At 38.3% G+C, this 72,089-nt stretch overlaps 1 protein-coding gene across 1 annotated transcript; it reads right to left on the reverse strand.

Moving 5' to 3' along the window:
* Positions 1–30,278: 30,278 nt before the first annotated feature.
* LOC126248301 (hepatoma-derived growth factor-related protein 2-like) lies at positions 30,279–56,334 on the reverse strand. The gene is made up of 3 exons (XM_049949168.1): positions 56,194–56,334; positions 45,803–46,751; positions 30,279–31,980 (listed from the first exon to the last, which is right to left on the reverse strand). The coding sequence occupies exons 2-3, from the start codon at positions 46,745–46,747 to the stop codon at positions 31,486–31,488; spliced, it is 1,440 nt and encodes a 479-aa protein (XP_049805125.1). The 5' UTR covers positions 46,748–46,751; positions 56,194–56,334; the 3' UTR covers positions 30,279–31,485.
* Between the last annotated feature and the right edge of the window lie 15,755 nt (positions 56,335–72,089).

A 72,089-nucleotide genomic window follows, 5' to 3' on the forward strand; every position in this document is an offset into this window, starting at 1 on the left:
CAACCCGCTGCTCGGTAACATCCAGGTGGAAACACAAAAGTTCATCCCTATCGAATGCCAGATCAGGAAAGCAAGACAGTGCACCAGCATTCGTATGTTGAGCTGTGGGCCAGAAATGAATCTCATAATTGAAACGAGACAAGTAAAGAGCCCAACACTGGAGGTGGTGTGCAGCCTTGTCAGGAAGCGACGTTGATGGATGAAACAAGGAAACAAGTGGTTTGTGGACCGTAATAAGATGAAATTTGGATCCATAGTCGAAAACACCAAACTTATGAAGAGCATAAATAATGGCCAAAGCTTCTTTTTCAATTTGAGAATATTTTCGTTGGGCATCCGTGAGTGTTTTGGAGGCATAAGCAATGGGTTGTTGAGAACCGTCAGAAAAACGGTGCGCAAGGACTGCACCAACCCCATATTGAGAGGCGTCAGTGGCAAGAACAAAATGTTGGCCAGGTCAAAAAGTAGCCAGGCACAGGGCCTGTTCCAGCATAGTCTTCAATTTCTGGAAAGCCGCATCGCATGACGCAGACCAGTGAAAGGGCATGTTTTTATGCAACAGGCGATGCAACGGCTGAGCCACCGAAGCCGCAGACGGTAACCTGTGATAGTATGCTATTTTCCCGAAGAAGGCCTGCAGTTCCTTAACAGATGGAGGGCGAGGAAGGGCATCGATTGCAGCGACAGTTTGCTGAAGTGGACGAATATCATCCCAAGAGAGTTGAAACCCCAAGTACGTGATAGATGCCTGAAAAAATTTTGATTTCTGAAGATACCACTTAAGACCGGCAGTCTGTAAGACATGAAATAGTGTGTGGAGATGCTGAAGATGTTCTTCAGCGTTGGAGCCAGTGTCAACAGTGTCGTCCATGTAATTTATACACCCAGGGACAGGGAGCAATAATTGTTCCAAGAATCACTGAAAGAAAGCAGGGGCGCTGGCAACCCCAAATGGCAATCGTTGGTATTGATAGAGGCCGAAAGGCGTGTTAAGGACCAGGAACTGCCGGGAAGCAGTGTCGAGAGGAAGTTGATGATAAGCTTCTGACAGGTCAAGTTTAGAAAAATACTGGCCTCCAGCAAGTTTAGTGAACAGTTCTTCAGGTCGGGGCATAGGGTAAGTGTCGATGAGGCATTGAGCATTTACAGTGGCTTTGAAATTGCCACAGAGACGAATATCACCATTGGACTTAGCAACGACAACGACAGGAGAGGACCACTCACTGGAAGTGACAGGAAGCAAGACCCCTGAAGCAGTGAGACATTCCAGCTCCCATTTGACCCGATCACGAAGGGCCACAGGAATGGACCGAGCCCGACAAAACTTAGGTCGAGCAGTGGGTTTGAGCGTGACATGAGCTTCAAAGTCGTTTGCACAGCCTGACCCAGGAGAAAAAAGGGACAAAAATGTCATCGACAAGGAATCCAATTGAGCATAAGGAATAGCATCAGACACGATACTGACAGAGTCATCTATGGAGAACCCAAAAACGCGAAAGGCATCAAAACCAAAAAGATTCTCCACGTTACCATGGTCGACGACAAATATGGGAACCATGCGAATGACAGATTTGTAAGATACCTCAGCGTCAAATTGTCCCAAGAGAGAAATCTTCTGTTTATTGTAAGTCCGTAATTGCCTAGTGCCAGGTGATAGGATTGGAGAACCCAACTGAAGATATGTCTGAGAATTGATGATAGTGGCAGCAGAACCAATATCCAACTACATGCGAACATCCCGACCAAGGATTTGGACAGTGAGGAATAACTTCCCTGAAAGGGAAGATGTACCATTGACAGACAGCACAGAAGCAGAATCAGTGTCATGTTAATGAACGTCAGGTATGCGGTCAGATTTGCAAACGAATGACACATGACCCTTCTTTTTGCATTTGTAACACACGGCCCAACGTTGGGGACAGTCCTCCCATGAATGTTTTGTAAAACACCGCGGACATGAAGGAAGTTGCCGTGGGTTTTGCTGCAGTTTCTTAGAGGTTTGTTTACGGTTAGACTGAGGCTGCACTTGGGAGCGTACTGCGGTCCCGTCGGCCGGCGGGGACATGCCACACGCTTCGTCAACAGTGCACAGTGGTTGTACTTCCCCGATGTTACCCCATGCCTCTATTTGCGATCCAGCAGTGCGAGAAATTTCAAAAGACTGAGTGATGGATAGTACTTCATCTAGAGTTGGATTTGCCAACTGAAGGGCACGTTGCCTAACTTCTTTGTCGGCCGCCAACCGGATAAGAGCATCCCGTACCATGGAGTAGGTGTATGATTCTTTGTGAACTTCAGTAACAAATTGACACTTTCTACTGAGGCCGTGAAGTTCAGCAGCCCAAGTGCGATAGGATTGATTCGGTTGTTTTTGACAACAATAAAAGGCAACACGAGCGGCTACCACATGCGTATGCTTTTGAAAATAGATGGACAGAAGTGAGCACATTTCAGCAAAGGACAAAGACGCAGGATCTTTCAAAGGAGCCAATTGTGACAACAACCGATACATTTGAGGTGAAATCCATGAAAGGAACAGAGACTTACATGTTTGGTCGTCCGTGACATGAAATGCCAACAAGTGCTGTCGAAGACGTTTTTTGTAATCAGACCATTCTTCCACCATCTCATCGTAAGGAGGAAAAGGAGGTAGAGACAACGACGGAGATGCCCCGCATTTGATGCCGCGACGACATCACGAATCGCAGATGTGAGAAGCGTTTGCTGTTCAATGAGACCTTGCAATAGTTGCTCTAAAGTAGCCATGGAAACCTGTGGGTCAATTATGAAAAAGAAAAATTCATTACCTCGTTGCCAATTGTTATAACATCAAGTTGAAGAAATATATTTCTAGGACGACACAATACATGTAAGTCACAGATCAAGTACACAACAACGTGTGTATACTGTAAGAGTCAAATCATAACTGAGTCCAAGTCTAGCGGCCACTGGCTGGCTGGCCGCTTAGGTGGTGCAGCTGCTACATAGCTGGCAGACAGCGCCGCATGTAGAGGACGCGCGTAACTGTGCGGCGGCACTTTGAAAGATCAGCAAGTCACAACAGTAGGCTACTTAGGATTTGAATATAAAAATTTCAGTGATTCATAACAGAGGGAGAAAAACGTTCACACCTACCAAATAAATACAAAAGTTCCATAACTTCAAGGAAATACTCAGTGACATTTATCCCATATTTATAGAAAAAAGTCAATTCCAAATGATAAGTAAGTCTTGGGTCTTTTTGGTTACCCACATTGATTATGTATTGGGAGAAGTATTTTTATTTGGCTATAGTCCACTGATGCTGTGTCTTCAACTGGTGGCTTTGGAATTTTTTTTTTCCTTTCTTGTGCTGTCCTAAAAAATGCTTACTTCAGACTTTTCTTCAGAGTCTTTTCCTGCCGTAGGTTCCAAACTGCACCAAAACATAGTCAGCTACTTTTACATCCTTCTGCAGATCGTCAAACTCATCTGGCTTTAATGATAACATTAGTTCTTCACGCATATCTTCATCATTTTCAAAATCATCTAGGATAATAGCATCGGCATTGTCATTGTTAGTTTCTGAATCATCCCATTTTCTATTTGCAAATAGTAATCTCTTCGAACTTCCTGGCAGATTAAAACTGTGTGACCGACCGAGACTCAAACTCGGGACCTTTGCCTTTTGCGGGCAAGTGCTCTACCATCTGAGCTACCGAAGCACGACTCACGCCCGGTCTCACAGCTTCACTTCTGCCAGTATCTCGTCTCCTACCTTCCAAACTTTACAGAAGCTCTCATTCTAGAAACATCCCCCAGGCTGTGGCTAAGCCATGTCTCCGCTATATCCTTTCTTTCAGGAGTGCTAGTTCTGCAAGGTTCGCAGGAGAGCTTCTGTAAAGTTTGGAAGGTAGGAGACGAGATACTGGCAGAAGTGAAGCTGTGAGACCGGGCGTGAGTCGTGCTTCGGTAGCTCAGATGGTAGAGCACTTGCCCGTGAAAGACAAAGGTCCCGAGTTCGAGTCTCGGTCGGTCACACAGTTTTAATCTGCCAGTTAGTTTCATATCAGTGCACACTCTGCTGCAGAGTGAAAATCTCATTCTGGAGTAATCTCTTCACTTGCAGTGTTTCCTTTTTGTGCATTAAACTTTCTTGCTGTGCTTTCATTTCTGATATGCTGGTAGCAATGACACTTGTGACCTTTCTGCAGACATATCTTGCATTTTTGCTTTTACTATCTTTGGGATAAGCACAAATATTTAAACACTTACAAATTTTCCTTTTCTTAGGTAGATTCATCCACACATGAAGCCTCCTGCTGGAGATCATTTTCAAACAACAGTGAGTCCTGTTCCATTGAAGCTTCAAGAGGATGGTCAGTTTCATATCTACCCAGGAAGTCTGCTTCTGTAGAGACATCTTAATCAAAAGAAACAATTCCTGTTTTATAAAATGCTGCTACAATATTGTTTGCTGTCATTGCTATCTGGTGAGCTATATTTACGCAGCTTGCAATACTGTAAATGGGGAATTTTTGACCAGGGTGTTTCAAAAGCCAAGTGTCAACAGCAGCATTATAAAATGTCTTAAATGGCTTTAAAACACCATCTAAAACCTACAACTTATTGGTGGAATGTGGTGGACATGTTAGAACTGTAACACCACTGTTCTTCGTTATTTCTAACACTTCTACTGATAGATGCCTATCGTGGTTATCATGGAGAAGTAAGTTTATTCCTCTTTTGAACTTTTATAATGTTTAATAAGTGCTCCATCACCTGTACGAACAGCTTGGCCATCATACAGCCAGAACTGTTAGTTACCTCTAGCGTTCTGGAAGAAGCATGATGAATCATATGGGGTTTGAAGTAAACCCTAGGGAGAATAATCACAGGTGGAACTGTATTGCCATTAGCAGAAACAATGCAACATGCTGTCACAGCTGTTCCTTTTTCTGTACTCATGCACTTACTAACTTGTTTTATGCTTTTCACTGCAACTATTTTTTGAGGTTTTTGGTATGTACTAGTGCAAGTTTAATCTAAATTTAATACCCTCAGTCCAGATGCAGACTCAGGGCAATCTTTATGAAGTGAGTGCAGATTATTTTATTTATTAAATGAAGTGACCCTAGACAGACTACATCCCTTTGGTGTACGAATACTTCATTTTCGATTCCTTGCCAAAAAATCCACTACTCATTCAACACCTGCTATCTTATACTCTCATCATTTTGAAGGGTGGTTAATCTCATTAACAACCAACATTTCATACGCTAGCTTCCTACATCATTCAGTTGAAAGACCATAAAAAATTTTGTGAACATTGTAAAATGCGATCTCCTAACATCTTCTCCTGTTCCACAGAAAGCCCTTTTCTGCATTCGTAATTGGGTCTTAACATTAGTTCTCCCTGTTCACAGCATACATTTTTCATTTACATAAATATCCCCTTTTATTTCAGCAGCTGCATGACTATTCATTCTGTTCTGAACAAGTTTGGCACCTTCTTTCATTGAATCTTCAGAAAATGAGTGGAGTTCTTTTTTAATTAAAACCATTTTTACAATTAAATAAATAGACTAAAAAATAAATAAAATAAATAAACAAATAAAAATAAAAAAGACATTTTTAGCTTCAAAGGTTACAGTAAAGGCATAAATATATTTTAAATTGTTAAAATTACTTTAAAAAGTTGGAAGTTTTACAACAATATTTGTATTTTTAAAACATATGGGGCAAACTTGACTGTGTCACTGTACCCCACTGATTCATGGTTCATTGTTCCACATATACTTGGATAACCAAAACCACACTGTGATGTAAAAAACTAACTGATGGTGGTTAATGCTACTTACCTGTGTCTGTACTTCAGTCAATGTTGTTCTCAAATATATAACACAACATTCTGTAAACACCAGTAAAATTACACAGTACAGATTAATAGGGAGCGTCAGAAATTTAATTTCTGCCAAGAAAAGCAAAGACTCTGGTCTAAAATGGCTCTTTTCAGTGGCACCCATTTTAAAACTAAAGGAAGAGCAGGTAGTTAACTCAAGGTTTACTCACTAGGAGTGCCACTGGTCAAATTCAAATATTTTGCAGTAAAAGTGTTTTGTTTCATTGTGCCCCATGTTTCACTGTGTCCCACGTTCTCCTACTCTTCCTGACACATTGGAGAAAAAAATCAGAGGATGCAAGAGGATGCAAGAAACAGGCTGTAGTGTATAAAATTATCAGAACTTTAATGGAGCAGAAGGATCAGGAAATTTTTCATAAATTGTTTTATGAGGGTGTCAGTCACATGAAAGGGGAACCTGATTGTTCAGACTTTGCATTGTATTTAGAAAACATATGTAAATCAAATGCCTAAGCTGACCCTATTGCTACCACCAGAGTGTGGATCTGAATACAAACATGCACTTAAAATGAATGCATGGAGTAATAAAACACATACAGCTAAAGGGAACGAAACCTAAACTATTAGATATCACCATTCATGCACTGATGTGGTTTTTGTGAGATAAGTTATGTGACAGATTAATATATTTAAATAAAGGCAAAATAGCATAAAAGCTTTCAGTCATAAGGCAGTGGCACAGGATCTCTACGATACTCACCACCAGAGATGTGGTTCATGAAAACAATATGTGGAAAGTACAGGTTAAACCTAATGTAAAATATAAATTCCTAGACTTAACTACTTACAGTGTAGAATATCACTTTGAAGCCTGTGGAACTGAAATTACTACAAATAATAAGTCAATTATAATTTTTCCAGTGTATAGGGCCCCTGCAGGGAAAATATGTATCTTTCTAAACCATATGGAACAACTTTTGATCCAAATATATTCAAAACACAAGGATTTAATTATCATGGGTGATTTTAATATTAACTTCTTAACTACAAATAACAGCAGAAGAGAACTGGAACACCTGATGGAATCAAACGTTCAAATGTGTGTGAAATTTTATGGGACTTAACTGCTAAGGTCATCAGTCCCTAAGCTTACACACTATTTAACCTAAATTATCCTAAGGACAAACACAAAGACCCATACCCGAGGGAGGACTTGAACCTCCACCGGGACCAGCTGCACAGTCCATGACTGCAGCACCTTAGACCGCTCGGCTAATCCCATGCGGCAATGATGGAATCATTTAACGAAATTTCAGTAGTAAACTTTCCCACTAGAGTAACTAGTACTTGTAAGAGCCTAATTGATAATATATTCCTGGACAGATACAGAAGCAGCAGTATTATTGTAAGTCAAATTTTCAATAGTCGTTCAGATCATGATGATCAGCTGCTTACAGTAAATGATATCAAGCTGTGTGGTAAACCTAAACACTCCTTTAAAACTCTCAGGCCAGTCAATAACAATAACTTAGAAATCTTCAACCTTCTCTTACAGCAGATTGACTGGACCCTTGTATTTATGGAGAGGAATATTAATGAAAAATTTAATCTGTTCTCTAATTAGTTTGTGTCATTATTTGAAACTGTATTTCCAAAAACAATCCTCGGGCCGCAAAGCGGATCAGAATTTCCTGTAGACCAAAAAGAAATTTATATGAATCCCTAAGTTTATCTAATGATCCCATCAGAAAGGAGGACTATAGATTGTACTGTAATATTTTAAAAAGAGTAATAAAAAATCCAAAACTATGCACATAACATCTGAAATTGATAACTCAAACAACAAATCAAAAACCATGTGGCAAGTTATAAAAAGGGAGAGTGGTAAAAAAGTAGAGTACATGACTGACATAGAATTAATTCAGGGTGGAAATATTGTAAAAAATACTGAGGAAGTTGCTAATATCTTCAATAAACATTTTTAACAGCTGCAGAAAAAATTGGCTGTGAAGGCTCAGTGGATGATGTGATAGCCCTTCTGCATAGAGCTAACAATGCCAGAGTTTGCCAGATGCAGATAACCCCTATAACAAATAGTGAGATCAATAAGACAATCCGAGAGATGAAGTCAAAAATCTCTTGTGGGATTGATAATATTTCACCTAAGATACTCAAACAGTGTCATGGCTATATAAATGCAGTCTTGTGTCACATTTTTAATGAATCCCTAAAACAAGGTATTGTTCCCCTTAGATTAAAATATACCTGTGTGAAACCACTTTTCAGGAAAGGTGAAAAAACTGATGTAACAACCTACCGCCCAATATCCCTGTAAACAAGTTTTTCAAAAGTCCTCGAGAAACTGGTATGCAGGAGAATTGTTAATCACCTGAACAGCCATAACATTCTCAGTTTGGTTCCCGGCAAGGCCTATCAATTGATGATGCTATTCTCAAATCTCTTAATAGAAAGTTGGCACCAATTGGAATCCTATGTGACCTATCCAAAGCTTTTGACTGTGTCAACCATGAATTCTGCTAAATAAAGCAGACTACTATTGGTTAAGTGGAATAATGAGAACATGGATTAAATCCTACCTCACAGATAGGAAACAAAGGGTAATCATTACTGTCAGCAGTGGAATCCCAACTTAATCCAAGTGAGGCACAGTCAACACTGGAGTGCCTCAAGGCTTGGTACTGGGACTCTTACTGTTTCTTATATTTATAAATGACCTCCCACACTGCACCACGCCAGGGAGCAAGTGCACCCTATTCACTGACAACACCTTTGTTCTAGTTGACAAAGCTACAGGATACAACCGGGAAACATCTGTGAACAATGCATTTGATGACATTCTGAAATGGTTTAATTGTAATTAACTCTCTCTATATATAAAAAACTCATTATGTAAAGTTTCACATGGCACATAAAGAACCAGAGGATATAAATATAGATTGTAATGGACAACAAACAAAGCAAGTTGACTCAGCTAAGTTCCTGGGCGTGTACATAGACTGCAAGATAAATTGGTCCAACTATATCCTAGATCTAAAAAAAAAGGCTACATTCTGCAACATTTGCCTTACGCATAATTGCATCAACCAAACATAAGGAGTCCATTAAGAGCTGCGTATTTCACCTATTTCCATGACTTTTGACTTACGTAATCATCTTTTGGGGTAACCAGCCCTTGGCATAAAAAGTTTTTATTGCTCAGAAGAGGGCTATACGTATCATGAGTGGTGTGCAACCAGGGCACTCATGCAGTAATCTGTTTAGGAAACTACAGGTATTTACAATGATATTGGTTGGTTGGTTGGTTTTGGGGAAGGAGACCAGACAGCGTGGTCATCGGTCTCATCGGATTAGGGAAGGATGGGGAAGGAAGTCGGCCGTGCCCTTTCAGAGGAACCATCCCGGCATTTGCCTGGAGTGATCTAGGGAAATCACGGAAAACCTAAATCAGGATGGCCGGACGCGGGATTGAACCGTCGTCCTCCCGAATGCGAGTCCAGTGTCTTACCACTGCGCCACCTCGCTCGGTACAATGATATCTCAGTACATATATTCACTTGTATGCTTCATTAATAAAAACCACTCTCTCTTCAAAATCAATAGTGAATATCATGGTCCCAACACCAGGTCAAAAGAGGACTTTCATAGTAACCAGTCAAACTATACCCCTGTACAGAAAGGAGTAAATTATATAGGCATCAAAATTTACAATGCTCTCCCCAGTGTCATCAAAAGTCTCGCTCCTGAAACATCAAAGTCCAAGAGTAAACTGAAGGAATACCTAATAGAAAAGTCACTCTACTCAATTAGTACATAGGAGCAAGTTTTTATTATACAACTGAGTCGGCCATGCAATGTAAGTATAAATGAAACTATTTGTTGCTGTAATGTTATATTGTTGCTCATATACTTTGATATTGTTAGTCTAAATATATACATATAAGTTTTAATTCTAATGTATTTAATATGTTTTTATTTCTTCTGGTTTCCCAGGTTGTTACAATGAGTTTTGTCACGAATTAACCACATTGTGTGCTGTTGTATTGTTAACATTGTAAAAATACTGACTCGTTCCATATTCTTGAAACTCCATTGCTATCAGCATCAACGGAACACGCAATAAAATAAAATCATCTTCCTCGTCATCACTGTCACCCATGTTTACAATGTCAGGTAAAAGTGTTTCTTCATATTTAGATGGTAAGGACTACATCATTCGGCCTCGAAAGATCTCTCTGCAGGGTAGGGATGGACGTCGCTGGTCATCTGTAGTTCCCTCAACGATTTTAACTCGTTGAGTTCCCCCCCCCCCCCCCAAAAAAAAGTGTGTACACTTCAAAAGAAATATTATATTCATCATATTTAGTCCCCTATCAAAGGCGCTACATATGCCGCTACGCCGTTAGAAATATTTTCTTTATTTTACACAGATGATGTGTTACAATTAGTGGTAAATCACACGAGAGAGCGAGGAAGTAATGAGGAAAAGATAAAAATATCAGAATCCAAAGAGCACTCAGAGTACAACTTCCACTGAAGAGCTAAAAGCTTTAATTGGTGCTCTGATCTTGACAGTGGCTTTGAAGAATAACCATTTATCAACTAGTGAATTATTTGACAGTAATGTATGTAGCCCTAGATATAAGGCAGCCAAGAGTTCCGAGCGATTTGAGTTTTTAATTTCTTGTCTGAGGTTTGATGAGAAATTGACTCGTGAGGAACAAAACCAGTCCGGTCCATTTGCAGCTATCAGGGAATTATGGGATGAATTTGTTATCAATTGCCGTAACTATCGCAGACCAGGCTCATTCATTACAGTGGACGAACAACAACTAGCTTTTCGTGGTAGATGTCCGTTTCGTATGTTCATAGCCAACAAGCCCGCTAAATATGGGATTAAAATTGTCGTGACGTGTGACGCATGAACAAAATTTATGGTTGATGCTTCCCCATATCTCGGCAAAGGCACAGATACTAACGGTCTGCCACTCGGAGAATACTACGCGAAGGAGCTCTCAAAACCAATGGGAGGATCTAACCGAAATGTTGCAGTTAATAACTCACATCTATCAAGTTAGCCGACGATCTGATAAAGGAGAAACTCACTCTCGTTGGTACTTTGAGACACAATAAGCGAGAAATACCTCCAGAACTACTTATAGCCAAGAAGAGAGAGAAACACCCATGTTCGTCTTTGACAAGAAAATGACTCCTGCCTCATAAAAACCTAAGGCAAATAAAATAGTCCTGTTATCGACGATGCACGACCAAGCTGAAATAGATGAAGTAACTAAGAAATCTAAGATGGTTCATTGCTACAACGACACAAAAGTTGGCGTTGAATCATTAGACTAGATCTCTCGCAACATTTCTTGCAGCCGGAAGACTAAACGCTGGCCTTTGTGTGTCTTTTACGGAATTTTGAACATTATGTGTGTTAATATGTGGGTAATCCACGTTCACAACACCACCCGCGAAAAGGAGAAGGTCCTATAGAGGAAACGCCTCCTAATACGACTGAGTGAAGAGCTACACATACCAAGAATATCAAATGACCTGCACCTCACTGTACAGTCTATCCATTGAATTGAACCCTATCGTGAGTACATTGATGGAAATGCTGGAGTATCATCTGCGTATAGGGGAACTATTTACCACATATGTCCGTCAAAAAAGAGAAGAATGACGTTTCGTGCTGTTTGTTGTAAGGCATTTTGCAAAGAGCATCCAGCGCAATTATGCACTAATTGTTCGAAATAAGTGTCTCATTGCTGTCAAAAACTGTTGTTTCTGTGATTATAGACTGTGGCCTGTATTGTTTATTAGTGTTAATTAATAAATAATAAAAAGTGTTACCAAATATTACTTAATTTTTGCTATGTTGTGAAAATTACGAACGTTTGTAACATTAGATAATTGAAGAACGTTTGTGTTCTAAGGTTAAACACATGGTAATTTTTCTGCGTGAGCTATATGCGGCATAAAAGCATATTGCAGGGATTTCGCCGTATAATTAAGTATTGAAGCCACTGAAGATATTACTTATAATAGTCAGTCGTCTCGTAATCACTGAACTCCTTCCATATCCGAATCCGAGAAATAAAGTTGAGTACTGGAACAGTCATCTGCTACGTTGACAATGAGGCGATCAACAGAATCCACAAAACCACACTAGCATTACATTTTCACATGAAGTGCTGTTTTGCTTCCCGCCAGTGTTCGGAAGTGACGCGTGAAAAAGCTTCATGCTTTAGTTCCAATACGTCTGGCAGATTAAATGTCTTATTATTTCTCTCAACAAATCCGTTATCTTGATTCCAGATCAGTTGTATTGGGTTCTTATTGCAGTTGAAACTTTAAAAGTGCAGAATTTCTACAGTGTGCTCAATGCTGTGAAAATTTTTGTTTGCCATATTTCTATAACGCTTATCGCTCTGACTTGTGTGAGATAAAATAATGAGCGTAGCCCGAATAAAGAGTATTTGATTTTTCGTTTTGTCCCGAAAATGTAATTTGTAATGTTATCTTAATTTAAACAACCTTTATTAATTTTATATTTAAATGCTGTAGGTGTTTGAAATTAACGAAAAAATATAAAAAAAGACCCAAGCAAGATTTGAACCAGCGATCCATAAATACCAAATTACCATCCTCCAATACTACCGATTCAAGTACACATCTTATTTACAAAGACCCCTTAATTTCAGCGAATAAACTTGCTCAGAAAATTCAAAGCTGACTTTCTCTGTAAACGTGTGAAAAATGTTAAGAACAACCCGTTCTCGCCACATTTTAAGGGTGTTCTACGCGTGTGTTTCATTACAGAGCACAAAGCAGTGTCAGCCATATTCCCAGTACGTACAACGCGACAATGAAAGCACAATTACCGTTTAGAGGGATTGCGGCTGTACGCGACTTTTGAAATAAAAGCTACATAGCCAATCAAAGTATGATTAAGAAAAACTTTGATGGCTGTTAATACATTAGAATACATTAAAGTTTCATTTACACTAAAGTTCTAATATATAAACAGGACTTCCCTCCAAGAGCTAAGTACACCATTGTACACGTGCTATGGCCGCCGGCTAATCATAGCGTCGTTTACACCGGGTTTATTCTTATGATGAACGCAGTGTAGAATGTTCTGTTTTAGGTGACCTCATTGTAGAAAAGTAATCTGAGGTTATTAATTAACTTTAAACGCAAGTAGTAATACATTGAAATATGTTCCACGCTGAAGTTACAACTATTAATGCCCATCACTTTCGTAGACATGAAATTTGGAAGAATAGGTGTTTATGTTATTTGTGAATAACGAGGCGACACACGTTCAACAGCATATACTCTATTACGATCTCATCTGGAATATGGGAAGTTCATAAATTCATTACTGGTAAGTATGGTACAATAAATGTATTGTTAATACAAGGCATATTTACAAATTGTATGTGATTCGATTTAATTATCCACTGCAGAATCGATCACGAAGTTGTTAATTTGTTCAGACAGTTTCGGCAATTTGTTTTATAGGAACAAGAAGACGCTCAGATACAAAAGAACTGATTACACAACGAACACACAAAAGTCAAAACGTTGATCTATTTTCATAGTGTACTGTCATTGGTATGATCCAATAAATTTCTGAATTCTTTCTCTGTATGGGTTACTAAACAGAGAATTTGTAACTTTCATTGAAGGAAACTTTACTTAACTAATCCCACACAGGTAGATAACTATGCAAGTAATAATAGCCGTATAAAATAATTAGGAAATGATGACATAATATGGTTTCGAAATGTGTGCCATATGTTGGCATTGGCAACTCAACGACACGCTCAGTATCACTGTATTTCAACAAAGTTTCCTACAAAACGATCCTTCTATTATCACTGGAACCAGTCACTCGGGAGTTTAAAATCTTTAATAGAATTCTAATAGTGTTTACACAAATTCGTTTAATTGTGTCAGGTTTACAACCGAAAAAATAGTGTAAGAGGGAAAGCCAGGGTGTATAGCAGACGAGCAGAGCCCCGTCTGTGAATTGAGTGCGCCAGCAACTGACGCTCGGCCGAGCGCTCCCGAGGACATTGGAAGTTGCTCCTCGCTGTACTGCCACGAGACACAGGTATAAGCCACAACGGCAGTCACGTAACTGACATTAAGTTTACAAAGAAGTAATGACAGTAATTAATATGGCATTTTGTATACCTGTCATATACTTTGTGTGGAATTTATTTAGCACCCTATATACTCGCCTCCGTACGAACTTTCACTTTAGATAGTCATGATTACTTCTCTTATTATGAATGAGATTGTGCCACAAATTTACATTTCACTGAACTACTTCGGCACTACTTCTTAAGCGTATTGTTTTGACTTTACTTCTGAACTTCTCGAACCAATTTTCTCCTTTTGTGGGGTTTTCAAAAAGGTTCATCCCGCACACTGACACCTGCCTCTAAGAGCATTTATTAACAATGAACCACATCAACAGTGGACCACCGTAAGACGTGTACACACCTCACACTGCACTGTTGGCCTCAGAGGTCACCCGACTTTGTGGTATGTGGTTGTCTTATTGGTGTGAAAAGACTATGTGCATCTCCTTCCAATAACTTTGGGCGAATGACAGCACACAGCAACGAATACATTAACTCCACAAATGCTCATAGAAGTGTGACATCCAATAGAGTGTACACTGAAAATTTGTTAGAGGTAAATTGAAACAGTGATTCTAAATGTAACTGTAAAAACAAACATCCATAGGTTTTATATGCATGCAAGTAAAGGATATATCTTCATAAAATTATATGGTTCTTTTGAATATAATGACTTTGTAATTTTGTGTGTAAGTTAAAAGTTTTCCCCAAGTTTCTATCTTCATTCATGTAGAAGACAGTCTTGTGACATTGGATGACTTTTGAAATGCTCTGTGTACTCTTAAGAGTAATTATTAAAAAAATCTTATACACAATAAATCTCTCTTCTGAAACTTCCTTTTTCTGTAAAGTGAATAGGGTCATATTCTAGGGTTTTTCCTCTATCTCTCTCAACAATACTAGAGTGTCCGATTTGATTATGTCAGATTGTAATTGTTTAGTGTTTCTGAACCATTAATGTAACCAAGTTAGGCTATGTAATGTGACTGACTGTGCTTCATAGTCAGACCAACTATTTACCATAGGATACGCATGTGTGTGTTCACTTCTGCTTATTGTATAAATGCTTATGGGTCAATCCATATGAAGTCCAGAATGCCTGAGGGAGGACTCGAACCTCCGCCGGGACCAGCCGCACAGTCCATGACCGCAGCACCTTAGACCGCTCGGCTAATCCCGCGCGGCGACGATTTTTCAGTCTGGAGACATTAGCGAAAATTTGAATATCTCTGCACTGGGTTAAGTTACAACATTGCAATTGACATGATTGTTTTTAGAAAAGTGTCCGCTACAACATTGTCTATTACACAAAATACCCAAAATTCAAAAATAACCAGCCAAAATGACCTCCAAAGTTTGGTATCCAAATTTTCAAAAATCTACCTTTTAGTCCCAAAAATAACAAACAAGGAGTGATTTATGAAAGTCTATTTTTTTGCTATAGTTAGATATCATACACTACTAGCCTCATATAGAGCAAAAACAGTTACAAATGTTTCCTTAATTTTTTATGAATTTTTGAAAATTTTCATTTTTTGTAATGTTTGGGGTTAGTTATCTCCGGAGGGACTGAATATAAAAATTTGATTTTTGCACAGTTTGTACACCTGTGTGATAGCAACGTACTGTAAAAATTTCAACATTGTATCTGACTGTGAACAAAGATATGAATTTTTGAGAATGAGGAGATAATTCACATTACTCTGCAACTGATCTTATGGTTGTTTCCTATTTAAATGGTTTACTGTTTCATTGTAATAAAATTTAATTGTGATGTATATTTAGTTAATCACCCAATATTCATTTAGTTTATTTATTTGTAATAATGCAATATTAAACAATAGGAGCTTTCACTTTAGTTCTATGGTAATAAAAATGCTCATTTATGTTTAGGTTTATTGATAATAAAGAAGTACATTATTGCTGGGTGTGGCATTGTAGAAGTACATTATTGCTGGGTGTGGCATTCTTGTAGTCAGTCTGTTCTGAAACCTCTGATTGAATGGATGTACATACTTCATGGAGAGTGTAGAATGTGTTATGTAGAATGTTCTGTGTGTAATTTGTAATTAATTTTGAGAGATTAACTGGAATGCAATAACATGGATGAACAGTGCTCTGTTGGACAGATAGCAAGTGAAGTGTGTCACAAAACAGTTTACGGTTCAGTTTCAAAAACTTGAAAAATGTCAATGACTTTGATGAAGTTAGACGAACTTTGTTTAAATTTTGAGTAAGTTCTTCTGTAACATCAGTGTGTGTCATGAGAAGAAATATATTCTGAAGTACAACCACATTTTTGAAGAAACTGCTGTGATCCATGTAAAGTTCATAAAAAGCCTGTTTTTTTCCTTGTTATGTGAGAGTGAAACAGCTTCCCAAGTGAAACGTAATGTGATTCCTGGAATTTCCCTGTGCCCAAATTGTTACTCAAAAATATTTGTTGTGAATCCAGAACCGGAATCATGTAACCTTGTTAATGACATTTATATTCCTAATGAGGAAGCTGTTAGCATATTGGATTTTGTTTGTTCTAAGTTAGACGTATCTCCTGCTTCGAAAATAGTAAAATTAAGTAGCAGAAAAAGGAAAGTAGCTATTGAAAATAAGGTACAACATATTTCAGACAAAATTATAAAAGACTTGGAGTCATGCTTTAATCATACAGATACCAACATCATTTCTAAAGAAGAAGGAAACCTACCACCAGCATCATCTGACACTGAATATTTGAGCTTAATAGAGAAATTAAAAATTAAATGTCAGTGACATTTAAAGAGGAAAAAGTTAAATTTGTAAGTTTGCTCCCTGAATCATGGTCAAGAGAAAACATAGTTCATGAATTCAACATTTCTCATCGTTTGGTTACACTAACCCAAAAATTGGTGGAAGAGCAAGGCATTCTTCCAGTTTTAGGAAAGAAGAAAAGAGTAGGTATAAGTGAAGAAACAATTAAAAAGATCCAGCAGTTTTTTGATGACGAAAATAGTAGAATGTGCCCAGGTTGCAATGATAACTAAACATTTGTTATAAATGGAGTTAGAGTAACAACGCAGAAATGACTAGTGCAGTTAAATTTAAATGGACTTTGTGTAGCTTTCAAAAATTCTCATCCTGAATGCAAGATTAGGTCAAAATTTTGTGGCCTCTGCACTAAGTGGCGTATTTTGGCTGTATCCTCGGAGACACACTTCGTATGTGTTTGTTTATATCATCAAAATGTCAAACTGATGATTGTCGGTGCAAAACTCAGTGATCTTAACTGCAAAGAGTTACTAGATTTAATGGTCTGTGACACTAACAGCTATGACTGCATGATGAGTTTGTGTAATAAATGCCCTGGTAAGGAAACAGTTATTGGATTGTTTCACTAATATGATGAGGAAATGCCAGACAGTATTACCTTCAAACAGTGGGTCAGAACTGACTGGGCAGAAATGATAACAGTGGTTAAATCTCAGTAAGAGTACGTGGAATCTTTAATTGATAACTTACAAAAACTCAAAAGTCACCACTATGTTTCTAAAATCCAAAGTAAGTTTTTGAAGGACAAAAAAGCACAAGTTCGTGAAACTGATGCATAGTGCTAGCTGATTTTGCAGAAAATTTTACATTTGTGATTCAGGATGCAATACGAGGGTACAACTGGGTCAATGACCAGGCAACAGTACATCCATTCATTCTCTACTTTAAAAGTGAGAAAGATGAAGTTTGCAATTCTTCAGTTTGCATTCTAAGCGACCACTTGGAGCACAACACTTTGGCTGTACATGTGTTTCAAAAGTATGTAATAAATTACATAAAAGAAAATTTTCCCAAGGTTGAGAAGCTGATATACTTTTCAGATGGAAGTGGTAGTCAGTATAAGAACAAAAAGAATTTTTCAAATCTGTGCAACCACAAAGTAGACTTTGGGTTGGAGGCTGAATGTCACTTTTTTGCATCTTACCATGGTAAAAATTCATGTGATGGCATAGGAGGTACAACAAAACGTGAAGTAAGTAAAGCAAGCCTACAAAGACCAACAACCACAGACCAAATTCTCACAGTACAGGACATGTATGTCTTTTGCAAGGACAATATTAAAGGCACTACCTATTTTCAGATCAAGAAAGAAGTGGTTCTGCTTATGAAAACAACACTTCAAACCAGATTTGAAAACTGTATAGCAATAAAAGGAACAAGGCATTTCCGCAAATTCCTTGGCATTGCAGAAAACTTAGTTCGATGCTATGTAACATCAGAAACCAAAATTTATGAGGATCATCATGTCAGTAAAATTACATCTCTGTCTTTAGTGTTGAATGACATGGTGGCATGTGTGTATGATGGACAGTGGTGGCTTGCAGATGTTGAAAGAATAAGTTTGGAAAACAATGATGTTTTTGTGCATTTTTACCATCCTTCTGACCCAAGATCATCATTCAAGAAATCTACTAGTGACAAAGTTTGGATACCAATGAAAAATGTTTTAAGGAAACTTTCAGTGCTTGAATTTACCACAGTAACTGGGAGGTCTTATTCTTTATCACAGAAGCTGTCTGAAGAAATAAGTGTTCTTAACGTTCACCACCAGGTTTAGGAACAGTCGCATCTCAAATGATGTTAATTGAAAATATTTATTTAAAGTATGTCAAAATAATATACATGTTAATTTCAGTGTTTCCACTTTTTGTATATAATTCAGTAACTAACTTCAATAATAATTGATTATATCCCACCAATATCACACATGAATACGTAACAGCCATAAGATCAGTTGTAGAGTAATGTGAATTATCACCTCATTTTCAAAAATTCATATCTTTATTCACAGTCAGATATCAGTGTTGAAATTTATACAGTATGTTGCTATCATATAGGTGTACAAACTGTGCAAAAATCATATTTTTATATTCAGTCCCACCTGAGATAACTAACCCCAAGCTTTACAAAAAATGAAAATTTTCAAAAATTCATAAAAATTAAGGAAACGTTTGTAAGTGTTCTTGCTCCATATGAGGCTAGTAGTGTATGATATCTCACTATAGGGAAAAGTACTCTCTCATAAATCACTCCTTGTTTGTTATTTTTGGGCCTAAAATGTGGATTTTTGGAGATTTGGATACCAAACTTTAGAGGTCATTTTGACTGGTTATTTTTGAATTTTGGGTATTTTGTGTAATAGACAATGGTGTAAAGGACACTTTTCTAAAAACAATAATGTCAGTTGCAATATTGTAACTTAACCCATTGCAGAGATATTCATATTTTTGCTTACGTCTCTACACTGAAACATCGTTGCACACTTACAAACGAAAATGGCAGCCATTCAGTAAAGGTGAAAGGTAAATTTTTTAAAAAACTGTTTTGAACTTCTCAATTATAGGGTAATCACATATAACAAAATTAAAATATTTAAAAATGGTCAAGCAATCAGCTTAATTTTTGTTGGACCATTTCATTTGGATGTATCAGTGATCTGCTATCTGGGACTACTGGAGTATGTAAATTTATTGCTGATACTAAAGTATAAGTGGTTGGCAACATTTTTAAATCAACTTTACTGCCAGAATCCTTTAAGGAATTTTCAGTAAACTCAAAACAAATCAGTAATACTTCTCTCTGTCAGACAGCTTAATAAGGCATCAAAATTTTTCCTCGAAACTTTCTGTTCACCCAGTGGAAACATCTAGGGGCTATACCTTAACAACACCAACAAATATTATACTATCCAGTATTAAATGATAAGCCATCTATATCCTTGTCAGTACAATATTAACTTATTTCTATATTTTTGAATCTATCTACATAGATGGCACAATCAGAGAATGGAAAAGAAATAGGACACAATCAGCCATAAATACTAGGAGCGGAAAAAAACAACACACACATACACAAAAAACACATAACACACACACACAAAATTAAAACAATATGGCCTATTTAGAGGTATTCACCCCGTACAAACAACAATAGATCTCAATAATAAACCAATAGAACAGGTAGCCCGCTGCAGATATTTAGGATGTGACATGTATGGCCAAAATGTGGACATACAGAAAGAAACTAATACTTACCAACATACATGTGGCACAATAAAAACACTTAAGGGTAAAACACATAAGCAGACTTTATTTTTATTTTTTTTAAGAGGCTCCTTGAGAAATTTTTTTTAACATTTTTAGTAATCAGAATTACAAACTTTTTTTCCACAAAGTGTCTGCCTAAAAAGTTAACATTATACCTATTCTAAACTTCTGCCATTTATTGATTGACTACATTTTTATAATAAAAGGGGAAATAAAAGAAATGGAAAGGAATGGTTTACATTAATTTGCAGACCACTAATGCTGTCTGTAGTACCACCACCACCACTATAATAATAATAATAATAATAATAATAATAATAATAATAAACCCCGTGGAGGCCCGGGAAAAGAATAGGCCTCCAGTATGTTCTGCCAGTCGTAAAAGGCGACGAAAAGAACAAACCACTAAAAGGGCTAACCCCCCTTTTAGTGTGATTAGTTGGTTCAGGACAGAACTAAAGAAGCCTCGGACAAGCGCCGTCATGGTCGGGGACGACGCTTGAACCCTATGCACACCCACAATGGTAACGACACTGCTAGCCACACGGAAAATGATTTAAATCCAAGTAGAGGTGTTTTGCAGGATATGCTTCCTGCAACCACCCTAGAAGGAGAACAAAGACAGAGGATGAGATGGTCAGATGAAGTTAACCGACACCTCATGTTCTGTTATTACCAAGCAACAAACTTAGGAACCAACACAACTGGATACAGATCACAAGTATACACAATATTTATTACCAGATACCCAGAATTAAATTTTTTAACAGAACAACGACTAGCTGATCAGATCTGTGTAATAATCAAAAATAACAGGATACCCCAGTCAGAATTAGAAAACATCAAACAACAAGTACAACAAATACTGGAACAAAATAATGTGCAATCAGAAGAAGAAGAGAATACAGTAACATACAACACCCCAGAGCAAACAAACAAAGAACAACACACATCAATTAAACAATCAGAGGAAAACGAAACCTTAAGACAGCCACCAGAACAAGCAAAAATAGAACACGAAGTGACACACATGTTAGATATAGAAGAAAAATTTCAGCTGACATATATCGAATAAAAAGACACAAATACAGACATTAGACCATTCTTGCATAGACCCCCACATAACCCAGAAGTCGAAACAACAATAACAACTACCAGCACAATCATACACAACAAAATAAATGAAAATACAACTATGGAAGAGTTACAACTACTGGTTTATATAGGAGCACTCACTACACTAAATATACACACTAGGCAGAGATCAGAACCAACCAACACATGGAAGAAACCCACAAAACCAGCATGGCAACACAGGCTACAGATCAGAATAGAAAAACTGAGAAAAGACATCGGACAGCTAACACAATTTATAAGAAATGAAATATATTTAAAAAAAATGAAAAAGTTAGGTAAAATCTCACAACAAGAAGCAATAGAGCAATTACATGAAAAGAAGCAGAAATTATAAGCATTGGCCAAACGACTTAGAAGATACAAAAAAAGTGAAAACAGAAGGAAACAAAACCAAACATTCAACATGAACCAAAAGAAATTTTACCAGACAGTAGATAACACACACATTAAAATAGACAATCCACCAAACATAACAGACATGGAACACTTCTGGAGCAACATATGGTCAAACCCGGTACAACATAACAGACATGCACGGTGGATACAAGCAGAAACAGACACATACAAGATGATACCACAAATGCCTAAAGTGATAATTTTGCAACATGGAGTCACCCAAGCAATTAATTCTACTCACAATTGGAAAGCCCCTGGAAATGATAAAATAGCAAATTTCTGGTTAAAGAAGTTCACCTCAACACATTCACATCTAACTAAATTATTTAACAGTTACATTGCAGACCCATACACATTCCCTGATACACTTACACATGGAATAACTTATCTGAAACCTAAAGATCAAGCAGACACAGCAAACCCAGCAAAATATTGACCCATAACATGCCAATCAACAATATACAAAATATTAACTTCAGTCATAACACAGAAATTAATGACACATACAACACAGAACAAAATTATAAATGAAGAACAAAAAGGCTGCTGCAAAGGAGCCCGAGGATGTAAAGAGCAACTGATAATAGATGCAGAAGTGACATATCAAGCTAAAACTAAACAAAGGTCGCTACACTACGCGTACATTGATTACCAAAAAGCTTTTGATAGTGTACCCCACTCATGGTTACTACAAATATTGGAAATATACAAAGTAGGTCCTAAATTGATACACTTCCTAAATATAGTAATGAAAAATTGGAAAACCACACTTAACATCCAAACAAATTCAAATAATATCACATCACAGCCAATACAGATTAAGTGTGGAATATACCAAGGAGACTCATTAAGTCCTTTCTGGTTCTGCCTTGCTCTGAACCCACTATCCAACATGCTAAATAATACAAATTATGGATATAATATTACTGGAACATACCAACACAAAATCACACATTTCGTATACATGGATGATCTAAAACTACTGGCAGCAACAAATCAACAACTCAGCCAATTACTAAAGATAACATAACTACTCAGCAATGATATAAATATGGCTTTTGGAACAGACAAATGTAAGAAAAATAGCATAGTCAAGGAAAAACACACTAAACAAGAAGATTACATATTGGATAACCACAGCGACTGCATAGAAGCGATGGAAAAAACAGATGCCTATAAATATCTAGGATACAGACAAAAAATAGGAATAGATAATACAAGTATTAAAGAAGAACTAAAAGAAAAGTATAGACAAAGACTAACAAAAATACTGAAAACAGAATTGACAGCAAGAAACAAGACAAAAGCTATAAATACTTATGCTATGCCAATACTGACCTACTCATTTGGACTAGTGAAATGGAGTAACACAGACCTAGAAGCACTCAATACACTTACACGATCACAATGCCACAAATATAGAATACATCACATACATTCAGCAACAGAAAGATTCACATCAAGCAGAAAGGAAGGAGGAAGGGGATTTATCGACATAAAAAGCCTACGTTATGGACAGGTAGACAATTTAAGAAAATTCTTTATAGAACGAGCAGAAACTAGCAAAATACACAAAGCAATCACTCATATAAATACATCGGCTACACCATTGCAATTTCATAACCACTTCTGCAACCCTTTAGATCACATAACATCAACAGATATGAAGAAAGTAAATTGGAAAAAGAAAACACTACATGGCAAGCACCCGTATCATCTAACACAGCCACACATCGATCAAGACGCATCCAACACATGGCTAAGAAAAGGCAATATATACAGTGAGATGGAAGGATTCATGATTGCAATACAGGATCAAACAATAAACACCAGATATTACAGCAAGCATATTATTAAAGATCCCAATACCACAACAGATAAATGCAGACTTTGCAAACAATAAATAGAAACAGTAGATCACATCACAAGCGGATGTACAATACTAGCAAATACAGAATACACCAAAAGACATGACAATGCAGCAAAAATAATACATCAACAACTTGCCACACAACATAAACTAATAAAACAATACATCTCCACATACAAGTATGCACCACAAAATGTACAGGAGAATGATGAATACAAATTATACTGGAACAGAACCATTATAACAGATAAAACAACGCCACATAACAAACCTGACATCATACTCACCAATAAAAAGAAGAAATTAACACAAGTAATCGAAATATCCATACCCAATACAACAAATATACAGAAGAAAACAGGAGAAAAAATTGAAAATACATCCAACTGGCTGAGGAAGTCAAAGACATGTGGCATCAGGATAAAGTTGACATCATACCAATTATAGTATCAACTACAGGAGTCATACCACACAATATCCACCAGTACATCAATGCAATACAGCTACATCCAAACGTATAAACTACAGAAATCTGTAATTATTGATACATGCTCAATTACCCGAAAGTTCCTAAATGCGGTGTAACATATACCGTACAGTTAAAAGGAAGTCACGCTTGATCAAGGTCCGTGTCACTTTCCATTTCTAACCAGACATAACGTCTGAGAAAAGGAAGAAATAATAATAATAATAATAATAATAATAATAATAATAATAACAGCAGTGACATTTATATCTTCGTTGTCACAAATATCTGACTGTTTCTTCTGAATATGTTGCTATTTCTGGGGTTGTAGTTATAGGGCGACCTGAGAACACAGCTGTTTTCTCCAAATACATGTTGGCTTTTGCTTCTATAAGGACTTGAGAATCTTACAAAGTCTCTTGCTGCCAAATACATCCTCTGCCTGCCACTATCATTGGCTACATAGAACCCCCAGCTGACACACCCTTTGTTGTTCCTGTCAAATATCACGGTGAGTGTTGAAAACATTGCAGCACGAAACACATAAGTACGTCACAGGCCCCTATCTCAGTTCATTTCCTGCAGAAATGAATAGAACTTTTGAGTATTTGTCAAATTTTGAAGTCACTGCAATTTCAATTACAAATGGATTTTTCTACACCTGATTTTGTAGATACAATCCATCTCAAAGTTGACAATTTGCCAACTAAAGTGAAAAAACTGGAGACTTTATTGAAGCAGGTTTCTGTGAGAAGAAATTAATCCTTTTCCTTAGATATGTTTTAGAAGCACTTTGTGATGATGCGTGGTATTATATCATGGGGTTACAGACACGATTGTCAAATATATATTCCCATCATCCCCAATGGAGTAACACACCTTAATGCCACGAGAAATGTCTACATATTGCATGAGGGTAGAAGAAAGAGCCCCAGTATGCCAACAGCTGCCCAGATAGTCACACAAGGGCATCATCCTATGGCATCAATAATAGAGTTTAACAAGGCCATAACAGTGGAAAAAGTATCATAGCACTGTGCAGAACACTAATCTGTGTGGAAATGTTAACATGAAGGGACAGTTGCATCCTGGTCGCCATGTATTTTGAATTTATTGATAAGATAGAGAAGTATCTGCTAAGACTGATGGATATTAGTCACCTAGGACAAATTAAGCCTCTTGTGTACTCCACTGATGCGAATTTGAAGTCAGTTTTGTGGGATAGCCACCTGACTGATAGACTGTGGTAGACAGCTAGAAGAAGCCATCAGGGAACTCAATCTACAGGTACTGAATGCACCTCCTAATCTGCCAACCTATGAAGGGACAGTCAGAGCAACGTCACATACTGACATCATTTTAGCAAATACAACAGCAGCACGCTATGCGAAATGCTGAAAGATTGAGAGTGGGATGACATTGAGTGACCACAGTATCATATACTATACCATCACTGGAAGGGAAATACCAAGACACCACAGGAAACGCACACATAAGGCCAAAATACATCAAGAACACTAACAGGGAAGAACTAAGAAGTATGTTTCAGTGTCCGGGAAGTCGATTGCTGGGTGATAATGTAGATGTTAAGGTGCAAGAAATTACAGTGGCTACACATAGAGCAATAGAGGCATCAATACCTGTCTAGAAAGGTCAGTGTGAAGAAGTACCTTGCATCTGGACTGAGATGCTGCAGAAATTAAGGTGTGGAGCACGAAGAGCCAAGAAGCTATACCAGAGCAGAATATGACCCACAAAGAAAGAGTTTGAATGTTGCATATATATAGGTATGTTAAACAATGTTTTAAGGAAGAGTTATGGAAAACAAAAATGGAATGATGGAAGAAATTCATGGAGGCTAACTTAGAAATGGATCACCAATTTAGTATTGTAGGGCAGCGTGGAGGGTAAAAAATCATAGAGACCAAGAGATGAATACACTAAGCAGGTTCAGAAGGATGTAGGCTGCAGTAGGTACTGGGAGATGAAGAAGCTTGCAGGAGAGCTGCATCAAACCAGTCTCAGGACTGAAGACCACAACAACAAACAACTTAGAAACTAGGACGTATCATATAAAAAAGTCTGTGAGAAAATATTATCACCAAGCCTTATTCCCACTCAAAAATAATGATGGGATGCTAACAGAAAGTGGGGATCAGTCAGCTGCTCTGCTAATGGAAACACTAATTCCTGACAATGGAGAAGAAGGTGAGATGGATGATAAGCATAGGTTACAAAAAATGTTATGGGAAGACTATAAAAACAATTAACGTGTGTACTCCTTCGCACAAGAAGAAATTACACAGGAACACATGGTATCCCTGCCGGAGTAATAGAACCCCTATGTGACCAATTAGATAGTTGCATGAACTGTACAGTGAGTGTCTCTTGCAGGTTCCCTGCACCATGGAAGAACACTGAAGTGACAGTAATCAGTAAGGGGGAAGATAAGTATCCAATGATACCCAAATCCTACAGACCAGTTTGTGTTTTGAAGGTTCTCGACAAGATATTTGAAAAACTATTATGCAAAAGATTAAAAGTTTTCAGACTGCTACACCGGATGTGTTCTCAATAGCATGGGTTTAAAAGTGGCAAGTCAACTGAAGACACAATTAATAAGGCAATTTTGTTAATAACAGATGCTCATTCTACATACCATCTTGTGATAACGATCAATATTGCTGATGCTTTCGATAACTTACGGTGGCAGTCTTTCTGTGCTTGCCTTAGGGATTTGGAGTATGCGGAAGTGCTGTTCAACTGCCCGAGAGATTATTGCTACAGGCCCAGGAAAGAAAATAATAAAGATAATAACAAAAGGCTGTCAGCAGGGATCAGTGCGCAGTCCACAGTTTTGCAATGTATCACTGGAGCCCATACTACATAAATTACATGACAGCAGTAACGTAAGTGGTCTGGTATAATTTGCAGATGTTCTGTTCATTGTGCCACTTCATGAACTTGAGAGCTGGTGCCTTGGATTTATCACTAACATCACAGAGATATTAAAACTGAGATTTTTAAACCCATCAAGTGGATTGATACATTGTATTACTTGGTTACGGCTCGTATGCTACATATCTATAAAAATCAAAAGACAGATGAATGATAGCTGTGCCTGCGGCAGCGTGGGCACAGTATAACACATGCTGTGGGACTGCACACTCTATGAAGATGCGGCAGGTAATGGGCATCAGGTATTAAGGGTTTTGGATTCCAAAGCACCACCGATGAGCAAGTTGATCTGGCGCATCTTGGGCGATACTGCAGCCACAGTATCCAGGAAGGCTTCATGTGGCATTCGACCATAAGCCAGCATGCTGCGATCCAGACTACATGACATACTTAGCAGATGGAGAAGATAACTGATGTCAGCAACCCCGAAACAAAATAGTTTTTCCAAGAATCTACATCGTGTTGGTGCAAATGATCATAGAAGTGTGGACTAAGACATAACACTGATGAGTGGAATTGCTTGCTATCGTGGAAATGCTGCCGACATGCTGCCCGACACCCAAGGAATCCAGCAGACAATGGCTGTTGACTGGGGCAGTATAATGGTGGATCCAGTAAGCAGAACGAACCATTCACAAGTTAAATGCACCAAGATAAATGAGCAAACAGAGAACAGATTCTGTGGTGATTATAATAGTATTGCTACTTGTGTAACTTGATAAGGATTTTATTTTAGTAGTAAAGTAGTTTTAGTATTTAAAAGAAAGTACCAGAAATAAATAGTTTAGATATAAATTTTTTACTATCCACGGAAGTGCGATTTGTATGGCCTCTTTTAACTTTTCAGATAAAAGGCTGTAATCGTGAAGAATAAATAAATACAAATGGATTCAGGCAAATTGCAGTTTAAACAATAAAAAGCTGAAGGAAACGGCATAGACTCCCATGGTTGGCACAAGATGTAATTTCTGCCCACTCACTACTCCAGTCCCTGCACATGTCAAACTTCGCAGCAAAGCTGGTGACACTGCTGCCCCTCCAAGCCTTCTGTAGTGGTGTGCTTGAGCAACTGTGAAACACAGACTGCAATATCCTCTGGAGTGCCAGTCATATGTACCAACAGCAACTAATACATAAATAAAAGATTGCAATCACGATTCAGTCCAATTCTTGAAACTTCCACTCGCCCTGTAATGTAGTGACATTTGTTGGTACTATCTCCATGATAGATCTCGCCCCTGTAATTTATTCTCGAGATAATTACAATCAGTTTATTAAAGCAAATAAAGAGCATATTGACTTGGATTCAGAATCAAATAGCTAATGTTTTTTGAAGGACAACATTTTCAGCTTTGAATGTTACCCTTGCTTAAAAAGCAGCATAAATGGTTGTACATGTTAGCCATACATGTACAGGAACTGTTATTGCGAACCAGTTCAAGTACAAGAGTTTGTAAGATAATAAAATTTAATGCTATTTCCTTCTGTGTTTCACAAAATTGTCAAATTTTGTGCAGAGCAATATATTGTTACAGTGGCTAGTTTGTAGTTTCTCTCATATACCTTGTGCTTGTGCAGCACAAGTCCAGTGTCACTGGTTGTCTGATACTGTATCTACCGCTTTGGCGTATCTGGCAATCTCGAGCATGTTTGAACGCAAGTATTGTTTGCTATGCCCCCACTCTGCCCTTCCAATGTACTTCAAAATGAATCTGCACATGACATCAGAAGTGAAACATTCGTCTGTAGATGTAAGACAATTCCCATATACTATTTTAAACAATGTAGGAGTGTTGACCTCAGCAGCAGTCACTTCATCTGTGAATATAAGACCACTCTGTATTTTTTGAATGACAGATTTGAGCAAAAACCTTTGTCTTATAATTGGGTAAATACAGTACAGGGGGGTCAGAAAGTTGGACATTCTGAAATAAATATTTATGGCAACAAGAAATATCACAAATGACATTTCTAAGATCTGTGAAAGGCCACACTAGAGAAGACAATCTAAAACGAAGCAATATGGGAAGAATTATGGATGAAACTGATAAACCAAAAGCCAATCCAATACACAGGATAATGGAGAGAACATATACTTCATATGCTGCAACAAAGATCTTCAAAACTAGCAATGGATTATAAATCCTGGAGTGAGAGCAGTGTGTGAAGACTGAAGAAATGATGATGAGACCAGAAATGGCCCTGGCCTTACCCTGGAGTTTATTAATTTTATATACCAAGAGGAATGTCGACCATCTTTAATCACACCACTAGGAATATACTTTCCTACAGCTTGGTTAACTACTGGTTTGAACTTCATCCACCATTCCTTTAGATGCTCACTGCTTGAATCGAATGATTTTACACTCCTGCTTGATAGTCTGATAACCTTCTCCTTATCACTTTACTGTCAATGGAAATTTATCTGTTTAGTTATTCTATCAATTAGTACTTTGGTGCCCATTGTTGCTATGAATGTGTTGGGCTCATTAAACTGTCTTTGTATGAATATCCTCCAAGACAATGGGTCTTAGGAGTCTAGACCATCTGTTTAATGTAGTTCCTGTAAAAACATTCTACAAATTTCACAGGAGGTTCTCTCATCCATCACTTATTAAGTTTTCAGTGATTAAAATCCAACACTGTTATAACAATATTCGAAAACATACTGACTAGTAAACACAGGTTTTTCTTAAGTTAGTTACTCCTCCAAATGAGGCTGTACAGACAGCAGGTTCCAACTGAAACTAACCCCATGCTGTACGCAAGTGGCAAACAACACACATTTGGAACATCCAAGAAGCAGGAGTTATGTCTTCTTAAATAAAATAAAAACACACAGGCTAGTTAGATTATCTAACTGTTGTCCAGTGAATCACTAACAATTACCCTTACTTAACACATCATCCATGCACGGCTTAGTATTGGTTCAGCAGATGTCAATATCTTCTTCATAGAAACATAATGCCATGGTACGTCCAGACATGTACATATTGTATGTGATTATTGTAAACACAGATTGACAATTTACAGTTACTGAATCACATCTGTGTGTATGTCAAGCTGTTGTGCTAGTATACATAGATGTCACTCAGATACTGTAAATTATCAATCTGTGTTTACAAATATCACATACAGTATGACAGTATGTACATTTATGGACATATCATGCTATTATGCTTCTACAGAGAAGATATTGACATCTGCTAAACCAATACTAAGCCTCTGAAGATAACAAATTAATTTGTCAAAACTGGTGGGGCCTAATGAAAATATATTTGCAACCAACAACTGAATTTAATTCTGAAAAATATATACTAATTGCTGAAAATTACAGCCATGAAGAACAGAATACTTTTTTATTAAAAAAAAATATTTATTGGCTTCATGTACAACTTTAGCAGCAATATACAGGTACTTTCGTAATAAACATACAATCAATATTGTTACCTGTTGTTTTGTGGAATGGTACATCTAGCTTTGCTTAACAACTCAATACAAATGTCGCCACATAATGTTAATTTAGAGACTTTTGTCTCTTTAACAAGCACCTGTACATCAACACACAAACAAACACATTTAATCTCTATTGACATCTAGTTTTTACATTAATATATTTGCCTTTGAGCATATGACAAACACATATTTGTATAATCTTCTCACACATTCTTTGAAACAGAAATATAAAGTACTGAAAAGTGACAACATTACAGTTTCTTTTCTCTCTCTTAAATTTGAAGCTATTCAAAGCATGCTTGAATAAAATTAAGATACACACAGTTTAAACATCTGTAATGTTAACTGAAACATGTAGGAAACTAAAAACAGATAGCACTGACAACTAGACATCTAAAATCATATAAAATGTTTGATCCTCACAAACTACATGCACAAATAAAATTGAGACATCTTAAGGAAACAATTTTTTAAATAAAACTGAGACATTACAAATAACTGAAAAACATTGAAAATTGGGCAAATAAAATCACATGAAATACTCTATCTTCACAAGCCAGTTATGATTGGACAACTAAAATCATATAAAATGTTTGATCCTCACAAAGCACATGTGTGAACAAAAGTAAAGAACATATTGCTGAGACATTTTTAAAAATTTAACTGCAACGTTAAAAAAATTGCTGAAAATCATAAAAAAGTATAACTTAAATTCACATGAAATAGATTATATTCACACACTATGGAAAACCGGACAGCTAAAAATCACATGAAATGTTCAATTCTCTGAAAACTATGTGCAGGAATACAATTAAGAAACATGCTGCTGAAACAGGTTAAATATAACTGAGATTAGGAATAACCGAGAAGCATAAAAAATTGGGACAACTTAAAATAAATGAAATATTTGACCTCCAGAAGACTAACTACAGAAAATGATTATGATTCTTACAATGATAAAGAAGTCATTAAAAATGGTACGAAACATAACATTTCAGTGTCACCACAAGACACTGACTCATTCTTTTGGCAGATGACTTTGTAACTGTCTTACAATCTGCATTGTTTATCAACATTTCCTGATATCCATCATACTGAGATAAACACACAAATTATTTGTCCTCAGCATCATCATCTGTATCCTCAGATTTTTCACGATCAAGCTTATCATCTGGAGGTTCTTCCTCTGTACTCTCGTCATTATGTTCATCTCCAAGTGGAGAATCATTATCTGATAAATCACCATTTGAAGGCTCATTTTTCTGATGCTTAGCAGATCTGTTTTTTGTACCAGTGCCACTACTTGCATTAGCTCCAGCAGCTTTTCTGATAAGGCCCAGAGCCATATTGAATGCAGAATTTTTCTTATGAGGTGAGCCATATTGACTTTTGTAAAGTTCATATGGAAAAATATGTTCAGCAGAGCAGACACCTCTTTGATCACTAGCATAGAATGTTACATGATACTTTTTCTTCTTTCCAGTTTCATTGGCAAGAGCAGTCACTACAGCTGGCCACGGTGGGTAACCTCTCACCTTCGCAAACACTTGATCACCTCTTTCAAAACTCGTAAAATCGTGTTGCTCTCTTGTGCGTCGTTTCCGTCCCTAGTGAGAAAGAGAGAAAACAATAATTTAAATGTATCCAATTGAGACATAATTTAAATGACAATTATAAAGCTATTTTACAAAAATTAAACATTCAGTGTAGCCAACTTCCATCTAATTCAGGGCTCTATTTTAAATCTTTCAATGTCAACAAAAATTTAGTTACGATCCACAATAGAGGCTAAAGACAAAACAAAATGTTGGAAGCACGAGGAATCATGACAAATCTTGCACTGCAGAACTTAAAAAATTTTCCCTAGCACTGATAATAAACCAGCAAATCTCATGCACACACAGCGAACATTTTCTGTCACTGCACACACAGCGAACATTTTCTGTCACCAATATATTTCCCCAGAAAACTAAACTATATATCAACAGAACCCAACACACAACTATCACTTTACTGATTTTTAAAACAGGTTTTAGTTTAGTGTGAATTTATAAATAGAAAGAAAAATCTGCCAGTGATACAAGAATCAAAGCTAAAGCTCACTTCCCACAAGTTAAAGTTATAGCCTATTAGAAATAGGGTCTTAGTTGTCTTTTGACACAGATTCTGAAACAGATTTATCAAAATCTCAAACATTATGAAACTACATTATGTAACTATGTATTCCAACAAGATGTATTTCTGTTACAATGACAACTGCTTCAATTGCAAATTCACTTGCTTCACTGCCCCCTCCTGTCACCTAAAAAGTAACAATAGTACTAATAATAAATTACATTCATATCCGATTGGCCTCCTCCATAAAATGATGGCATGTCCTCACTAAATCACAAATTGTGTCCCGTTACTACACTGCTCAGCAAAACTTAAGGACAAGATAGATAAAGTACCAAAACGTATTAACAACTCTGTGGAAATGAAAAAGTGTGGGAGCACATTGTCACAGATCTCCCAGTTATGCACAGAAAGCTAGGTGTCACATGGCATGAGGACAGTGTGACTATACCACCAAATGGGGCTGGCCCCACAACCTAGGAATGGGAGAACGCAGTGTGTGTCAATCAGTGAGCAGTTATGTTGCATTGTGGTGGTGTCTTTCATTACAACATGGCCCAAAGACATCTGGATGACTTCACACAGGGAAGAATCGTCGGCAAACTGAAATGAGGATTAAGTCTGACAAGTGTAGCCCACAGAGTATGGTACTACTCACATCACTGTTTCACATGCACAGGTAGCACTCAGAACCAGTCCAGAAAGGAAACCACACCAAACAGCTGGTTCGACTACCACAGCATTCAATAGAACTGTAAGATATGCAATATCTCGAGTACATTGGTGCACCGTTTGCAATGGTGCCAAGAACATAGGGATTGAACTGAGGATGAGTGGGGTCATGGGGCCTCCTCAGATGAGAGCAGATTCAGGCTGAGTACGAGTCTGGACACACCCGTGTACAGCGAGAGGTGAGAATACGTAATGCACCCAGGAACATTGTTGAATATGGTCACTGGCATAATGACCTCCATTTCTTTGAAAACTTATAGTAACTGATCAACATTATTTAGACACTGTACTCCTTCCCCATGTGCAGCCTTTCAGGGGTGCATTCCACCCCAACTTCTGTTTTATGGATGAAAAAGCAAGACTGTTCAAACAGCACAGGTGGAGGACCTCTTGGAAAAAGGGGATATATTGCAAATAGACTGGCCTGCCCGTTCCCTCATTTTTAATTCATTAGGTAGAATCACTCTGGAGTCAGTGGCGCCTCCATGAATCCCAGAAGTGTCCTGCTAATGGGTCATTCCATGTCAGTTCAACCAATTTGAGAAAATGTTCCAGCTGATAGTCTCACATTAGGCTGAAATTTAGCACACCAATGCTACCAAGTGTGGAACACTCATGTACAAAATTTTAAGTTCCCCTGCCAATTAGTTCCAGAATTATGGCTTGTGAAAGAAGGTGGCGTGACCCGGAAATTGCAACGCGCATCTGGCAATCTATCTTCAGACCCAACTTCAGGTCTTAATAACTTTGGAACTACTCCGCACAGTCCAGTGAAATTTTTACAGCCCAGTAACATCCACTTAGAGAACACACTCTATGAATAAAACCACCAACAACATATTTCTGAGGGAAAATAAAAAATTCCAAAATGTGACTGAAATAATGTAATACGTTAAAAGGTACATATTGTAGGTGCCCTCTATGCCAAATATAATTCACTCAAAAAGGGTATAAATTTTTTTGTGGGAAGTTTAATGTGGCCTAAATACACACAGAACTCATTATGCCCATGTCAGTAACACAGAGTTACATGATGTCAGTCACACAAACAGAGTTACATGCACACGAAAATACAAAAATTGGAAAAATTACCTGAAAAACATGTATTTTCTAAGTGTGGTAGCACAAAAGGGACAAGTGATATCCAAGCCAAATTTCAAACACTGCATAAGTAGACCATAATATAATATGTTGCAAAATTTCAACTTGTTATTGCAAGGCATTTGTGTACAAAAAAGTTGACAGAGATGTATTTGGTTAAGTTTCTTTTGACACGATTTAGCAAGTAATAGTGATGATGCAGACAGCTTGTTTCAGATAAAGCTGCAGCAATTGTTGGGAACCATTAGGCAACAGAAAGTTGAACAATGACAGTTTTCAGGGACAGAATGAGTCACTGTTAGGCAGGAACAACAAAGGAAACAAGCAACAATTACAGGTTATTCATGTTTTTAAGATTCTAGTTCAGACTGGTCAGTACTGTTGTGGAAAGTCAGTATGGAGGCAGAAGAGTGTACTAGTGGTGCTTTTGTTCAAACAAGTTGCAGTATTGGTAGAGCACAAGCATCTGAATGTCATAAAACAACATACGGAACAAAATGTGGCATTCGCTTTGTACTGTATGATCTGGATGAATCGGACCAAGATTTGTTGCTATGAAGATCTGGGATACACGCTGTGGGCACAAGTAGTACAGTTCCAGGAAAGTGTTTGATATCAACATATGAAAGTGTTTCTGGATAAGTATTCTTTCCTACAAAGAAGTTGTTTTGATCAATTTAGGATTCATAAGAAGACAGTGAAGTGTAGCCTCAGAGAAATTGATATAAAATCAGTATTGAAAGTGAATCAGTGCATGGGACTTAACATGAAACCAGGACAAAAGTTATGTTCCAGGTGTGTTACACTGCTAAAAACTGAATAATATTCTGATAATTTACATGACAGCGATGAAGAGTATAAGCCACCTACAACCACAGCGGATGAGCAATTAAATACTTCAGTGACTGCTCTTGGTTTGTCTCCCATCAAGACACACAAAATTGGGAAAAAGAGACAGGCCCAGCTATGGTAGAAGAAAACTACAAGAAGCTCAAATGGAATTAAAACACAAAATAGCTGACACACTAATGGTGGAAGAGGAAGAACTATCTGCTCGAAAGGAACAGAAATCATGCCAGAAATGCTCTAGTTTGGACAAAATTGTGCACGATTTGAAAAAAAAAAAGTGTCATTTCCACACGCCAGAAAAAGTAGCTATTCTTACCCTTGCACCTTCCAGCTGGTCTACTGACTACACTGCAAAGGAATTCAATGTTTCTACATATATGATAAAGCAAGCTAGGAAAATAAAAGCAACCCAAGGAGTGCTTCCACAACTTCAGCAGGCTCAGGGTAAGCAATTGAGTTCAGAAATAAAGGTGCTAGTGTCGGAGTTTTATGAAAATAATGACTACAGCCGATTAATGCCTGGAAAGAAAGACTATGTAACGGTGAAAATGGGAAATGTATGTGTACATATGCAAAAAAGACTGTTGCTATGCAACATATCAGAACTATATGTAGAATTCAAGGAAAAGTATCCCGATACCAAAGTAGGTTTATCATCTTTTTTCAATCTTTGGCCAAAATGGGTTATGCCTGTAAGTGCAAGGGGGGCACACAATGTTTGTGTATGCGAGACCCATTGAAATGCTAACCTGATGTTTGCTGCCTGCTATAAAGGGTTCTGGTCTGGATTACAAAGGTGCAATGAAGCTGCTAGTGTGTGACATCAGTTCCTACCAGTGCATGATACACAGGTGTGAAAAGTGTCCTGGTCAGGCAAACCTTGCAGAACACATGAATAACTAACTGTATGGTGAACTCCTTATGGATGACGATGAACTTGTTTCTTATAAACAATGGACACACATGGATCACCCAAGTCTTTAAACAAAGCAGTACAGTGGAAGATTTTGTTGAAATGTGTTGTCAAAAACCAGACAAACTGACCACACACAGCTTCACAGCAACAGCACACTCAGCTTATCTCCAGTTTTGTAAGGATAATTTGAAACAAGATGAAATTATAGTAATACTAGACTTTCCTGAAAATTATGCATTTATAGTTCAAGATGCCATCCAAGGATATTATTGGGACAACAGTCAAGCAACTCTCCAGTCATTTGCGATTTACTATAGAGGTGAATCAGGTGATTTGTCTGTCATGAACCTGTGCGTTTTTAGTGATTGTTTAATTCATGATGCCATTGCAGTTCATGCCCACATTCGCACTGTCATGGCATATGTGAAAAACTCAGGTGCCTCACATACATTTTGCGAAACACTTCAGTGATGGGGCAGCTAGTCAGTACAAAAACTGTAAAAATCTCAAAAATGTATGCATGCATTACCATGATTTTCAGATTCACTTGAATGGAGTTTTTTCGCAACAAGTCATGGTAAAAATGTATGTGATGGTATTGGTGCTACCATAAAGCACATGGCATCACAAGCTAGTCTGCAGCACCCTACAGAAGGTCACATTCTAACACCTCTTCAATTATTACCTGGGTACAGAAAAATATCTCTGGCATACAATCATTCCATGTTTCGAAAGATGAGGTGAAATCAGTCGAAGAGTTGCTAAAAAACCAAACTAGAACATGTTAAAACTGTTGCAGGCACAAGGAGCCATCATCACTTCTCTCCAGCGGACTCCGACAATGTGAAGATGAGCAGACTGTTCGGTTATAACTATAGGTTCATGCACATGTGTCTTCACAGTGTGTCTGACTCAGGATTCAGAAGCAAAAGCAGCAACATACAACCAGGTTACTATGTTATTGCTGTTTTTGATGACAAATGGTACTTACGATGTGTTGCAGAGTGCTGTGAAGAAGAAGGTGATGTATTTGTGAACTTCATGGCACCAGCGGGACCAGCAAGATCATTTCATTGGCCACGTTTGGCAGACAGGTGTTGGATTCCTTTTGAACATACCGGGTGATCAAAAAGTCAGTATAAATTTGAAACCTTAATAAATCGCGGAATAATGTAGATAGAGAGGTAAAAATTGACACACTTGCTTGGAATGACATGGGGTTTTATTAGAACAAAAAAAAAATTGCTAGACGTGTGAAAGATCTCGTGTGCACGTCGTTTGGTGGTGATCGTGTGCTCAGCCGCCACTTTCGTCATGCTTGGTCTCCCAGGTCCCCAGACCTCAGTCCGTGCGATTATTGGCTTTGGGGTTACCTGAAGTCGCAAGTGTATTGTGATCGACCGACATCTCTAGGGATGCTGAAAGACATCTGACGACAATGCCTCACCATAAATTTGGACATGCTTTACAGTGCTGTTCACAACATTATTCCTCAACTAGAGCTATTGTTGAGGAATGATGGTGGAAATACTGAGCATATCATCTTTGCTTTGCCTTACTTTGTTATGCTAATTATTGTTATTCTGATCTGATGAAGCGCCATCTGTCGGACATTTTGTGAACTTTTTTTTGTACTGATAAAACCCCATGTCATTCCAAGCATGTGTGTCAACTTGTACCTCTCTATCTACATAATTTCGTGATTTATTCAGTTTTCAAATTTATACTGACTTTTTGATCACCCGGTATTCTTATGACAGTTCCAGTTCCTACCACTGTGTCAGGAAGACAGTACAATTCGCCACTCAATGTACAGAGTACAGTAGCTAAAGTGAATTTCTGTTCAAAGCACAATCGACTGGTTTTTAGCAGTTAAGGTACAGTAAACATCAATGATAAGTTGTGTTAATCTGTCTATATACTGTTGCTTAGCGAATAAACAGCTGCAGGAGAGGATAAGAAGAGGCAGAACAGTTTACGATATGTTTTTACAAAATTGTGTTGTGGAACAATGGCCACATCACCAAATACATCTGTCAACTGCCATTGTACACAAATGTCTTGCAATAACATGCTGAAATTTTGAGATATTTATGATTATGGTCTACTTATGCAGTGTGTGAAATTTGGCTTTGTTACCACTTGTCCCTTTTGTGCTACCACACTTTGAAAATACGCGTTTTTCACGTAATTTTTCAAATTTTTGTATTTTCGTGTGCATGTAACTCAGTTTTTGTGACTGATATGGGCCTGATGAGTTCTGTGTGTGTTTAGGCCACATTAAGCTCACCACAAAAAAATTTATACCCTTTTTGAGTGAATTATATTTGGCACAGAGGGCACCTACAATATGTACCTTTTAATGTATTACATTTTTTAATCACATTTTGGAATTTTTTATTTTCCCTCAGAAATATGTTGTTGGTGTTTTGATTTATGGAGTGCATTCTCTAAATGGATGTTACTGGGTTGTAAAAATTTCACTGGACTGTGTGGAATAGTTCCAAAGTTATTAAGACCTGAAGTTGGGTCTGAAGATAGATTGCCAGATGCGGGTTGCAATTTCCGGGTCACGCCACCTTGTTTCAAAAGTCATAATTCTGTTGTTGTTGTTGGGGTTGAAGGGACCAAACAGCAAGGTCATCAGTCCCTTGTTTCAAATGTGTTCCATTCCGATAGTGTGACATCTCAGAAAAGTCAGAACGATAAAAGGGAAAGGGCTAAAAAATATAAAAGGGCAGTCATGTTGTCAATGGTAAAAACAAAATGAGGTAAGTCAGCAAGAGAGCGAACCCAACGCTATTCTAAAGGCAGGAAACATCCCACCTCGGAAGCAGCAAAGGCAAGACCACCTGCGACTTAAAGGTGCAACTGCTAAAATGGAGAAGTGCATATCGGAAAAGGAGACTAACCAACCCTAAAAAATGATAAAAACAGAGTAAAAGGGGAAGAAAAGAGGATCTCGGCCAGGGAGGGGAGTTGGAAATCTCCAAACACGGCTTACAGTGGGAGACACCCCAACACTCACCGCCCTGCCCCAACACCAGAGAGAGATTAAAAACCTTAGAACTGAGAATAAAAACCACTTTCCCGGAGGAAACCGAGAACCAAGTCAACCATCCGGGAATCGTCAGCCAACATCAATGGTAAAAGTGCAGGGGAGTCTGTACTTAGCATGCAGAGCCAAAAGAAGGGGGCATTCAACCAAAATGTGATATAATGACTGGAAGGCTCCACAACCACAAAGTGGGGGTGGCTCATCACGCAAAAGAAAACCATGGGTCAGCCTGGTATGGCCAATACGGAGACGACACAGTGTGGTCGAGTCCTTTCGGGAGAGGCGAAAGGAAGAACGCCACGGGCCTGGTGTCACCTTAATCGCACAAAGTTTATTAGACAGGGAAGTAGCCTCCCAAGAGTTGGCCCATGATTGTGCGACGTGGGATTTGATGTGAAACCGTAAATCCGCTGCAGGAGGGGTTACAGAAAACGGGGGGGGGGGGGGGGGGGGGGGGGGGTAAGTGACTGCTCCCCCAGCCAAAAGATCAGCAAGCTCATTACCCGGGATACCCACATGGCCAGGGACGCAAAGGAAGTCAATGAAACAAGCAGCACAGTGAATATCTGCGAGATGGTCATGGATGGCAGAGACCAAGGGATGGTGCGAAAAACACTGGTCAATAGCCAAAAGGCCACTCATTGAGTCCGTACATAACAAAACGTGGTTGTGTTGGGACTGTTTAATAAAGGTAAGGGCCTGGGGAATTGCCATCAATTTTGCAGTAAACACCCCACATGTAGGTGGCAGCAGATGATTTTCCGTTCCAACAGAGGAAATGAAGGCATATCCCACATGATCAGCAGATTTGGAGCCACCAGTGTAAAAAACAACAGCAATCATGTCAAAGAGACACAAGGCAGAGCCCAACCGGTAAACCCGTCCGAGAGCGGGAATCAGGTGGGCGACGTCCATGGTCTTGGAACAGGATAGAATAGGAAGGATGAATGGGAGAGGAACGGACAGCGAGTGCATAAGACACAAGAAGCTGGGACGCTGAATAGAAGGGGGGGAGCCCAGCTTCAACCAGGAGACTATCAACAGGGCTAGTAGGGAAGGCACCGGTGGCCAAACGATTACCACGATGGTGGACTGGATCCAGCATGGGCAGTGTGGAAGGAGCAGCCAAACCATAAACTTGAGAACCATAGTCCAAGCGAGACAGAACTAAAGCACGATAAAGACTGAGAAGGAGGGAGCGGTCCGCACCCCAAGAGGAGTGGGCAAGGAAGCGAAGGACATTGAATTTACGGAAACATCCCACCTTCAGAAGTCTGATATGGGGCAGCCAAGTGAGCTTGGTGTCGAAAAGAAGACCCACGGCAACAGAAGTGGACCATCCACGATTTTGAAGGAGAGAATTGAAACCCGTGTGAGAGGGTCCATGCAGAGGCACACCTTATAGCTCCCTGGAGCTGCCACTCTGCAGAGGCCATCAAAGAGGAACTAACCCAAATGCAGAAATCATCCACATACAGGGCAGGGGCGACCAAAGGACCAACAGAGACCACAAGCCCTTCGATAGCAATGAGGAAAAGAAGTACAATCAAGACAGAACCCTGCGGGATGCCCGTCTCCTGGGTCCGTGGAGAACTAAAAACAGTACCAACCTGAACACTGAATGACCGATGGAACAGGAACTGGTGGATAAAAATCGGGAGTGGGCCCCGAAGACCCCACTGATGAAGTGTAAGTAAGATGTGATGGTTCCAGGCCGTGTCATAGGCCTTGCGAAGGTCAAAAAATACTGCAACCAAATGGCGGCGCTGGGAAAAAGCCTGCCAAACTGCGGATTCCAAGCGAAGTAAATGATCGATCGGAGACCGCCCCTCTCAGAAGCCACACTGGTTACGGGACAATAGATCCCGAGATTCGAGGACCCAATTGAGCCGACGGGCTACCATCCGTTCAAGTAACTTGCAAAAAAAACATTGGTCAAACTAATTGGCCGATAGCTGTCAACAAATAGGAGGTTCTTACCAGGCTTAAGGACAGGAACCACGATGCTATCCCTCCACTGAGAAGGGAAGTCACCCTGGAGCCAGATACGGTTAAACAACTGGAGAAGATGTTGCCGTTGTGGAGCAATGAGATGTTGAAGCAGTTATGAATAAAGTCTGGGCCAGGGGCTGTATCATGAGAAGAAGAAAGTGCAGAAAGAAATTCCCATTCAGTAAAAGGTTCGGAAGTTTCGGCCCGCTGTTTCCAGAGAAGGAAAGCAGCCGGATGGGAGGCTGATGCTGATGCCATTGCAAAATGGATCGCAAGATGTTCCGCAAGAATCAATGGGTCCGTACAAAGGCCGCCTGGGAGGCGAAGGCCTAGGAGGGTGGACTGCCGATGGCAACCTTGGAGAGAGCGAAGTGTAGCCCATACCCGTGACAGAGGGACAGTAGAACCGAGGGAAGAAACAAATTGTTCCCAACATATCCGTTTGCTCTGTTCGATTAAATAACGGGCTTTAGCGCAAAGGCGTTTAAAGGTAATAAGCCTGGCAATGGATGAGTGCCTCTTAAGGTGTTGCAATGCTCGACAGCAATCACAGATGGCAATGGCAGTACTCCACCATGGGACTTGCCGGCGACAAAATGGTCCAGATGAGCGTGGTACAGCAAGGCTAGCAGCACGAACAATCGTGTCAGACACGTCACGTAGGACATCATCAATACAACCCGACAAAGAGGGAGAAAACACGACCTGTGCAGTGTATTGGGGCCAATCGGCGCGTTGGAAAGACCAACGAGGTAACCTGTCCATCGAGGAGCGGGAAGGGAGAGAGAGAATCAACGGGAAATGGTCACTATCACAAAGGTCGTTGTGTGGTGACCAGTGTAATGAAGGGAGGAGAGAGGGAGAAGAACAAGAAAGATCAATGGCAGAAAAGGTACCATGACCAGCACTGAAATGAGTAGGGGTGCCATCATTAAGAAGGCACAAGTCGTAGTCTGCAATAAACTGGTCTATGAGAAGACCTCGTCTAGATGCAAATGCACTGCCCCACAAGGGATGATGAGCATTAAAATCCCTGAGAAGGAGGAAGGGAGAAGGAAGTTGCTGGAGAAGGGCAGTTAAGGCAGCAGGTGTAAAAGGCAGCAGGTGTAAGAGTCCTGTCAGGGGGGAGATAAAGATTGCAAACCATGACCTCAGAGTCCAGGTGGACCCTAACAGCAACCGCTTCCAATGTAGTTTGAAGAGGAATCCACGTGCTAGCAATGTCTCTACGGACCAACGTACAAACGCCACCAGAAGCCCGCAGGGGTCCGACCCGGTTTCGACAGAAAACAAGGAACCCACAGAGGGTCGGTGAGTGATCATCAGTAAAATCAGATTCTTGCAGAACCACACAAGCTGCAGAGTAAGACGAAATAAGGGATTTCAATTCCGGAAGGTGACGGTAGTATCCATTACAATTCCATTGAATAATCACAGAACGACAATTTAAATGGGGGTTGAACAGGCTAAAGCCAGTCATACCGCTGGGTCATCAGCCGTCACCAACAAGGAGGGGGTGACATCCATGAACGACAGGTCAGAATCTGGTTGTGAAGCCGGGGATGGGACCTCTGGTGACACCAGAGGCTCTTTGTTCCGGGACTTAAGTTTCTTCTTCTTTTCTGGTTGAGATCGAGGAGGGCTGTGTGGCATACAGGAGCCAGCTGCAGCAAGATCGGGAACAGAAAGAGATCGGGCGACCTGGGGGCCGACAGACCGCGGTTCTCGCAGTCGTCGCGCGGCAACAGACCTTTGGCCTGGAAGGTGCTGGGAAGGAGCATCCTGGGAGGGGCGCCCTTGAATGGCAGATGCCAAAGGAGTGGGACACTTCTCCGGCTGGGGAGGTGGAGCAGCGCCCAGAGGAGAAGGTGTGGGAGCCGCAGGGGTCGGGGGGGAGGAGACGAGTCCAGGACTGGGGTAAGGAAGGGGTGAAGATTTAACTAAAGCATAACTGGACGTCATGGACACAGGGTGAAGACGTGTATATTTCTTACGAGCCTCTGTGTAGGTTAAACGATCAAGAGACTTATACTGCTGTATATTCTTTTCCTTCTTATATACTGGGCAATCTGGTGAATGATTGCCATGACAATTAACACACACACACACACACACACACACACACACACACACACACAGGAGGGGGAACACAGGGATTCCCCTCATGGAGTGGACGTCCACAGTCGCCACAGAGAGGGGCCTGCGAACAGTGGGAAGATGTGTCCAAAACGCAAGCACTTAAAACACCTCATAGGAGGTGGGATGTACGGCTTCACATCACATCGATAAACCATAATCTTTACTTTCTCAGGGAGGGTATTCCCTTCAAAGGCCAGGATAAAGGCACCAGTATCGATGCGATTGTCCTTAGGACCCTTCTGAACACACCGAACAAAGTGAACACCCCGCCGTCTGAGATTGTCCTGAAGTTCCTCATCAGTTTGAAGGATGAGGTCCCTGTGAAAAATCTCACCTTGAACCATATTTAGAGACTGGTGGGGGGGTAATGGACACAAGAATTGTGCCACGATGGGTACAGGCACGAAGGGCCGCAGACTGGGCAGCTGAAGCAGTTTTGATCAGCAACGAACCTGACCACATCTTGCTCAGGGAGTCCACTTCGCCAAACTTGTCTTCAGTGTGCTCCACAAAGAATAAAGGTTTGGTATTGGTGAAAGTATCCCCATCAGTCCCGGTGCAAACCAGATAGCGGAGGAAAGGCTTTGCCCCTAGCCGACGGGCCTGACCCTCTTCTCAGGGGATAGCCATGGAAGGGCCGAAGGGGCAGGAGAAGCAGCACTAGAAGAATCAGTTCCACACCGAGAGACGGCTGCAGAAGAACGGCCAGAGTTCTGGACCCGTATGCATTTCATTTGCATAGAATCCGTCCTGATACCACCCACTCCGATCAGGGGCTCTCCTCACGGGCACCACCCAGCCACAGCAAGGGCCGTCTGGCACGGCGGCCATTGTCGGGAGTTCCGATGCTCCAGGATGACAATCAACCACTCCAAGGCTTGCACGAGGTGGTCACAGCTCAGGTATCAGAAGTGTGATCCCTGTGTGTTCAGGGGGCTCAACCAAAAGGGTACATAGCGACCCCGCCAAATGGGCTGGCTATGCACCCTAGCATCAGACAACGACTTGAAAGAAAAGGTGGAATGAACTAGGAGGGCACACGTCGGAGACACTAGGTAAGGTGCTGTTCCCCAAATGGCTCACACTACGGTAGAGAAATTTAGTAATGGAGGTCAAACCCCAGAGGGGGACCAGGGAGTGCCAAAAGGAGGTGGTGATTACACAACAAAGCTAAATTGCAAAACCAACATTACCAGGAGTATAGTGGGGGCCAACATAAGCAAGGACACCAAGAGAGGGAGAGGAGAGGGCAAGGGGGAAGGAGTAAGGAGAGGAAAGGAGGGGAAGGGAATGCAGCCCTAGAAAGAAGGAAGGCTGCAATAGCTCGGGGCCCCGTGCTTGCCACGCATGTATCCACAAAAGAGTTGTGGACCCCCTGGGGAGGGGGGGTCATCATTCTGGAACTGGGAAACTAATACTTTGTACACGAGTGTTCCACACATGGTAGAATTAGTGTAAAGAATTTCAGTCAAATCTGAGACTATGAGCTGGAGCCCCTGGTTGAACTGACATGGAATGACCCTAATGTGTTTGGCTATTTGGGTGGATTATTTATTTCTCTTATTAATTAAACAAAAATTTCCAAACTAATTATCAGCATTGGAAGACATTCAAAGTCAACTGTGCAGCTACAGAAAAATTTTATCAGAAGCTAAGCAAGAGGGAAAAAAAAGAAGGAAGGTCACAATAGCAAAATGTAACAAGCTGGCTGCAGTAGTCATAGCCTAATAAACATTAACAAACACAGACTTCATAAAATATGCAATGAACATTCAAGACAACTAGAAATCAAACTGGTATTTTAAGCATAAAACTATGACAAGCTTTCAGAACTTTGTCTCTTAATGTGAAAGATACATGGTCACGTGTCCATCATTTCCCTTTACTAATCGTTTTCCTTCAGTCATCTTTTGCCTCCCCTTCAGAGTATCTGTTACATATTGGTTGTTTTCATTTATCCTTTTCTTTTTTGTTAATTTCATTTTGCCGACCTCTTCCCGTAGACACTATTTTTTTCCTCATCTTTTCTTTCCAGCTACAGTACATAATGTAAATATTGCCAACACTTATCTTTAATACACTAACTACCTACCTACCTACATTTCTTTCTCAGTACTCTACTATTAGCTGTTCCAAACCAGTGTTACTTTCATACCCCAATCTGTAGCTTTCCTCTCATCTAGTTACTACTCCATAAATTAGTAGTCATTTCCATGATTCCAGAGAGACCTCCAGAAAACTTTTGGACACCTCGTACAGATTCAGCATTACCCAAAATATATAATTTACATTCTTTTTAACTGACCACATGTTAGCTCTACTGTCAGTCTTTCTGTCTTAGCTTTTGCAATCACATTCTTCACTTTTAGTACGAATTTCCCCTGCCTGATTCATCCCAGACACTTACTTCTACCGCCCTCCTCCTTACATTCCATATATGACTACACATTTTTAGTTTAGGATTTTACTTACGCTTAACCTGCTGCGCTAATTTTGTTGAAGTGTCATTGCCTAGAATTTTACTTACACGTAACCTGCTGCTACCCTTTGCTGAAGAGTTATTGCCTAGCCCAGGATCATTATGTGGTAGTGCATTGTCTTCATTTTGCTCATTCTCTTTATTAACTTTCTGTTTTCTCCCCTTGGGCTGATTTTCCTGTCTCTCTTTGTTAGTTTCACGTTTACCACCCTTTGGAGCAGTCTTCTTCTGTTGTACCTGTCCTGTATTCTTTTCGTTTTTAGCCTTTGTTGTTTCTCTATCATTAACACGTCCAAAGGTCTTTGCTTTTTCAAAATGAATAGCTGGATTCTCTCCAAAAGCAGTTTTTGGTCGAAATGTGTTTTTCATTGGCTTAGACATTTTTCTTTTCTTACTTGATTTCATATTCTCTTTCTTCTTGTCTGGTGAACTGTCACCAGCTTCATCCAACACATCAGCTTCTTTATTGTTGCCTTTATCAGGAGAGTCCATGTTGTCAGGCTTCTTAGGGGCCTTTTGCTTCTGGGAACTGGTACGTACAGAGTGCTCAGAACTTTCAGAAACACCCCTACGTCTCTTATTATCTTTGCTGGAATCAGAGTTAGCTTCTTCCTCAAGAGCACGCTTCCTTGTATACTTCTGTATTTCTTCAACATCTGCCTGAACAGCAGACATCTTTTCAGCTAAGGAATATTTTGCGAAGTGTGGTACGTCACTCTCAATTAACTCCAGGGCACGGTTAAAATACGGCTTCTTAGTTGGTTTGCCATATTTATCTTTGTAAAGTTCATATGGGTACATATCCTCTGGCTTACAAAGAGCATTTTCATTTGTGTAGTAAAATATTACATGGTATTTCACTTTGTTCTTGGCAACCTTTTCTTCATTAATAACATAGGCTGGCCATGGAGGGTAACCTTTAACTTTAGCAAAGACCCTATCTCCAATAGTAAATGTCCGAACGGCTTTCTCCTTTTCTTTTTCCTGACCCATTTGTCTGAAAGAAAGAAAGAAAACAAAAGGTTACCATATAAAAGAGTAGCACATACACTAAATGTAAAGCACACAGTTTGATATTGACTAGAAAAAAGCTGTGTAAGCTAAGCTACAGCAACTACTCCACAGCATATGCCTAGAAAAATATTCTGCCATTATTTCTTTCCTGAACAGTGGTCACATAACAGAAGCACTGTAACTACACGACAATTAGCTGATGTCAAACTTCAAGTACACACCTTAAGTATACTCAGTCAGCCCATTGAGCAGAGATGAAAAAAGAAGATTAAAAGTTAACATCCTGTCACTGATGAGGTCATTAGACACAGAGCGCACGCTCTAACTTGGGGAAGTACAAGGACTTCTGCTACCTAGTCTTAAAAGGAACCTACCCAGCATATGCCTTAGGTAATTTAAGGTAACCACAGAAAACATGTAACAGGATGACTTGACAGGAATTTTTGCAGCAGTCCTCCCAAATAGGAGTCCAATGCCTTACCACCGTTCCATCAAAAATTGGTTCCTGCCACGAGTCAAAAGATCACACTGCCTTCCAATCAAACTTCACAAAATTACCTACAAAATCTTATGGCTGTTACGGCCAGAGAGAGTCATGTCTGTGCGAGTTGTGCTTAGGTGAATGTTTGTGTTGTCTACTTTAGAAAAATACCTTTTGGTAAAAAGTTCACATGTTTAGCAGTCTTTTTGGTGTGCCTATATGTGACTCAACATATCCTCTATATGGTGAGTAGCAGTCTATCCTTTTCATAATACTGGAACACTCAATTATTGATAAAATTATTTAATTGGATAGATAAAAATATCCAGTCACCAAGCGGCGGCAGGACACACACATAAAAGACTGTTATGATATAGGCAAACTCTCAAAGCAAGTTGCTCCTTCTTCAGGCAGAAGGGTTTCCCCAAATCTACCCTTTCCCTAGACCTCTCCAGCCTTTTACTTCACTCTTCAACCCTTCTGACTGAAGAAGGAGCAACTTGCTTCGAAAGCTTGCCTATCACAACAGGCTTTTATGTGCGTTTGTTCTGCTGCTGCTTGGTGTGTAGATTTTTGATCTTTTCATAATACTGTCATTATTCCATCTTGGATTTTACATTATTTGATATAGGGAGACCTAATATTTATGAAGAAACAACCTGTCTAATGGCTTACATGCCCTGTTATCGTAGTTGAAACTGAGTGCAAGAAAGAAAACTAAGCTGCATTTCACAGCACAGCATTTGCTTTCTCACAGTGGGAGTCAATAGAAAATCTGCACATTGTTGTTTAAAAAATTTATAGCATATGCACATCTGAATGTTTATTCGTGTATCACTCAAAAACTTGAAGTAAATTGGTCAAGAACTTTGAGGTTTTTGGTAACAGTGTAAAACGACTTATCTTTATACAGTAGTGTAGATGATATGACAAGGAGTACAATAATCAGATAAGAAGCTAAAAGCATAAATGAGAAGATTAAGCAGTATAGTAATAAATGGAGAGGCCATGTCACCAGAAGGAATGTAAATAATCCATCTAAATAGTAATACATTATTGACCAACGAGGAAAAGATCAATCTGCACACAAAGCAAGAGGTGGAGAAATCAAACCAACAAGACAAGCACTGGAAAAAAAAAAAAGAGGACATAACAGGCTAATGTCCAATACTTGAGGAAAAAAAAGAAAAAGTGAATTAATTTAAATTTTTTGATCACTGTGGAGTACATGAGTAATACATTATTTGTCACTGCTTGGAAGCTCAGTCAACTGTTGTTTATAGAAGTGGGCAAAACCAAGCTATATCACCTGTTGGCAGACCACTCCATGTTATCAAAGACTAGGCTGAGGCACAACTATACACTATGTGGCAATGCTGTGGTGCCATATGGCATATCTCAACAAGTTATTTTAATCAAATATAGTATGACATTTGACACAGCTGTACCTAAAGTCTGTAACAAATCTTTGTTATCTTGACTGTTTTTTGGAGACCAACTGCAATGAGAAAAACCTCTGTGTGGTTTTGATACACAAATCACTACTTAACAGTTTAAAAATAGAAATTTTTATTTCATTTGTATTTACTCACTATTTTATATTTTTGCCACATGGCAACAACAAGCATATGGCAACATACTCCTCAGATGATTCACAATACATACAAATACTTATATGTACAAACTGTTTTATGAAAGGGAGACCCAGGTTCCCTCCAGTGTACACAATGTTCAAATAAATCACAGGAATGCAGCCTGTTGTCATCGCCAACACAGTCTGACATATGCACACCATGTCATTTTCCAGGCAAAACTGTACAAGAGAATTTGAAACCTTTGTTTGTAGAGCAATCCCAGGGGGAGAAAAACACACACACACACACACACACACACACACACACACACACACACACACACAAAGAGTGAGGCAGGATTATTTTCTACTCATGGAGTATACTAAATGTGATTAACACATTTCGCTGATGACATAAAACTAAATTATATGTGTTCATGTGGCAGAAAATACACAGTACGCAAGCAGCAACCTAAACGAATGGGAGACTATTCAGAATGAGACATATTTGGCTAAAATATCACACTTCCCACAGAAGGGAATGCTACAGTAATCACTTTGTAGAAGAATACTGTCTATCAAATATTGGTGGTTTACACTTCGATTTTAAAGTGTTTTTGGTCCAATGTTAAACTTAACAGTACAAGCACGAAGTGGGAAATTTTTGACTCACTGTACGAAACTAACACTTTATTGGTATTTGGGCGGTGTTTTGGATGTTGCCATGTTAACAGTACATTTAGGAATACTCTTAAAGAGTAATCAAAAAGGATAATTTGGTCTCTAAAATGAATAGTACACTGCAAGAAATAAATTTTTGGAAATAAAAATTATTTTAAACTTTACAGAAGAAATTCCCCAGTGTTTCGTCAAACATCATTAAAAGAAGTTAGCAAACCAATGTTACATGGTTTTTTCCTTATAAAAACGAGTGAAACATACTGTTTATATGAATAATAGTATTTTTACTTTTACAGATATATAACGCAAGATCGGAATGTTCGCAAAAGATGGTAAAATGCAGGATGTGACTATAAAGACTCTGCGCATGTTTTCTTGCTTATTGTAACCAAGGAATGGAAACATAAGAAAAAACAAGCAATTTCACTCTAGAATTATAAAATTTGGAAATATGTAGGAACAACACAGTGGACAGAACTGTCTAAGCTGGGATGTGCACACACATTCGACAAGAGTTTGGGCTTGGTAACTGTTGTACACATACTCGTTGCACTTTTAACATATGCGTGATGTTTTAGTCCCCTCTTGTTCTTTGCAGAGAACCTGAATTCAACACTGCTTTCTATTTCCAGGTTGGCCAGCACCTATGCTGAGTGCATGCAAGCGGACAATGGCGCCTCTCAGCTGTTTGCAGGGGCCAGCAAGCTCATCTGCTACTCTGAGGATAAAGTCTTGAAATGAAATCATCTTAAGAGTAAGTAACTAAAAAATTGTGTGAACATTGATCACGGCAAGATAAAAAAAGTTATAAAATACACATACAGGCCATTGGTGTGTCAGTTTGAACATTGTAGAGCCTAGTCATTTGGTCAGCTATATTGACTCAACCCTTTGTTTCATTATAAAACTTCAGAGTATCCGGACGATCCTTCTCAGTATTCTCATTGTCCTGACATCCAGGACACACATACACAGAATAAGGGCATTGTGTTTCTTTTTCCCTTGGTACACTGTGAGAAGGTTGTCACCCGACTTGTACAAGAGTGTTGCATACAATGCGTCAAAAAGTCTCCTCTTCACACCGTGGGAGGGATGTCTGCTCTCTGAAGGGTGTCAACTGCACCTGTTCCTTCTTCATTCCTGCCAGTTTCACGGAAGTGAAGATGTTGTCAATTGTGATGTTACGACCACAGTTGACGAATAGCTGCACCAACTTCATAACGACATGGTGACCCCAGACTTAGATCACAAGTTTCACAGGTGACATGGCAATGGCACCCATTCAGGAATTAGCGCTAGTCAGCATCACACAAAAGCCAGTATTGTATCCCATACTTATCAGGTTTACTAGGCATGTTCTGTATGAATGGGCACCTGCACTTTTAAGGATACAGCTGCTAGTCGACAGTCTGTTCTCGCCCAGCTTTTAGCATGCAGTGAAACTGTCAGTAAATTGATTTCACATTTTTCAAGCAAGGCAGTATCTATCAATTTGATTGCGATGTCTCATTGATAACACAGAATCAAACATAACATGACTACATGTTGTCACTCCGTAGGGGCCTGAAAGCCATGCTTCGTCTGACCCTGAATTCTTTGCATTTCAGGTTATTTTTGTCCTACACTGTTGTAATACATGCCATCATCTCATGAATAATGTCGAGGCATGCTCAGAAACTGTTTTAGAGTCTGAAAACTGGTATTATTGATATCAAATTGCATTAAACTGATACTGGTCAAAAGTGATCCATGTGGTAACAGGCAAATTTTTCATACTTCTCCGTGGGTTACAGAGGATGAAAGTTTGACGAGTTGAACAGCTCCATACATGATTAAAAGTCAGTAGTGTGTTTGATCGAGCGATGATTATGAAGCGGGGAGAAGGGGGGGGGGGGGGGTTATGGCCTTTAACAAAGACCCATAGGTAAAAAATGACATGTGGTACTCCTAGTGTTAACACATTCACACTAGTTTCAGTCAATATTTACTTGCTGTTGCCCAAGCATTAATATAAAACAAAATAAATAAATGTAAAAGTATGAAACAGGATCTTTGGTTAAATTTTACTACATGTAAAGGGAAGTGAAAAACCTGGAGAATTACAGAAGTACAAGAGCATTTTACATTTTAAAAAAGTATGGCTGAAGTGCACTTATGGTGTACTGTGGCTCTTCCACTGTGCAGTGCTGCTGACAATTTATTGTTACTGCCTGGTGCCAATCAGGTGATTGTACATGGTAGCCTATGACAATCGCTCAATCTTATAATCTTATTTGACACAAATATTTAGATCTACCCTGTCTGCAGAAGTCAAATTAAGAAGTCCAAGGACAAAATTACAACATGGGGACAACCAATTAAGGAACAGGACAGCATCCAAAACTATTTTTAGTATTCACAATTAAGATGCAAAAGAAAAATCACAGCAGTATTTGTGAGATATAATGCCACAAACTAATCAGTCTGATGTCTAACATACGGGTTGATCTGTAGTGCAGCTGGATGTCTATGTTAATTTCAAAGCTGGTTAAGTTTTGCTCTCTGTTATTTTCTGTTTCCTTGTGTCCAGAGTCATGCAGCATACATGTCAATAACAAAAACACCAAGACGTGGCAAAAGTAGAAAATGAAAACTCAGCATTAAATTATTTATTACGCATGTGTGTGTGTGTCTTTGCCTTTGCAAATGAACAGCTGTTCCCCAACATAATCTCTCATTATCAGTCACAACAAGTATTACCAACAAACATCGAGTTCACAGGGCACACATCCCCTCAGTGAAGTATTCCCAGATACTCAGTCACAACTGGTACAATCCTTTTGACAAACAAGTGGAGTGGCACTGAAGATACTATTAACAAACAACTTATGTCTCTGCCTAAAAAATACTTACGAAGTGAACAGTGAAATAAGATGTTCACTACCCTGAGATGATTAAGGCAGAAGTTCAGTGAAACAAAGAAAAATTTTGAGAGTAATGTATGTGCAAAGATAAGGTCTGTAGATGTAACAGTCCTGGCAAAAAGTAAGGAAAACTTGTAGTAAGACATACTGGATGGTACAGACAGCATGCTTCACACAGATTATGGGATAAGGGTAAACAGAAGTAAGTTGAAGGTGATGCAGAGTAGTGGAAAGGAAAACAGTGCAATTGACAATGATCCCACTAACAGAAAAGGGGGCAGAATTCTCTCAAGTGTGTAAAAAACGGAAGTCTAGAGGGGCACAGAAGAAGAAAGCTTTCTTTTGTGAAAGTGGTCTATATTGAGGCAAAATGAGATTCTCTATCCTACGTCCCTCAGAATCTTTGTTAAGATGACAGGCTGATCTGTAATGTGGCCCCAAGGTCTTTGTTAGGTCGAATAGTTATAATTTGGGTGCTAGTAGGTAACTAACGGAAATGAGTGCCAAACACAGAGGTTGTGGTGACAGATTTATGTATAGTATAGTATAATTTTTACATTCGTGCCATATTTAATCCACTTTCGACTATAAAAACTAAAACTGCACTTTGAGTTCAGAAAACGTGTATTACAAAATGGACAAATCTCAGACAAGTCTTTTGATGCACGTTATGCACTCATCATACATGAACTACAAAAAATGACAGCGGGCTCCATAACATAACTTTAGCAAATACATCACCAATATGAAACTGAGAAGGAAATTCATGAAAGTCTAAGGGAGGAGCACAGTATGTCAACATAGGGAAGGAAAGATAAAGGGAAATTCAGAGGAAAACTAGAAACATGAAAATGTGTTGCTACTGAAAAATTAAAAAAATATGTGAGGAGATTAGATACAAAATGTAGAGGTATTGTGAAGTAGAGATACATGTCTATGAAGACACCGTAACCCGAGATGAGAGACATCAGTGTGATATTTATTTTGCTGTGCAGAGGCAGGTCAGCTTGTTGAAATTTTGAATAAACTTGCAGGTGTCAAAACACTCTGAAGATTGACTAGTTTACAAATAAATATATAAATAATTCTCTGCTGATACTGCACATCACTTAATAATGTGCAACAACCTACCATACAGTCCACAGTAACTTCTTAGTGACTATAATTAGACCACAATATTATTACACCTTGAGGTCAGGGAGCTTCAGTAGCATATCACAACTCAGGACATAGTCAGTGTTGATAGTACATGCACAACAAGCCTGAAAGCATTGACAGTGTAAAGCGTTTTTCTGAATCACTGTACTCCGCGATAATACTGCAGCCGACTAGTACTTTGTTCTAAAAGCTCATTATTTTGCATTGTAACAGGTTTTCTTTGAGTAATAAAGTCAAGGAAACTGTATTGGGTATCTGGTAGCTAAGTCGTTTCCTTCTGCGTCCAAGGCTTTCATTTGATAAAAGTAAAATTAACAAAGTTCGTAACAAGTGGTCTCACTGAGACTCAAAATAATGTGCCAAGTATAACCGTTTGGAAGTAACTACGAGACCATAAATATCAGCAATATATTCAAAATAAATCATTTTATATCCACAAGTAGAAATAAATTTTATTTGTGCATTAAGTAGGAAAGAAAAACTCTGTGTAAAACATATGGAATAAACACCTGATTTGGGAGAAACATTTAAAAACCACCATAAAAAGTATTACACTCCAAGAATCACATTCCACTTTTGTACAATACAGAGTATTTTTTTGTTGTAAACACCAAGTAAAACTTTTCCAATTCATAAGTGTGTACTGCCAGTTAGACACCAAGCACTAAGCCTTTTACAAAACAATTCGTTCTATACCCATTAGAAAACATATGCTGTGCTAAGAAAACAGTTGCTCAGACATAATGCAAGCTGGCGTATTAACATTCTAAATGTAGCTGTTATAAGCAATTATTTGTGATGGCTATTGCTGTATCTACTAAATTTTGCAGTGCACCCTGTTGCATAAAACTCCACATTTATAATTGCAGCAGCACAATGTTCCATGTCAAAAGTATAGAAACAACTTGCAAAATGGATGAAAGACTGAATACAATACCTAATTAACTGAGACACTGGGAGTTCTCCACCAGACTAAACTCAGTTTAAAACAGCAGTCACCTTTCCTAATGCCATGAACCAAGTAAGTAACTCAGCTTCCACACCATAAAAAATACCACCTGCCTGTCATTAAGCCAGTCCAGTAAAAAGGGAAAAAATATGTTACCAAAACATCATGTTGCCACTGCAACTCATCTCTAGTATATAAAACACTGTCCATACAAATCTACATAATCAAAACCTACCTAGTCCTCAAATCTTAACACTTGTCAAATTTTTTTCCCCAACACACACACACACACACACCATGTAGTTAATGAGAAAGATCACATAGCACACAGAATCGCCAAATTTTTGATATAGACAAGCTACGTCAATTGGACCAACATATCCAAGTATGAAACAAACACATATTTTTACAGAGTGTTGTAGTTTACTATTTGCTGTGGCTCCAACTCAATAATTTACTGGTTACGATGTGACAAGCTGACCAGAATCAAATTTTCAGCTTAATTACAAGTTTATGATGAATGTATGAACTCATGAATCATTAATGACTGAGGCAAAAATCTTAACTTACTAGAAGAATAAATCTCATGAGCACCTAATTTTCTATATAAGTCACTACCAGCAGCCACCTATTAAAAATCAAGTTGTGTGTCCCACTTCCTTACATCAAATATCAAAAACCGTTAGCTATATCAACTATGGTGAATGTGTTTGGGTTGAGTATATCATAGCAGGGTTGTCATGATTCTCAGAGTTTGTTTCTATATACTGAAGGTTATTCTAAACTGCAAGCAAAAAGGAGTAAACTAATACAACAATACCCGAAATCTTGCACAAATACCCCAAGAAATAATGAAAAACAATGTGTACAACTTCTCTCAATCAAAAACAATATACTATGGAAATCAACAGTATCTTACTAGTCCTTTACATTTACCACATGAAGATATTTTCCCTAGAGAATGCAATAACCACTAATAAATTGCGACATCACCACTAACATCGGCTGTGGGATGATAATGAAATTAATAACAAAAAGAACAAATACGCTCAATGGGTAAACAAACACTGCAATCAACAAATATATATAGCTAGACTAACATCCAAAATAATGCAAGATGCCGCCATTGTCCACAGTTTCAGAATCCTGCAGTAGTAACTAGGCCCGTAACGATCTTCTTTATATGAAATACACACATTATAAACAAACACAACGAATCTATTCATGAATAAAATGTTGGAAATCAAAGTTAATTTGCCTTGGTGAATTGTATAGCCTTGACACAAAGTTCGCGCCTAAACTATAAACGTGCAAGAAACTTTAACAAACTTGCAAAAGTATACCGCATACATACAAAGAATTTTTCTCTGCGCACTAAGCATCACATGATATTATAAATATAGAAATCCACAACACAGTTTACCATAAGGAGTGCAACATAAATCTAAAAAGTGAATTTCGCGGTACGGACGATATTAATGTAAACATACATAACTACTACTCATTCCAAATACTCCAGAAAAATAACAAACAAATTAGCTGCCAACCAGCGTTCAATAGTTGTAACACCAAACAAAATTTAAACACAAGACCAACACTTGACAATTTATAGGTTAAAGGGCCACTATATACCAATGCCAGAGCATTTTTTACATATATAAGAGTTAAAAAAAATCCTACCTTCAGAAAATATCCGAAATAAAGGCCAACACAATTGCGATCTCAAACACCCTCCAGAAAGCCACTTCACATTCGACCTACCAATGGCGCGTCTTAACACAAGACACCCTATGCGAACAACATTAGCGGGTATTTTTCAACTCCTTGGCGTCTGCAATGAGTATCGATGGAAGACATAACAAGTGAAATTCTAGTGCGTATCGAACAGAATAACGTGTGATTCACTTGTGACTGAACGGAATGTGACGCAACGGAGCGTAAAACATCCTACAATACATTTCAAATAGCTTCATTCAGACAGGGCGCCAGCTGAACAGAACGGAATAGGACTTGAAGGTCAAAGTCTCTAGGAAAGAAAATTTTTACGTAAACGTTGGTGCGGTGTCGTCTTCTGCAAACATTGCAAGTTATAACTTATTTTAGCCGCACTCACACGTGGTGTAGTAGTGGATATTGTTTTTCTTCATCTTCTTAACATTTATTTTACATTTGGTTTTCCATTGGATTTCTTCTAGAAGAGAAGCTATATATTTGTTTTTGTTGTTGTGGTCTTCTGTCCGAAGACTGGTTTGGTGCAACTCTCTGCACGGTAACCTAATCTGTGCGAGCCACTCCATCTCCTAATCACTGCTGAAACCCACATTCATTTGAATATGCTAGTCCCGTTCACGCCTATTTCTCCTTCTACAATTTTTTGTCTTACCAATCGATCCAATTTCAAATATATTTAATTACGATTTAAAAAGTAATAGTCACAACTGTACAAACAGTAAAGAACATTCTTTATCTTTAACGGCCATAAAATAAAAGCCCAATGAAGATACTGCAACTGCAGTGAAACATGTTGGGGTAAAAAACAAAATTGTGTTTTTCTAAAGGCGGACCCTATCCAAAAACATATGTATACCAATCTAAACTTATGCATTCTACATTTCAGTTCCATAGAAGGCTACACTCCAGTCAAATACCTTTAGAAAAGGCTTCCTAACACCTGAATTGATATTAGATGCCACCAAATTTCTGCTTTTCAGAAATTCCGCACTTCATATCCTCGGCACTCTGGCAAACGTCATATATTTTGCTGCCGGAATAGCAAAAATCATCTACTACATTTAGTGTCATTCTTCAATATAATTCTCTCAGAATTAACTGAATTTATTGGACTACATTCAATTATTCTGGGTTTGCTGCTGTTGATATTCTTCTTATAATCAGTTTCCAAGGCACTATCCATCTTATTAAGTGCTCTCCCAAGCCTTTCAGTGGCTCTGACACAATTATAATGTCTTCAGAAAAACTTCAAAACTTTTATTTCTCCTCTGTGAACTTCACTTTCCTTTCCAAACTGGACCATGCTTTCATTTACTGCCTTCTGAAAGTGCAGACTGAACAAAATCGGGGATAGGCTATTTACTACTTGTATCACTCCGTTCTCAGTTACTGCCTTCCTTTCAAGTCCTTCGCTGGCTGCTGTCGCCAAACAGTTCTAGGCGCTTCAGTCTGGCACTGAGTGACCACTACGGTCGCAAGTTCGAATCCTGCCTCTGGCATGGATGTGTGTGCTGTCCTTAGGTTAGTGAGGTTTAAGTAGTTCTAAGTGCAAGGCGACTGATGACCTCAGATGGTAAGCCCCATAGTGCTCAGAGTCATTTGAACCATTTTTCAAGTCTTTCAACTCTTATACCTGCTGTCTGGTTTCTGTACAAGTTGTAAACCACATTTTCCACTCCATTTTATCTCTGCTACCATCAAAATTTCCAAAGAACTTAGTGTACTCAACATTCTCTAGAGCTTTCTCTAAATCTTAAATTGTTATAAGCGTAGGTTTGCATTTCTTCAACCTGTCTTCTAAGATTACACATTGAGTAACTATTGCCTCACATGTTCCTACATTTCTGTGGAAGCCAAATTTATCTTCCCCAAGTTTACTTTCTATCAGTTTTACCGTTTTTCTGTACATAATGCATGTCGGAATTTTGACTCATTAAACTGACAGCTTGGAAGTATTCATACCTGTCAGCACCTGCCTTCCTTAGAGCATTACAATTATTTTTTAAGTATGGAGGTATTTTCCCAGTCTGATATAATTTGGACATCATGGAGATTGGTACTGTCATGTCTTGTTCTCCCAAGTATCACAATAAATCTCTAGGAAATTCATTTACTCCATGGACCTCGCTTCTATTCAGGTCGTTCTGTGACCTGTCCATCTCATCTTCACCTACTTCCTCTTCTCTTTCTATAATACTGCTTTTAAGTTTGTTTCCCTTATAAAGAACCTCTGTGTATTTCTTCAACATTTCAGGTTTCCCTGCTTTGCTATGTACTGGCATATTATTTGATCTGTTGATATTCATGCAGCTGCTTCTCCTTTCCCCAAAGGTTTCTTTAATTTTAGAATAGGTGGCATTTACCTTCCTCCTAGTTTCCATTTGCCTTCTAGTCATTCTTGCTTAGAAATTTTGCACTTTCTGCCCACATCACTTTTTATACATCTATATTCCCTTTTTCTTGCTACGACCCCAGGAAAAAAGTAATGGCTGAGGTTTCCCATTGCTTTCAGTCATTACCAGTTCCTGCACAGAAATGTCATGTTGGTTACCGTTCCAAGGCCAGGGCAGTCAATCATCGAGGCTGTTGCTCTGCAGCTATTGAAAAGGCTACTGCTCCTATTCAGGATGTGTGGATTAACTGACTCCTCCACAGATACCCTTCCATTGTAGTTGCACCTGTTTTACAGCTGTCGGTATCGTTGAATAATGAAAACGACCCCACTGTCCCAAGGTTCATGGTTCAGGGGGAGGGGCAGCAGTAAACAGTTGTAGCTCCCAGTGGATCATTCATGTCTATGTTTTCTGCATATAAGGTTTACTCTTGCGTTTTTGCACATCTTTTTCTCGCAGTATATCTGTGTGGCCAACCAGTCCTCAGCTTACATGCCTACCTCTTTTTTGTAATAATCATATTTAGTTCCTCTTCTTTTTCTACAGTATATTACCTTTATGTTGCTGTGAATCTCAACTCTAAATTGCATTATCTCCTCTGATTTAAGTAAACCTTCCATTTAATTTAAATAGGTGATGCCCACATTCTAGTTCAATACTTGAGTGATCTTGGGTTGAAGGATGATAATGTCAATGTCATTGCTGATACCGTTGAGAAGTGCATCTCATTCTCATAGGAAATCACACTAAGAATAATGCTCAATTTCCTGGATTTGCTTTGCTTCATGCATGTGTGTCTTAAGGAGCTTGCTAAGACAATGTGTCCAGAGGATATGCATATCACCAGAGCCGCATATCCCAATTAGTTTCAACTTGTGATGAGGATGGGGGTCTTTCCACACATATGCCTGGATTCAGTGGAGACACTCAAATAAACCACCTTACTCGACATATATGCAGACACCAGTAAAGTAACAGGCACTGCCATATCGAATGTGGGGTATGAGGATAGGGTGAAAATTTGGCAGGAGTTTTATATCACAGATTTAATTGAATACGCCAGATTATACATGAACACTGATGTCCACTTGCTCTTGGACATCTTTGGGAATCCATAGTGCATGACTGGGTACATATTTTCTAAAATCTGTCTTCTATTTCACCACACTAGGCTTATGTGGGATGCAGTGCTAAGGAATACACATTTCAACATCAATCTTTGACCAATTTTGACATGCTGCTCTACTTTGAATGAGGGTTGGTGACGGACTTTCCCAATCCATGCACAGAGTTCTGATGGCTGTCCAAACAGAAATCGACAGATTCAGGGAAGCAGAGATCCTTGATGTGTCTGAAGATGCTGGTGAGACATATGTTCTGGAGGTAGAGATAGAATACCCCATTGATCTGCATGACGAGCACAATGAATTGCCTCTGTATCTGGAGCACATAGTCATATGCATGCAACAGTTGCATCCTGAAGTTGCTGACAACAATGGGGACAAACATCTTTATGTTATACATAACAGAAAGCTCCAGCAGTGTATCAATTTGGGATGAAACTTTTTAGTATCATCCGCAGAATCACTTTGAAGCAGCATCCGTAGTTGAAGGAGTACATTGATTTGATTGCCAAACAGAGGGGGCTCCCGATGTATGATATCGAAACAGACTTTTACAGATTAATAAATAATTCAATTTTTGGAAAAACAATGGAAAATGTTAGAGAATTCCATAAAGTTTATTCAGTTCACTTTTGGGATAGAAGTTATGGCGCAAGAAACAATGTTGCCAAACCCAGTTTTAAATGGGTCACTATCTTCAATGACGGATAAGTTGTTGTGGAGATGAGTTCTTGACCTCCCCAAACTCCACATGTACCGCTTTCACTACGAATTTGAAAGCCAAAATTGTTTGATCCCAAGTTAGTTTGCATGGTAGTAGTAAGTTCCTAGGTTGAGGGCACTAAAAGATTAATTAAAGATCAAACACACCCACCCACAAAGATAAGATATAAAAATTTAAATCAATAAAAATTTACTCAAGCAATGAACTCCGGATCGTGAAATTGGTTATCATTATTTTTGCTCTCTTCATTCCTTTATACTTTAGTTTAATATTACTGTCTTCAAATAATTGAAAGTTCCAATTACTTATTATTTTATTAAACCTGTCTGGAAAAATAATTTTAAATTTATTATCAAGCTCCATATAAATTTTCTCTCCATATCTAGTTTTTAAATGTTTGCAGCCTGTAATGTAATGCAATTCATTTACTTCTAGCTGACTAACCTTCTCGAACTAATTAGAATTGCTTGCATTATTTAGCTTCTTCAGTAGAGTGTCCATTCATATAGAATAAAAAATAATATTAAAAAGTTTCACTCAAACTTCTATGCTGACCATCACGCGTTACATATTTCTTACAATACATGACAATGTAAGCAACTGTATTTTTCGGAATTATATCATTAAAAGTGACAACTAATTTCATTGCAGTCTTCTGTGTGCCTAACACATTCATTCTGCTAGACATATTTAAAACAAAAATAGGATAATTTTCAATAAAACTGAAGGGATTTCAATTGTGCGACTCTCTTAAAATCAAGGAAAACGTCATATACTTTTAGATAATTATTTGGTGGATCAAGATTCCAAAATTCTTGAGGAAAAAAATTCATTTCTTCCATTTTTCACATAGACATTTTGTAATTTAACATGATTGAATAAAGAAGAATCAATTAGTTGATTATTTTTCTATTAGTTTGGTAAACAACGAATACAAAGTAAGGCATATCAAATTCTGAAGAACCATAATAATTAGTAATATCTAGTTCAAAATTTCCTTTTCTTTCTAATTCGGCTGTTTGTGATTCAAAGACCGAAACTGGAATTTTTGGTTTTTTTAATGTTTCTTCTTCTAGCTTTAGTAAATATTCTGTTTCAGATTTTACGACAGGAACACGAATTTCCATAGATTCTGCTAAAATTTTACCTTCTTTTGGAAGAGTATCTTTTATTTCAATTCCTGCATAGTTTTTATCAGCCCATCTAAGAATAGCATCTATTGCACTTGAGCTCCAAGTAAAAATTACTGTTAAATCTCCTTCCCACATTATTCATTATAATGTTCGAAAAATCCACCATAAAAATCTAGAGGAAAATGTACTTCTTTTTTCTTACTTTTTATCTCACCATTATTAGGTATATGACCTTCCATAGTTAACTCATGGGCTATAGTCGAAGTTAATCTCATAAGGATAGATGAAGAAATGAATTTTTTCAAGATATGACCCAGAAGTTGTTAAAAAAGCTAAACGAAATAGAAGAGTAAAAGAACAGTTAAGAGAAGGGTTAAAAAAAACGGAAAAATAACCAAGAAAAGAATATCAACAATTTAAAAAAGAAGGTCAACCAGTTATCAATGCAATTGAAATAGTTAAACAAGGTATCAAAGGATTAGGCGATAACGTTTTGAAAGCTATTGAAGAAAATAGAGAATCTGAAAAGCAAATGGTTCCTTATTGTCCTTATAAGTTAGAAGAATATAATGATATACCACCAATTAAACAATGCAAAAGTCCACAGTGTGACTATGCTTTAAGTGAATCAGAAACACAATATTTATTAACAAAGTATGGAGAAGGGAGAAAAAGTATAAAAATGTCAAAAAAATCAATCTAAGTGACAGAATGTTAGAATATATTAATCATAGTGAAGATCAAGTTTTTGGATTAAGACCTGTTGGTTCATTTCAATTCGTTGGTAAATTAACAGTAAAATTTGATGGAGATAAAGTAAATATTGGTGACACGACACATGAAGGTACAGATGTATTAACGAATCTTTTAACTAAAAACAGACAACTATGGAAGACATAAATACATTATTTACAGGTTCTGATTTATCTAATTATGCAGATATATTATACAACTTGGGGGCATTATATTCTGATATAAATCCATATAAAATAAATTCGAGTAGAGGAAATAAATATAAATATTTTATAAAGGCAATTGTTGATGACTTTTTACAGCACTGAGACAAAAAATTAGATTGTTCATTGCAAAGTGATGGAGAACAAGTTGGATAAGGCCTGGTAAAAAAGTATTCAGAAAAACAAGTCGAATATTTCTGGATGTATGATATCCATAAGTTATTTGATAGATTAGCTCTAATACATGAAGGAGAATTAGGTGGAAATGAAAATTACCACAATGAAAAAGTGGAAATTATGCAAATGTTGACAAATAAATTCAGTGATTTCATCATCAACAATCTACATCTACATCTACATGATTACTCTGCAATTCACATTTAAGTGCTTGGCAGAGTGTTCATCGAACCACAATCATACTATCTCCCTACCATTCCACTCCCGAACAGCGTGTGGGAAAAACGAACAGCTAAACCTTTCTGTTCGAGCTCGGATTTCTCTTATTTTATTTTGATGATTATTCCTACCTATGAAGGTTGGGCTCAACAAAATATTTTCACATTCGGAAGAGAAAGTTGGTGACTGAAATTTCGTAAATAGATCTCGCCGCGACGAAAAACATCTTCGCCTTAATGACTTCCATTCCAACTCGCGTATCATATCTGCCACACTCTCTCCCCTATTACGTGATAATACAAAACGGGCTGCCCTTTTTTGCACCCTTTTGATGTCCTCCGTCAATCCCACCTGGTAAGGATCCCACACCGCGCAGCATTATTCTAACAGAGGACGAACAAGTGTCGTGTAAGCTGTCTTTTTAGTGACTTGTTGCATCTTCTAAGTGTCCTGCCAATGAAACGCAACTTTTGGCTCGCCTTCCCCACAATATTATCTATGTGGTCTTTCCAACTGAAGTTGTTCGTAATTTTTACACCCAGGTACTAAGTTGAATTAACAGCCTTGGGAATTGTACTATTTATCGAGTAATCGAATTCCAATGGATTTCCTTTGGAACTCATGTGGATCACCTCACACTTTTCATTATTTAGCGTCAACTGCCACCTGCCACACCATACAGCAATCTTTTCTAAATCGCTTTGCAACTGCTACTGGTCTTCGGATGACCTTAATAGACAGTAAATTACAGCATCATCTGCGACCAACCTAAGAGAACTGCTCAGATTGTCACCCAGGTCACTTATATAGATTAGGAACAGCAGAGGTCCCAGGACGCTTCCCTGGGGAACACCTGATATCACTTCAGTTTTACTCGATGATTTGCCATCTATTACTACGAACTGCGACCTTCCTGACAGGCAATCACGAATCCAGTTGCACAACTAAGACGATACCCCATAGGCCCGCAGCTTGATTAGAAGTTGCTTGTGAGAAACGGTGTCAAAAGCTTTCCAGAAATCTAGAAATACGGAATCAACTTGACATCCCCTGTCGATAGCGGCCATTACTTCATGCGAATAAAGAGCTAGCTGCGTTGCACAAGAATGATTTTTTCTAAAACCATGCTGATTAGGTATCAATAGATCATTCCCTTTGAGGTGATTCATAATGTTTGAATACAGTATATGCTCCAAAACCCTACTGCAAACCGACGTCAATGATATAGGTCTGTAGTTCGATGGATTACTCCTACTACCCTTTTTAAACACTGGTGCGACCTGCGCAATTTTCCAATGTGCAGGTACTGATCTATCGGTGAGCGAGCGGTTATATATGATTGCTAAGAAGGGAAGTATTGTATCAGCATAATCTGAAATGAATCTAACAGGTATACAATCTGGACCTGAAGGCTTGCCCGTATCAAGCAATTTGAGTTGCTTCGCAACCCCTAAGGTATCTACTTCGAAGAAACTCATGCTAGCAGCTGTTCGTGTTTCAAATTCTTGAATATTCCATTCGACTTCCCTGGTGAAGGAATTTCGGAAAACTGCGTTCAATAACTCCGCACAGTCGTCGGTAACAGTACCAACGGCACTGCGCATCGAAGGTATTGACTGTGTCTTGCCGCATGTGTACTTTACATACGACCAGATTTTCTTCGGATTTTCTACCAAATTTCGAGACAATGTTTCGTTGTTGAAACTATTAAAGGCATCTCGCATTGAAGTCCGTGCCAAATACTAGGTAACTATTTGGGAAAAAAGGTCTGTATTACAATGCTGAGAGAATACAAAATTTTAACAATCCAAAAGGAATTCCATATTTGATCAATATTTTGAATAATCTTCCTCACACATTTTGGGAAACTGAAAACCATGGTAAAGGATTAGTAATCTGGGTCTTAAATAATTTTCCAATGCCAGAAATGCATCTACCAGGATATTTGCACTGTGGGCCTTTTACTAAACTGGAAGATAGATTAACACAAGGTGATCCAGGAATAAATAAATTAGATGAAGCTTGCAAACAACATGACATCGCCTATCGTGATCATAGAGATATATATATATATATATATATATATATATATATATTCTAGACATAAAATTGATAAAGAACTTCAATTAGCTGCAAAAGAAAGAGTGAATGCAGGTGATGCTTCATTAGCAGAAAAATTAACAGCTACTGCAGTTCAAGGAATTATGTATAGAAAGAGACAATTCGGATTGTGATGCAGTCCATCGGCCTGCTTCAATTGATGGTGGATTTGGTGTTGATGGCAATGGGTGGGGAGTGTAAAAAATATAAATCCTTATAATTTTTATAGCATTACTATTGCTTATGCTTTGCTACCAAATGACAAAACTAAACCTAAATCAATTAAAATAAAATAAAATAATGAACAATTACTTAGTATTCAATCATCTTTAATTGCTGCACAAAAAAAAGAAAGAGAAAAAGACCCCGGGTTATTTACTCATTACAATAAGTATTCCTGTTGTGAAAAAGATTGTTGAATATTTAACAAAAAAGAAGGAAGGAAAAGGACAAATAAAACACAAAGCTGGATTTTTATCATTACTTATGGCTGCATTAACTTATTTTGCAACTATTCGTTCACTTGCAACAATTGCAAATACAGTAAAAAATAAGAAAGAAGTTGGAAGAACAGAAAAGATATAATCAAGCAATGGAAAAGAAAGGCACTAGAGCTAGAAAAAAATTCAAAAAAATAATTTATTTCCATCTTACTGCATTAAGTAATGTCGATATAGAAAAATTAGTTAAAGATTCAAAAATTAAAGATTTTCGTAGAGTTTTTATGATTGATGATGTTCTTAATCATCCTAGAGAATACGAATCTGGAATAGTTAATTTAGATACAACTTACCATGTTAGTTCTCATTGGATTTATTATTCTAAGAATAAAGATATAAAATTTGTTTTTGATTCATTTGTCGGTAATATACAAATTAAACTAGTTAGCTATTTGGGAAAAAAGGTCTGTATTACAATGATGAGAGAATACAAAATTTTTAATTTGTGGTCATTTATGTCTATTTGCTTTGAAACTGCTGTCAGATAATTACAAGTTTAATGATATTTTGACATTAAATGGATATTTTTGGAAATAAGATAAATAACGATTTAAAAATAATAACTTAATTAATTTCAAAATTTGAATATTTTCAATCAAAAGTAAAACATTTTCAGTCATCAATAGATCCAAAAATTGTAAATTTAATGAAACAGTTTCACAAAGAATTAAATAGAATTTTTGAAGTATCTGTATATTATATTGATATTAAAAAGTGAATAATTGTTAATATGAGGGATCCACTAGGTGATTTGGATGCAGTTACCAAAAGATATTTGGAAATAAGACTTTTAGAACCTAAACATTGATATGTAAAATTCCTAACTTTGTTTCAAAATTATTGTTACAAGAAAGATATCGAGATAATTTTAAAGTATTTTTTTCAAAATCAGATTTAACGCTATACCTGAATGATTTAAGTAATCTCCAAGAGAAAGTATATGATAAACGAATAATAGTATTCATATTTATGACTGGAGGTGAACAAAAAGTGCACAGTTTTGAATATGCTTTCAGGCTTAAAATAACTATTTTTTTGGAAATAATATAAACAGTGTTTTAAAATCTGATGACTTCGACATCACTTAAGCGTCTTGGATAAACTATACTAAATAAATAATAGTAATCAATCAATAATGGTAAACAAATCGAATTTTCGTACCATAAGATTAAAAGAAAGTGTGAAAACAGTTCCAGTTGATCTAAAGTTAGTTATGTTTGGTGAAATAAATTAAAAGTTAAATAAATTTTTACTCTATGTAAATGGATAATCTTAATCACATCTACAGTTTGAAGTGTAAAAAGTTTACAGAAACACATACTCGTCATAGATTAATAAATAAAATTGTGAGACAAAGAATTGAATTTCTTTCTACAGTATGTAAAACCAAATGAGTAAACTAGTTAAGAAAACTTTTATAGGTAAAGGGGTCCCACTAGACCCCCTTTAATATTCGTGAACAAATAATTAATGAATTACATAAACCAATGAGGAAAAATTATAAAAGAGGAAATTTGGTATAGATGATTTATGGCGAGCTAATCTAGTTGAAATGGACTCAGGTATCCTGAAAGAAAATTAAACAATAAATAGACGATATAAGTATTTATTAAGTGTTATTGACGTCTTCTCAAATTTTCTTGGGCTACTCCAGTTGAAGATAAAACAGGTAAGAATGTAACAATGGTTTTTTATAAAATACACTCCTGGAAATGGAAAAAAGAACACATTGACACCGGTGTGTCAGACCCACCATACTTGCTCCGGACACTGCGAGAGGGCTGTACAAGCAATGATCACACGCACGGCACAGCGGACACACCAGGAACCGCGGTGTTGGCCGTCGAATGGCGCTAGCTGCGCAGCATTTGTGCACCGCCGCCGTCAGTGTCAGCCAGTTTGCCGTGGCATACGGAGCTCCATCGCAGTCTTTAACACTGGTAGCATGCCGCAACAGCGTGGACGTGAACCGTATGTGCAGTTGACGGACTTTGAGCGAGGGCGTATAGTGGGCATGCGGGAGGCCGGGTGGACGTACCGCCGAATTGCTCAACACGTGGGGCGTGAGGTCTCCACAGTACATCGATGTTGTCGCCAGTGGTCGGCGGAAGGTGCACGTGCCCGTCGACCTGGGACCGGACCGCAGCGACGCACGAATGCACGCCAAGACCGTAGGATCCTACGCAGTGCCGTAGGGGACCGCACCGCCACTTCCCAGCAAATTAGGGACACTGTTGCTCCTGGGGTATCGGCGAGGACCATTTGCAACCGTCTCCATGAAGCTGGGCTACGGTCCCGCACACCGTTAGGCCGTCTTCCGCTCACGCCCCAACATCGTGCAGCCCGCCTCCAGTGGTGTCGCGACAGGCGTGAATGGAGGGACGAATGGAGACGTGTCGTCTTCAGCGATGAGAGTCGCTTCTGCCTTGGTGCCAATGATGGTCGTATGCGTGTTTGGCGCCGTGCAGGTGAGCGCCACAATCAGGACTGCATACGACCGAGGCACACAGGGCCAACACCCGGCATCATGGTGTGGGGAGCGATCTCCTACACTGGCCGTACACCACTGGTGATCGTCGAGGGGACACTGAATAGTGCACAGTACATCCAAACCGTCATTGAACCCATCGTTCTACCATTCCTAGACCGGCAAGGGAACTTGCTGTTCCAACAGGACAATGCACGTCCGCATGTATCCCGTGCCACCCAACGTGCTCTAGAAGGTGTAAGTCAACTACCCTGGCCAGCAAGATCTCCGGATCTGTCCCCCATTGAGCATGTTTGGGACTGGATGAAGCGTCGTCTCATGCGGTCTGCACGTCCAGCACGAACGCTGGTCCAACTGAGGCGCCAGGTGGAAATGGCATGGCAAGCCGTTCCACAGGACTACATCCAGCATCTCTACGATCTTCTCCATGGGAGAATAGCAGCCTGCATTGCTGCGAAAGGTGGATATACACTGTACTAGTGCCGACATTGTGCATGCTCTGTTGCCTGTGTCTATGTGCCTGTGGTTCTGTCAGTGTGATCATGCGATGTATCTGACCCCAGGAATGTGTCAATAAAGTTTCCCCTTCCTGGGACAATGAATTCACGGTGTTCTTATTTCAATTTCCAGGAGTGTATTTAGAGAGAGAACTCTAAAAAAATTACACGTACATAATGGTGAAAAATTCTATAATAACGAGTTTCATGAGCTGATGAAAAAATATAACATTAATCATTATTCAACTTTTACTGAATTAAAAGCATGTGTTGCTGAACGATTTAACAGAATGCTTAAACAAAAAATGTGGAAAAAATTTGCTTTTTAAGGAAATTACAAATGAGTTGACTTAGTCTCTAAATTAGTTGGTGAATACAATAAGATGAGACAAAAGCCGTAAATAAAGATGTTGAACAGATCATATTGAAAACTGGTTATGTAACAAATTTCCTAGATGATGAGTGCTAATTTAATAAGCAAACTGAAAGGACTTTTTCTGAAAGGATATACTGACAATTGGTCAGCGGAAATTTTCGAAATTGAAAATGTTATTCTCTCCAAACCAATCATATATAAATTTAAAGATACTGACGGACATTAGCATGAAATAGAACTAATGAAAACAAATTTTCCAAATTTTTATCTAGTTGAAAAACTTTTGAGAAAGAGAGGAGATAAAGTTTATGTTCAAATTGTTGGATTTCGATAATTTGCGCAACAGTTGGGTAAATAATGGTAATGTTATTTTGTAAATGGTAAGTGATGTTTAATTGATATTTTCACGAGAATAATCAGATTCCTCTAGTGGGTGAATTTTCCATCTTCGTAATTCCATAATGAATAAAAAAACTACCATGGAAAAAGCTGAATTTTTGTTAAGAGATCGAACAGGAGAGGTTTACAAAAATATAGCATCATCAAAGGATTTTTCATTGTCTTTCAATATGTACAAATTGAATGCATTTAAATTCTCCAATATTTTTTATCTTTTTCATCAATAATTTAAAGCTCTATAGTGGGCAAATTCAAAATTTCTTCATAAATATTTTTTCTCTTCTCTTTATTTCGTCATTGGATTTGCCACATAATTTATCAACAAAATAGGACTTATTATTGAACTGCATATTATATATTTGTTTTCTTTTGTCAGCTGTGTGTACACAAAGTGTTAAGCATAATCACTACTAATTTGTAATCTGTACATTTGTATCTTATGACATAAAATATTTTACCATCTTTAGGTCTTTTGTTAATATAACTGGATACTCTTGTGGAAAGATGATTTGCAAATAATACACCACCAACTCTGAAATAGTTTTTCTTGGCATACTGTGTAGATGTGACAGTGTAAATAATTTGTTCTTTCTTCATCTCTACTACATCAGATATTACATCTTTTAAGTGAAGGCATTCTTCTGGATACTCTTCTGGAAAGATGATTTCCAGATAATACACCACCAACTCTGAAATAGTTTTTCTTGGCATACTGTGTAGTTGTGACAATGAAAATAATTTGTTCTTTCTTCATCTCTACGACATCAGATATTATATCTTTTAAGTGAAGGCATTCTTTTTCCTTTTCATTTAATTCTTTAGTCTGTTATTCAATAATTTTTTTGAGATTGAATGGCTTTATAATCTTTTACATAGTCAACATAATCACGAAATATTTCTTCAAGGGCAATATAGTAATAATTAATATCATTAGATACTTTAGTTTTCAAATTCATTATAAGTACTTTTTTTAAGTTTGTTACTGGTAATAAAATCCAAGTTTTTTTACTTAAATTATTTGATATCATATTTTTTTCCATTTTTGATGTATTCGTATTCTCATGATAAAGGGTCATTGTGTTTAATTTCTGTATATTCTAAGTTATAATTATTTAAAAATTTAACTAAATTCTTTTTGATAATTATCATATCTCCAGATTTCTACAGAATCCGAACTGATCTTCCCCGAGGTCGGTTTCTACCAGTTTTTCCATTCGTCTGTAAAGAGTTCGCGTTAGTATTTTGCAGTGTGACTTATTAAACTGATAGTTCGGTAATGTTCACATCTGTCAACACCTGCTTTCTTTGCGATTGGAATTATTATTATAATCTAAGAAGCCACTGAAATTCGATACTTCATGAAACACAAAATGTGATTCATAATCAAAACATCTTTATTTATTAAATAATGGAAACCATATATATATATATATATATATATATATATATATATATATATATATTCATACTTCTTCTCCTAAATGAATAGAAAAATATTCAACATGGATGAAGTTTATGTCCATGGAATTGTCTCAATTTACACAGAATATAAATGTTGTTGTTTTTGTGGTCTTCAGTCCTGAGACTGGTTTGATGCAGCTCTCCATGCTACTCTATCCTGTGCAAAGTTCTTCATCTCCCAGTACGTACTGCAACCTACATCCTTCTGTATCTGTTTAGTGTATTCATCTCTTGGTCTCCCTCTACGATTTTTGTCCTCCACGCTGCCCTCCAATACTAAATTGGTGATCCCTTGATGCCTCAGAACATGTCCTACCAACCGATCCCTTCTTCTAGTCAATTTGTGCCACAAACTTCTCTTCTCCCCAATCCTATTCAATACCTCCTCATTAGTTATATGATCTACCCATTTAATCTTCAGCATTTTTTCTGTAGCACCACATTTCGAAAGCTTCTATTCTTTTCTTGTCCAAACTATTTATCGTCCATGTTTCACTTCCATACATGGCTACACTCCATACAAATACTTTGAGAAACGACTTCCTGACACTTAAAATCTATACTCGATGTTAACAAATTTCTCTTCTTCTGAAACGCTTTCCTTGCCATTGCCAGTCTACACTTTATATCCTCTCTACTTCGACCATCATCAGTTATTTTGCTCCCCAAATAGCGAAACTCCTTTACTACTTTAGGTGTCTCATTTCCTAATCTAATTCCCACAGCATCACCCGACTTAATTCGACTACATTCCATTATCCTCGTTTTGCTTTTGTTGATGTTTATCTTATATTCTCCTTTCAAGACACTATACATTCCGTTCAACTGCTCTTCTAAGTCCTTTGCTGTCTCTGGCAAAATTACAATGTCATCAGCGAACCTCAAAGTTTTTATCCTTCTCCGTGGATTTTAATACCTACTCCGAATTTTTCGTTTGTTTCCTTCACTGCTTGCTCAATATACAGATTGAATAACATCGGTGAGAGACTACAACCCAGTCTCACTCCCTTCCCAACCACTGCTTTCCTTTCAAGTCCACCGACTCTTATAACTGCCATCTGCTTTCTGTACAAATTGTAAATAGCCTTTCGCTCCCTGTATTTTACCCCTGCCACCTTCAGGATATGAAAGAGTTTATTCCAGTCAACATTGTCAAAAGCTTTCTCTAAGTCTACAAGTGCTAGAAACGTGGGTTTGCCTTTCCTTAATCTAGCTTCCAAGATAAGTCGTAGGGTCAGTATTGTCTCATCTGTTCCAATATTTCTACGGAATCCGAACTGATCTTCCCCGAGGTCGGT

The sequence above is a fragment of the Schistocerca nitens genome, chromosome 3 (genome assembly GCF_023898315.1).
Source record: "Schistocerca nitens isolate TAMUIC-IGC-003100 chromosome 3, iqSchNite1.1, whole genome shotgun sequence".
Lineage (NCBI taxonomy): Eukaryota > Metazoa > Arthropoda > Insecta > Orthoptera > Acrididae > Schistocerca > Schistocerca nitens.

Bases quoted from the DNA above. Each gene is read 5' to 3' on its own strand.
- LOC126248301 (XM_049949168.1), bottom strand. From the start codon at position 46,747: ATGGGTCAGGAAAAAGAAAAGGAGAAAGCCGTTCGGACATTTACTATT. The intron at 31,981-45,802 runs GTAAGTAAAATT...CTTTCTCACTAG, and splicing joins AGGGTAGCAGCAGGTTACGT to GGACGGAAACGACGCACAAG.